Below are 70,986 nucleotides of genomic sequence, written 5' to 3' on the forward strand. Positions count from 1 at the left end.
TGTATTACTGATTTAGATTCCCCCCTCCCCCCAAAGTCAGTTTTCCGTGCTTGCTGATTATTCCTTTTGCTGAAACCCATTTTCCATGTTTGAAATCTCCTCTTTGGAGCCCACTGTCCTTATTCCACTACTGCCACAAAAGATGCAACAGTACAAGTGTGGTGGGAAGGCTCTCAGAGGACAGTTCAGTTTGAACTGGGAAGAACTAAGTGCACATTGTCTTTTCTGCTGTGGCCTCCTCCAACCTGCAGAACACAAGGGAGAGTTTCTACCTGACATCCCAAGGGCAGCTGTTAGTCCTGTCCCTTCTGACACAAAGGCATCTTCTGGTGTGAAGTTGTTGGTCAGAACCAGTAGGAATTTCATGAGAAGGAAGTTGTGGGATCTGATAGACAGTGGAAAGTGAGGATTAAGTGGCCTCACTTTCAAGAGGCCACTTGTATTTCCTTTCTCCTTTCTTCATCTTGACATGCATTTACCTCACAACTTTCAGTACGGCACAAACCCATCTAGAGCAGGGACCCATGTCATGAGTGGTTCAGATTTTTGAATGATCCCAGCTTGTTCAGGGGTCTAGGACAATTTGTAGATGTCGTTTGATAAAATGTGGCTAAGTCTGGTCTGCCCTCACAAGGACATCTGGGTTGGGAAACACAGAAACACTAAAAGTAAGTCCCTGTTAGGACTGACTTTGTAGCACTGGTGAGATTTTTTTTTCTAGTGGGTTGCCCTTGCAAGGGTAGCTTAGGGGGAAAGGGACTCCACTTCTCTGCAGTGAAGAGGGGTCAGTTGTTCCACAAACACAGAGACAAGGAAGGAGACAAAATGCTGAAGAAAGTGTGAGGGAGTGTAAAAGTGGTGAGTGTGGAAGCCAGGGCAAATAAGACAATAGATGCAGACGGAGTGGAGTTGCTCAGATGGAAATCTACCTCCTCTTAGCTAAAGAAGCATAAACAGGAAGATGCTGTGACTCATAATTTATTTATTTTTGCCTCTTTTTGGACAGTAAGAGACAGATTGGGTGTCTGCAGTATAATTTTTGACTCTCCCTTCATCAGGAAACCAGGTAAGTTCCCTCTTTGAAGATCCCTGCTGTAACCTCAAGTTCCACACCCTGGAGTCAGTATTGTTTATAGCCACTGGTATGTTGCCTCTTAGGACCTCCAGACAGAAGAGACAGAACAGAATTCAGGTGTAGAGTGGGACATGACACCTACCTTTTAATCCATTTATTTCTGTTAATCAGTTAAGTCTGATTTATTCTGAAACCATTAAATCTGTTGGCTTAGGTGTCACAACTGAGCTAGACTTACAATGTAGACATGACCCCGATTTATTCATGGCTATGAAACAGATCTGGCAAGAGGATGCAATAATAAATTCTGCTTGTTAAAACTTAGATTTTTAATCAAAGCTGTTAAATGCACTTATCAATGGAGTTAAGCAGCTGTTTTTTATAAGAAGGCAACACAGTAAATGTGTGTCACTTTTGTACATCTGGATCCAGACACGATTTGAGAAGCTGGAGAAGATGGTTCTTTGAGATCTTTTGTAAATATATGATTCCAGGAGCTTGAGGGATGGGAACAGAAAGGGCTGTAAAAGAATAACTCTGAAAAATTAGTCTCTATTCAAGTTGTTCCCTCCGAACGGCTGAGCTCATCCCAAATGCACAGTGGAATTCTGACAGTGCAAGAGACTCAGCAGACTCTCAAGGGTATGACTGAAAGCAATACGGAAGAATATCTCTCCTCATATTGTTGCCACCAAGAGCAAAGAGTGTTCCTGAGGGCACTGCAGCCAGCAGCAAAACAGGTGGTGATGTTCAGGCTGCACAAACTGACTCCACCATAGCCAGAAGTCATTGGGAAGCAACCTATGAAGAGAAGAATGGGCATAATAGACTCAAAAGGTTTCAGTGTGGTGGCTCAGCTGTCAGACAAAAGGCATTTGAGCTCCTGACTCTCAGAATAGCTTTGGGCAAATACTCTGACTGCTATGAACTTTCATCTGCAATATAAGAAGGAGACTTCCCCATCAGACTGTGGCCTTCCAGACTGATCATATCTCAGAGACATCCTGAAGCTCAAGTGTATTTTCTTAGGCTATACCACTATATCCCAGATGGAGACTGAACTGGGAGCTAGATCATGACACTAGGATTGGAGAGGAACCGTCATTATGTCACTGTGTCTCAGAGAACAGCAGTGATTTTCTGATGGGAGCTGCTTGCTTGCTATATATCTCTCCTGGGAGTTAGGCATAAGTCACAAATCAGCAGCAAAGGTGACTGATGGTTGCTTGGGCGCTGGTTTTCTGCCACGGTGAATGGTAGATGTAATACAGGACTGCTGCACTGAGAGCTGCACCACCATCTCCAGGCCACAAAACGTGGGCTCTGGCTTTGCTTTGGAGTGTGTAGAGGACATTGCATCACCACACATTTTAGGTTAGTCCTGTTCAGTTTTGAGCTCTGTATCGAAGAGAGGGAACAGCTTGAGGGCCCCATGGGCTCCCGACCATAGACCAACTTGGGTCCTGCTGGTACTTCTCCCTGTGAAGGGAGATGCTGGCTACTGCCATTGATCGGTACACATTCCTGATCTGCATCTGGTCCCACGGCACATCACCTGTCCCATCTTTCACCTTACTGAGTAGCATCAACTTGCATAAATCCCTTGGACTAGTACGTCACTTATATTAAATAAAGACCCCTGAAAGCAAATTGGCTTGGACTCACAGATCCTGCTTTTGTAGGTCATAACCAATTCTTGTTCTCCTGAGAACCTATTTAGGAAGTTTATTCAGCTTCCCCGTGTGTACTTCCCTGGGTGTGTGAACAGGAGAGCTGTTCAAGTTGCCAGCAGTACATACACCTGCCTCTGAACTGATGTGCAGGGAAAGTCACCACAGCTCAGAGGCACCTGGAGCTCTGGAAGTGGCCAAGCAGGAGCCAAAGCTCTCAGGTTGCTTCTTCAAGCCCTCACAGGGAAGACAATTTTGAATGTCAGTGTAAATGCTAGGCTGCAATTTGAGGTGTTTCAGGATACTAGAATGCCTAAGGGATTTGGTAGGTCCTCTCAGGTCAGATGGTAACTTGAAGACACCTGTAAATGCCTGAAAATCTTTGTAATGTAAAATTTTAATTGCCCATGTCATGGGTTTCTGAATCCCAACCTTTGTTCTTCTCCAAGCATCTTTAGGACGCAGCCCACACTGTTATCAAAACTTCTGCGTTCCTCTGTGTCTTCTCCTCCTCCCTTCCCCAGTGCTCCTTGCAAATCACAACTACACCAGACCCAGTAGTGTGAGCCACTCACCCCTACTCTGAGACCTCAGCAAGCTGCATCAAGCTCAGTGTCCCCCATCCTTCTTTAGGGTCCTTCCTAAATCTGTTTGCTGGAGTTTACCTGAATTGTCACTTTTCCAACAGAGTCAACCTCTTTCAGTCCTATACATCTGTAAATCAGAGGATATCACCTATGTGGTCCTTGTTTGTGGAATACCCACCCTGCTCCAGTCCTTTGACCACCAGTTCAACACAAAACTAGGTTTTATGATCCTGAAGGAATTTGACACAGCATGACAAAATATTGAGCTCGGTTTCCTCTCAATTTGTCTGCCAAGCTCTCCATTCCTAGACGTTGTTCTCCCTTCCTCCTTCTCTTCTGCCCCTTGGGTAGTGTTTGCGATCTTTGACAATGACATTTTCCAGCACACTGTGGGTACAGCCTACTCTTACAACAACTTTTTAGTCATTCATGGTAATTCATTGCAGCTTTGACTCTTCTAATTCCCTGTGAGACTTGGTTCTCTCACATGTACATGATTTTCAAACACGTGAGTCACTGCTAGACATCCGTTTTCACATCTGGATCTTTGACAAGGTGAGTTCTTGCTCATCTCTGTGGACTTTCAGTTTGCATGTCTTTGCCATGAGTACAGCCTAATTTGGCCTTGCCCCTGCTGTGTCAGGTGCCTTTGCACATGCACATGCACACACACAGACAGACATACATGTGTGTCACTGTGCAGGATTAACTGGACTCTACACTTCTATCATGATGAGCCATTACACTCCTTCTGAGTCATGGCTGAGGCAGATAAGCAGCTGGTTTTGCTATTGGCTTCATGATAATAAGTAAACAGTAATTAATATTTTGCAATTATGTATCTCCTTGAATTGGACCATCTGAAAGCACTTAATTAACATTAATTAGTCATCACTGCATAGCCCACATGAGGTAGATAAAGTTTTATTGTGTATGAGGGGAAGCTTAGCAGAAATACATACCAGGATCAGGCAGGTTGAACGTCTGTCAGAGGGGTTTACATTGCCTTGGCACTTCTCAAAACCTGCTGCAGCCTCATTTTGAGGACACCAAGGGCAAAGTTGGGGCTATAAACCAGAGGCAAAATCCTGCCTCACAGTGTTCAGGACAGATTCCCATAGGACTAATCCAGATCTTGATTTCTTGCAGGTTGTGCCTGTCCACTGCTTTGGCTCTTCCTCCTTTCACTGTTGTTTGATACTTTGCTAATCAGCAAGACTTAAGTGCAAGAGGTGAGATGGGCATCTACCAGACTCAAAACAGTGGGGTGGATCTAGACCTTGTCTGGACCTGACCTGATATCCTGGAGACATTTTTTCAGTTGTCCAGAGATAACATTTGCCAAATCATCCAAACTACTTAGGATACAAAGTCCTTGCAAAAGTGCTTTTGGCCAGCTGGAGGGCCAGACGTAGATCAAAGTGTTTGGGTAAAGGGAGGTGTGTCTAGACACTGTATGGGGTTTACAAACTCACACCATTGTCTCACGCTGGGGGCTTGATTCAGTTGCCTAAATGTAGATGTCAAGGTCTCTTTGAGATGTCCTGGATGTTCCTCTTGACCTCTGCACGTCTTTTGGAAGGACAAGGGTCTCCTGAATGTCCCATGTCAGATCTGCCAACTGGCTTAGGAACCACAGGGCACCTCAGAGACACTTAGTTTTGGATAACTGAACTATGCACCAAATGTCCAGCTTTATGGCCCATGTTGGCTGTGCATGCCCAGCATGTGTCCAACGTCCAAGTCTATTTTTCTAGAGATGTAGCCCTATCTCAGGCACCAAAGAGGGTGATCTGAGCACCCTCTGAACATTTTTTTTTAAAGTTTTCTGGGTAAAGAGTCTAAGCATTCTATTGCATCCAGTTCCTATTATCTCCCCAAGTCATTTAGGAACTTTGGAAAAGATCTCTATCTGCCTGGTGATGCTACACTTGTGCAGCAGGAACAGGGTCAGTTCAGGACCTACTGTTCCTCTCGGAGCTCTCAGATCCCTTGTTATCATACCCGAGGCTCACTGGATATGGGATCTCCCCTGCACGAGACTTCTCACTCCAGTGCTGACTCTGTTGAATTCAGTATCACCAGTAGGATTTAAAACCAAGTTAGACACTGGTCCCTCAAGATTGCCAATCATGGTCCTGGTTTTCTTTAATTCCAGCTGACCGGATTTCATTACTTGTTTATTTCTGTGTCTTTCACAGTTAAAGGAGCTCTGTATGGCAATGGTGTTAGATGATCAGGGACAGCTCAGTGTCCCCGCACAAGAACTGAGTAGATCTGCTCACAGTGGGGATTCTATCTTCATATATAAACTCAGGGTTTTGTTATTTTTATTTTTTCTTAAACCAAGGCTGGCTTATTTTAGTGGAGAGGCTGGACTTCAATGACTTAACAAAATTCTTTAAATGTACATGTGTGGAGCACTTCTCTGTGATTAAAACAGCCACTCAACTGATCCAAACCTGGGTCTTACTCAGTATTCATTATTCATCACACCCCCTCCCCATCCACCAACTGGACAGAGAGAGTCCAGGACCAGTTGGTGGGAGGCCCTGGTCTCTTTATGAAGTGTGGCTGAAACATGTTTTGCCTGAAGGTCTTATAAGAGTATTTGCTGACAGCAGAGGACAGGGTGAGACTCATGTCTCTTTTGAAGCTCACAGAAGAACCTGTTGTGGTTGATTCACTCCTTTTTGGAGCTTTTCCTCCTGTCCACTCTAGTCTCTTTGCCCTCCTCAATGTCCTTCTGCCTGTTTCAAGGCTCACAACTCCTTGAGCCCCAGATTAGTATCTCTTCCCTTCTTCTTTGCCTTTCTGCAGAGACATTCCCCCTCTCCCTCTCTTTTGTTGAATCTCAGTTCCCAGTTTAGGCTCTTGGTTTAAAATGCCTTTCTGCACACCTCACTGTCCACCATCCATCTGCTGCTTCTCCCGAGTCCCTTATCAGCTGCACACAAGCCTCCTCCTCCCCATTCCCTGTTGCAGTGCTGTGTCCCTGATATCAGGTCTCTCTGTGGCCCTCCCATTTGCCTCCTGTCCCTTCCCATGTCCTCCACAGGCTGGCAGTCCCTGTCACCTGGTCCAGCCACTTTATGTTTCTTCTTCCTGTCTGTCTGGGTTTCTCTCTGGGGAACCATGAGGTGGTCTCTCCAAGAATGGCTTGCCTTGATATCACACTCCAAAGCCTATCCCAATACCTTTTCTTTCCATATCCATGCCTTGTCTCCCTCTCTAAATGCTGGAGCTTCCCTCCACATTCCCAGTCCTGCTGTGACTAGTATTCATTTAATGTTGTACTTGCCCCCTCCACCCCAATCTGGGTCTGTTACCTCTCAGATAAACCTCCTTCCTCCCATTTCATGGAGAAGACCATGCTCAGGGCATATTGTCAGTCTCTGGTTTTCATTCCTGGTGCCCAGTGACCACCTTCTGCCATGGGGCCATCAGAAGTATGGGGTGTGACCCTGTTCGAGCAGGTTGGACCACATGACCCACTGTGGTCCCTTCCAGGCATATCCATTCTGGGATTCTGGCATTCTGTGACCATGAGGGAACAGATCCATTTCCTCTGTGGGGATGGTGTGGTGAGTGATCTTCTACTCTCTGGGAGCTGTGGAAATTTTCAGGTAAGAGGTGAATTACTTTCAAAATTTCTGAGAAGTTTTGTCAGCAAAAATTTGCCATGTCTCTGAGGAGTCCACCTGAGCTGCACTTGGACCATACTGGGGTGAATTTTCACCGGTGGGGAAAAAGCACCTGCTTACTTCGACCTCTGCCTCCCAACTGTATCTGCAGTCCTGGATCCAGGGCAAGTCACCAGGGTTTTTAAATTACGATTTTTAAGATGCGTGTATATATATATATATATATGTACTTGGGGTAAACAACAAGAGAGGAAACATTTAACCCCCAGCAGTGCCAGTTTTGCAGTGTTAAGGGCAAACTTGGGAGCAGAGCAACAGGCTGTGCTGGCAGCCGTGCTGGTAAGGCACAGCAGAAGCACTTGTGCAGGCAGATGTTTGGGCCTCACAGGCAAAAACACCCCTGTCCCCTGCACCCAAATGTGTTTGCTTTGCTGCCCACACCAGCCAGGAGAACCCCCACGGCACAGGAGAAGCCCGTGGCGCAGGCACAGCTTGGCTCCCACCTCTGTGGGCAGGAACACCCACTTCTCCCTGCCCTGCCCTGGGCTCTGCTCCTGCCCTACCCCTGCCCACTCAGGGCTTGGGGGACCGGTAGCCCTGCAAGGCGTGAGCCCAGGCAGGGGAGGAGGAGGGCACGACGTGTGTGCTGGGTGTGTCCCTGCTGGCGATGGGCACCGGCTGTGCCCGGGGGAGTGTGTGGGATCCTGTTTGTGTGGCTGTATCCTCCTGACATGGGCAGTCTGGCCGTGTCCCATGACACATGCGTGGTGTGCAGGGTGAAGGGAGGATGAGTGGAAGATGACTGTAGGAGTCTGCAATAGAGAGGATAAAGAGAAAAATCAGCTAGACCTGCTGGGTGGGTTGAAATTCTTGTTTTGGGCTCGGACGAGGTGTTAAATCACATTTCTCATCCTCTTGTGGGATCAGAGAAGTATCTCCCATCTCAGTACATGACCCTGCAAATGCATCCTGTCCCTCATGCAGGGGGACTGGGAGGTGTCCATGCCCCGTATTGGAGCAGTGACTGTCACCTGTCCCAGGACCCTGCTCCGTGCCATGAAGCTCCGCAATCAGCAAGAGATGACTCGCCCCTGGGCACTGCCATTATATAAGGGACAGGAGGCAGGTTTCCCAGTCATAAAGGTGTTGCACAATTAATTATTCTGGCTTGGCTCCGAATCCCTGGAGCTCAAGGATGCCACACAACATGACTAGTGCAGCATAGGCTCAGCCCAGCTGAGCCTCAGGCTAATAAATCACTTCTGCTTGCGTCTCTCTGTCTTTCCACTGAAGTGTATGTTCTTTTGAAGGGGAATTTGGTGGAGCATGCTCTGGAGCAGCAGCACCTGCAGTCAGGGGGCAGCCAGAAAAATATTCCAGCTCTTTGCACTGTCATCTTCCTTCTCCCCCAAGAGACACCCCCATGCTGAACCCACCAGCCCTCTTGCCCCAGCACTGTGCTGGATAAGAGTGAATCCCCATGCCTGGGCTTCTCATTTGTATTTGTCTGGCTCAAGGCTAAAAACCATTTGTCTTGACATGCCTTTCTCCTGGAAATTAAAGACCTTGTATTTTTCTCCCCACGTTGGTATTGTACCCTATAATCAAGCTGCCTCTCCGTCTTCTCTCTGAAAGGCTGAACATGCTGAGCTCTCAGCTTCTCACAAAGTGTTATTTGCTTTAGCCCTCAGGTGAATTTCCTGGTGCTGTCTTCACCGTCTTTAACTTCTAAACATCTTTCAAAAGTGCAAAAATGCCTGAAACCCCACAGCCCTGCACCCATCAGGCTGGGTGCAGATAATCCTGTCTCGTTGATCTGCTGTCATGCGAGGTTCCCTTCCCCTCCCCTCCTCACCAGTGGATATTTACTACTTAAGCAATGTCAGCAAGTTGGTGAGACATTTCAGTGACAACTTTCTCATTGCCACGGCCTTTCAAAAACTTGTTCATGTGGCCACAACAGGGCTGTCCAGCTCTTCCAATTAGACACTGGATGGATTTGACAGTCCTAGTGGGGCGTGGGAATGCAGACCCGGAACATTATCATTGTTGGAAACCCCAGCACTAAGAAATCTAAGCATCTTCTGTTCATGCAGGCTCCTGAGTAGGGGTCTCTGAACTTTATTGCAATTGAAGTTTGTAGCTGGCAAAACTTACTTTTCATACACACATATTGGCTCTGCTTTCCTCCATCTTCTTTGCTGTGAAGGGAGGCAATAACTAAAGTGTAATCCCAGGCAGTGACCAAGGCTCTTATGCATGCTTGGGCAGAGCCCAAACATGTCTGAACCCAAAATGTAGTGTTGCTTACAGACCAGTGGAGCAGAGCACCCAGGGCAATCAAGTTTCAGGGGCCAAAGTCTTCACCGCTGAAAGCTGAAGATACTCTAGTTTACATACATAGAGGATTTAGCCCGGTGTTTATTGTTATATAAATTAACAATAACCTTAAGGTGTTAGTTTGGAGCCCATCCATTGAACGATGCATTGTCCCAGAAACAGGATGGAAGGTTGCCTGTTTATGAAGCGGCAAAAACAACAGTGATGAAAGACAGAGCAGTGACCTGAGCTCAACAGCTCCAGCAGCTGGAGGTAATAATGACAGATGTGATCATTTACCATGGAAGTCCACAAGCTGGTTTAGAGTTTCATGGCCCAGAGTCACCCTAAGGGCACTGTAGATTTCAGAAACCTCTCTGAAGCAGCTTACAGTAAGTGGTAACAAACAGAAAACAGTCAGGGCTGATGTCAAGGGAGAGCATTCTTCACCAAACTCTGACAGAACTCCATTTCAGTGGGGAAAAAAAAATTAATTCCTTTCTTGTTATGTGACCATGGGAAGAGTTACCAGCATTTTGCCCCAGTTCCTGGGCTACTCTCAAGCAGGGCTTGCTGTGGCTGAGCTTGAAGTAACCCGCCAGGTTGTTTGCCCCAAGAGCATCCCAAGAGTATGTCTCCTGGGACACCGCTGGTGTAAAGGGTTGCTGCAAAGGATAGGACATTTGTCTTTGTCACCTAATTGATATCTTTCTGAAAGACACACCCGATCTGAGGGGTACCTTAACTCTCCAGCATGGGCAGCATGGGCTGTATGTGGGTACACACTGCTGCAGACCTCTTGCCCCTTCACTGAAACTCACAAAGAGTTACTTTGGTTTCTGAGGGAGCCAGGATGACCTGCTGCGACTGCTCCTGGGAACAAAATGAGACTCTACAGAAAAGAGCTGTGGTCCCAGGAGCAGGTGGCACTACCACCAGGGCAATTCCCTCTGCTACAGCTTTGCTCTTTTGCATGCCCTGGATCTGTATCCTTGTGGGCTGCTCAGAGCCCACGGCCCTTGACTAAAAACCCAGCAGTTATTGCTGGCCCTCCACATGAGATGACTCTGGACAGCTTAGGCTTGGAGGCCTGCTGAGCTCAGAACCACCCTTGGACCTTGGTGCTTGTTTCCATGGGTCATCAGGGATGCCCCTGGAAGAAATGCAGGGTGCTCTGCTTCATGCTGTGAAGGCACCTGTACCAGCAGTGTGAGGGTGAGTGGCAAAGCTTCTGCATCTTGGGGATCTCAGAAGGGATGGAATGTGAAACGCCACCTGAGGAAGACTGCTGCCTCTCCTTCCCCTCACACACACCTTTGCTCTGTTAGGTGAGAAGCAAGACAAGTTTCCTATATAGGTTAATAATAGCCTTAAGTTCAGATTTCCTGTGATTTCTTTGGCAGCCACCGGCACCCAGTCTTCCTGGCATATCCCCTGTGGAAACCTCCCACAAATGACTGGCATGTCTTACTCCTTCTCAGTGGTCCACACTGGGGTATCCCACCAGGTTTTCACTTGCCCCTTCACCCTTCCCTTGTCATTGCTTCCTTGGTGTGCCAGAGGGAAGGATGAATGAGCAGCACGACAGCCATGCCAAGCCCCACTCCCTCGGTGTGCACAGCGTCATTTCTGCCAGCTGAGTGTATTCTCTGTGGGAAGGGTGGGAGAGCATGTGTGGAGCCAGAGTCGGTGCCTCTTCGTAAGGGTTTTGCAAGGCTGAGCGGGTGCCCCAGGTGGGTGCCTTGCAATAGATCCTCCCCAAGCCACAAGCAGGATGAGTGTAAGTGATCTTATCTCGCTTTTCAGTAATAGGTATCCAATTTGCTGACTCCAGTTGCCCAACTCATGTCTGATTCAGGTCTCTTTGGGCTTCCTGCAGGATGTGGTGGGTGCGATGTCTGAGTGGCAGGCTCAGGAAATAGGGGTCGACATCAAAGATTAATCACCTGCACCTCCCATAATGGGCTGGAAGGTGTGATACCCCCAGTCTGGAGCTGAAGAAAGGGTACATTGGTGTGTAGGTTAACAGGCAAAGCAACAGAGATGCTGCCTGTCACCAGGGCATCTAGAGCTCCTGCCAGGGAAGCCCCCGTCACCCACAACAGACTTTCATTGATAGCTTTTGCTTGGAAATGAATTTCCCAAGTGGGGTGTGTGGCAAGATAGCTTGTTACAGCAAGGGCATTTTGGTGCCTTGGCAGCCTTGCCCTGCTCCTACTACCTCACAAAACTTGGTGCAACAAACTGCCTGTGATGGCAAGACCCAGGGCTGCTGCCAGTCTGGGGAGGAGTAACCTCTCTGTGTTTTTCTGTGCTCATGGGCTGACTGCTGCTCTTGCCACCTTCCCATTACTCCTTCTTCTCTGGTCTGGAAGTGAATAAGAGCTGTAGGGGGAATCGGACTCCACTACTGGGATTTGCTGGGAGGAGTGGATTTAGGAGATAGGGACTGCAAGGACAACGACATCCATCACCTCTGCATCCCAGGAGACAGAGACACAACAGCTCACTGCGGGTGGAGGGAGAGAACACCCTGCTTGTCCGTTTGCTGCAGTCTGTGCTTGCCTCCACCTGGTGCTTCTTCCAGGTCTCATCCTGCTTCTCACTGGGTGCTGGCAGCCATCAGGGCTGGGGGTATCCTTGCCTGATGGAAAAAGAGTGTCTGACCTCAGGAGGTTTGGGAGCTGCTTCCAATGCACTGGTGGCTCATAGGAAAGCATCTGTTCCCATCTGCTGGATTCTCATGCCTGGCCCCCCATCCTGTGCCAGAGCAGGCAGATCCTGTGGCTTCCCGTGGCTCAGACATAAGGCCTACAGGGAGACTAGGGAGGTCTTGGGCTGCCTGTCTGGGGAGGGATTGCTCCTGCCATGTACTCCCCTCTGCTTGATCAGTTTGATTTGACAGTGGGTTTCTTGAGATAAAAACCATCCACGCTTGGCTCCTGAAGCAAACTGGGGCTTGGACTGGGGCTGTGCCCACACAGAGGAACTGAATGATGTATTCCCAAGCTCAACCCTGTTTCACTGCTCCTATTTTAGGACTGAAATTCTGAATACCTCCTGCATCCTCATTTGGCTTCTGCTTTTGCTGACTCTTATAGCTTTCAGTGAGTAAATATCCACTCTTGTTCCTTCTGGTCAGGCCAAAAAAAAGAGGCCAAGACATTTTCATAAGGAAATGATGGCTCTTTACCCTTGGGGTGTTCCAGGTCAGCCATAGTGTCTGTCAACCATTCTAAATTCATCTGAGGGGAGTGAGGGAAAGACAGTGGCTCTCACCACAACAGCTTTCAGGTTCTCTGCTTTTCTCCACCCATGAGATCAAGACTTCCTCGGAGACTCCAGAACCAGTTTAAAAGCTGTTGCCCCAAACCAGTTCATGTCCCATGCCTGCTGAAGTCTGTGAAGGAGCTGTCAGTCAGTTAAAGGACATTATCCCTTTCCTTGGGAGAGGGACTCCTCTGGTGAATCAGGAGGTGGGTGCTTGCTTATGTCTCTTCAAACTTTGAGTGTTGCATCCACTGCACAGCCCAGCCCTTCTGTTTACAGCCCTGTTATCTCCACAGCCGCAGGCATTCGTCTCAGGTGGCTTGTCCATGCCAAATCCCTGTTTCATTATGGAATCTCAGAAATGCCCATTACAATGCAGTTCCTTAATGCCTGTTTGCTAAGGGATGATGTTTAATACTTAAACTACCCAGGGGAAAAAAAAAAAAAAAAGGTCAGTATGGAAATTCCCCCAGGATTCAGGCTGATTTAAAATCAGCTGAAGGAATGACTGTCCCAAAGAGGACAGCAGACTCTGTTCTCAGTTGAAGCAAGTGTAGACAAGCTCGCTTTGCTTTTGCAGAGGTGGATTTCGGGAGCATCCAGGTGAACTGGTAGTTACAACCCTTCAACAGGCCTGAAGACACAAGAGGCAGAGAATGTAGTTTGATTCAAAGGTGCTTTTACAGTTCAGGAGCTCAGTTCTCTTCTCTGAAGGTGCAGGCTAGTAGGAATTCCCCTGCAAAGACCATATGAGAGACTCAAGCAAGACTTGGGGGTACAGAATTAGGTTGGGGTACAGAAATCAGGTAAGAAGAGTTAACTACTTCAGGGAACACCACCCCTCCTTTTGGATTTAACCCTCTAATACTTTCTGCCTTTGCACCTCCTGGGAGAGGAGAACATCTTACTTGAATTGGAAAATATCTACTCAATACCCGTGCTCTTTTGGTTTCTACCCCCCAGACTAAAATTGTCCGTATCTGGTTCAGCCCTAGTTGCACTTGTGCCAACACAAACAGTTCTTTCGCTTCCTGGTGTACCTATTGACAGCAGTTATGTCCCAGCTTGGCCTCGGGTTCACTGTGTTCCCTTATTTGAGCACTTTTGGCCCATAATGGAATGGTGGGACACCTGTTTTGTCCTTCTGACATTTCCTTGCACCTCTTCTGCTTTCAGTTCACCTTTCTCGAGCCTGGGTGATCTGTAGTTGACCTGTTGTTGCAGAGAGAGCCCTGCTGCGAATTGTTAAACAGTGTTAAGGCTTCCCTGCTCCTATTGCAGATACCTCACCCCACCTCTGGTACAAATATCTTTGCATTTTTCAGGTCTGCACCCCCTTAGAGACTGGGGGTGGGTTATACCAACTGTGTGTAGCTCTCTCCTCCTGGGCTAGTTGTTTTAGGCTTCCTCTGTAGCCCACAAAGAGACACTTCTCAAGTGATCTCATGGAATAGACAACTAAAATGACATCTGGGTGGTTTTTTGCTCTTAAAGTGATTGTTTCTTTTCTGAGAGACCCCTGTGCTGGGACTCGCTGTGGTTAGGTTGGAGAGCAGGCACACTCTCCATTCTGGGACATGTCCTCACCTGGTAGGGAAAGTTCTTGTCGTTGCTCCTGACTCACACTTCGGGCTGGTGAAGTTTCACATAATTTCTGTGTCTTCTGCCTTCAGGGTCTTTGAACTCTCCTGCTGTGGTGCACAGCAGCAACAGTGTCTCCAAGTCAGGACTGGCTCTGCAGCTCTCAGAGGAGCGATTGTCTATACGGAGCATTTTATGGGAGAAGCTCCTGCCAAAACCCTATTTCAGGAGAGCTGTTTGCAATTGCTTTCCCTTTAGGTGTGTTATTAAAAACCTTTCTTCTGGAGGAACTGATGCTTTCCCAATGCCCAGTAGTTACTCTGGTATGCGGTTGCTTATTCTGAAAATGACTTCTCTACAGGAATGGCATGTGATGTACAGTGGTTATTCCTGTGAACTGGGACCAGCTTTGGGATGAGGAGGAAATGACCTGACAAGGAGCCTCCAGTGGGACAGGTTTTGGGTCCATGCTCCAATAGAGCTCTGGGGAATTCATCCCTGTGAGACACTTTTGAATGATATCAGATATAGATTGAGCTCAGGGTACCCTTTCCTTCACTCGGTCCCAAGCAGTGGACTTCATGAAGGGCTATTTTCAGGGCTTTTAAATATTATTCCCATTACTATATTGTAATTCAAGTCTAAACCCGGTTTGCAGCTTCCAGGCCATTCTTAGGTGTCCAAGGAACCTAAATTAGGATTGCAGTTTCACCTTAAGCTCCTCCAAAAACAGATGCCATCAACAACCCTCAGCTGTGTAGATGACCACTGTTCCCTGGAGGAATGTCTCCATTTTTCTAACTCAGGTTGGAGGGCTAAGCAGACCCAGACATGAAACGAACACCTGGCTCTGCAAATCTGGAGATTCAAGGCAGGATGTTGAAATCACTGCACTTAAGCCTCCAGCTAGAATGGTTTAGAAAGCTTATAAACTTCCTACCCACTCACTTCCTACCCTGCCTGGCTAGGCAAGCTATAATTTTTATTTTTAATGAAATCTAATGAACATGTCACCATATTGCTCTGTCAAGTAGAGCATGGGAAGGGGGTGGTCAGAGGTATCTTCTGAAGGGAGATTTCACAAGGAGGAATCCTGTCATGCTTTGACACAGTGACCTCTCTTGGCGTAGCGGCTTCTGCACCAGGTGACCCCACCATCCGCGCAATGGGTGACTCATTACAGATTTGAGTGATTCACACTTTTCTCCCCAATGGGTTGCACCATCTATCCTGGAATGAGTGAATAAATTTGGCTTGGACAAGCAGGGGAACCCAACAGTCCAGGTTTATCCATTCAACCACTTAAGAAAAAGTCTTGCTAACTTGCTAAACTTGGATTTTAATAGGAAAAATTACATTGCTGGGGGCTGGTTCAGGACTCTGCAGAAGCCAAGGAAGTGTAAGAGCCTGAATTTATTTTGTGTCACTATAGCCAGTAGCAAAACAGCTGAATGGGAGCAGCCAAGCCTTGGATCTTCCTTTATAATTTCACCTGTATCTTTCCCCCGGCATGGAGTGATGAGGGGTGGAGCCAAGTGGCAAGGCTGAAACACAAACAGTAAACTTGGAACCCAGATGTTAGTTTTGGATCTTGTCTAGAAATAACAGCCTGAGCACACAGTGAGTTTCTTGTGGCACATTGTACGGTTCTGCAAGAGAGAAAAGGAGGAGTAAGAAAGTGACAAACATTACAGAGAAGTGCTCTGTTGGACCAGGGTCAGAGGGTATGGGTTCAAATCCTGGTTTATCCCTAGATACTGCTGTATTTGTTGGTCCCAGAAGATGCTGGAAGAAAAGACAGAGATTCATGGAAAGAGCACAACGTAACAAGGTTGTCTCTGATTTCCCTTCTAAGCTGAGCTTCCTTTTCTCTTTGAGTTTCTTCTGCAATCAGCAAGTTCCATAAACTGAAGTATTACATTGCTTTGATTTTTGACATTGTACAGGTTGATAGGAGTAGTTCATTCTAGGTACTTTAACACCCGGTGTTTGAACCACACCATGACTGATCAGAGAAATTCCTTGCTTGCACTTCAGTATCTCTGGGACAATCACCAGGAGGTCAAGCATGAATTTTTGTGACAAAGTTTTGAGAACTTCCTTTCTTCAAACCTCCGTGCTGTGAAAGAGCTTCTTTGGATGTCCATGCGAGGCAACACTAAAGGCACAGACATCTTTCTACGTCCACCCAACACAAGGAAAGCCCAGCAGCTCTGAGGAATTATCTTGTTATTCTTACTGCTACATCCTTCCTTGTTTACTTGTACTGATCTGTGGGTTTCTTCTAACCACCAGAAGGGGTATGAGTACCCTGTGCACCAGTTACTGCAGGAGATGGGCTTGCTTGGAAACCTATTGCTGCTGCTGCACATCTAATTGTTTTGTGCTTAGATCATGTGTCCCTGGAGCCCAGCTGATTGGTGCAGCAAGGAAATTTCTGTCTTGGCACAGAAAAATTCCAGCACTGGGGCCTTTCAGCCCTTACCCACATGTTGATTAGCTCTGGCTTCTGAAAAGATGCTCCGCTTTTTCGAGCGTTGCGTCATCGTCCCTTCCCCAAGCTCCTTCCTAGATAATAACATGGCTGCCTGTTGGGAAAGCAATTGCATAAGCCCTATTGCTCATTTTAAGTCGTTGGATCTTGGGCTGCAGTGATTCACCCTCACAACGCCCCAAGAAGGCAATCTGATGTCACTCTCCAGTTTTCTGATGGAGAAGCTGGGGTGTGGAAAGGTGAAGGATTTGCTTGGGGTCAGGCAATGAGTCAGTCACAGAGCTGGTGTTGGAGCACCCACCCCACCCCAGCTCCTCGGCTTGCCTCTGTCTAGACTTTTCCAAGCATCAGCTTTGATGCTGGTCTTATCTCCACCTTTTACCATGTTGTGGATTAACCCCAGCCAGCAACTAAGTACCACTCACTGCCCCCTGCTCACCCCAGCTGGGAAGAGAATGGTAAAAAAAATAAAACTTGTGTGTTCAGATAAGACTATTTTAATAATTCAATAAAATATACTACTACTACTACTAATAATAATGACAAAGAAAAAGACAAAGATAGAGGAATAAACCCCAAGAAAGACATGTGAAAAACAACACAATTGACACTGAATAATTCCCAGCCTGGCCAACTCCTGGCCAACTCCTCCCAGTTTATGTACCTGTGCATGATGTTCTGTGGTATGGAATATCCCTTTGGATAGTCTGGGTCATCTCTCCTGGCCATGATCCCTCCGGGGTTCTTGTGCTCCTGCTCACTGGCAGAGCCAGACACAGGAAAGTCCTTGATTTAGGGTAAGCACTACTGGGGAACAACTGAACATCAGTGTGTTATCAACATTATTCTCATTCTAAATCCAAACCACTACTAAGAAGAATTCTGTCTGAAACCAAGACATGTCATCAACCTTGGAGCCTGGACATCGTCCCTCCCTTCACCAGTTGTGAGGAAATGCTGGTATCCTCAACTTGGAGCCAAAGGGGCTCAGACACTGCAGACAGGAGAAATGTAGCTACCTGCCTGGAGAACATCACACCTCCCTTTGCTTTTTGCTCTCTTCTGCTCTGATGGCCCTGTCCTCACCACCAGGGAAGGAATGGGAGCCAGTCTACATAAATCTCAATAAAACTGCACCACGGAACCCAGCATCTGCACACTGGTGGGTCAACAAATGGCAAACCAGGCCACGGGTTTGGGAAGTGTCAAAAGGGAAAAAAACCTAACACACAGCTTTACTTCTGGCTGTGATGGCTTTCATACAACGTCAGGGTGAAAGGACAGAGCAGAATATATAAACGAGAGTGGAATGAAGGAGCAAGTGAGGAGCCTTCATGGCTCTGGCGATGCACTGCAAGATGGTGAGGGGAGGGATATAGAGATAAGGTTAAAAAAATGGGCATCCTCAGCATTCATTGCCTAGACCTGATGGAGCACTTGCTGTAGTTCAGAGGACCCCATTGATGCTGGCGATCCCAGACTGGGCTTGAGCACAAAATAACAAGGACAGTTTCCTGTCCCTGTAATTATGTTTGGACTTGAGTGTTTCCCTGTATTTGATTCCTCACACATTATTGCTTTCTTAACCACATTCCTGACTGCTCCTTGGGTTGGCTGCAGTTTCTGTACAAAATAAAGGCCCATTCAGCACTGCACTAAAAAGCTCTGGTTTTTCCACAGGAAAATTGATGGTTAAATAAGGGGAAGAGGAAAAGCTGGGCATCTGTGGCTTTGCAGAGGAGGCGGGGAAACAAATCCAGGAAAAGGGTCCCTTTCAGTCCTGCAAATTCAGCCGTGTTGCTCTGCGTCAAGCCCTGGTGAGTCAAGGAGCCCAGGGAATTTTTACTACTCACTTAACAAAAACCAGATGCCATGAAATGCACATATTCTCTTAGCAGTCCTCACCTCAGATGGTATGGTCTGGTACTGGTTTCATCCAGGCTATGCCATAGAATTGTCCCAGGGTGGTATATGTTATTACTGAGGGTAAAACGCAGCAAGGGTTGGTTCCTATGTTGCTCAGTGGTTCTGTGGGCATTTCATCAAGATCCTAGGATGGGGATTAACTCTGCGCTGGGGATCTCATGTCTTTTTTTCAGCTTTCATGGGGACTGGGCTGCAAGTGCTTTCCCAAAATTCTGGGAGAGTGGGACAGACTTTAAAGGCACAGAGGTATTTGGAGATGGATGCAGATTTTAATGGAGAGAGGTCTGGTCTTGCTTCTTGATACCACCTTCAGCTGGGTAATTGCTGGAGTCGGGAGGTGCCTTGGCCTCAGCTGTGGGGGTTCAAACCCTCCTGCACCCTGATTTTGCTGCCAAAGCACCTGCAGCCTCTGCAGGCCATCAGCACACACCACTTCGCCATCCCACAGGAGTTTGGGAAGGAAAGCAAGCTAAACTCAGGGTGCCATGCTCACACAAATGGGTAAAGCACTGCTCAGTTTATGCATCTAGCTGAAGCTTGAGAAGTGCAGATAGGGCCACATGTTTTAGGTGCTGATGAGAACAGGAGTGGCTTGAGTGGGACACCTTTGCCACGTTTAATTCTTCCTTCTGAAGCTCCTGAAGCTTTTGCTTACCTGTGAAAGCAATAAAGCAAATGAAAAAAAAAAAAAAAAAAACACCCACGCTGTCTCACGTTGAAAAGGAGGGGGGAAAAAAAAAAAAAAAGAAGTTGAGTTTGAAGAGCGGGTGGAAGGGGTGTGGTTACCCAGGAGGTGTGTCAGGCATTGATGAACTTATTTATAAGCAAAGGCAGCTCTGCCGGGGAAGAAACTTTGTTGAGGCTTTGTCAGCAGCTGGTTTCTCCCTGACACCACTTGACCAGCACCTCCACTGCAATGGGGCGGCAAAAGGACGTTCTTGCTACCATTGAGGAGCACCTGAGAATCAGAAACAAATTAGTGCGGCAAGCACTGGCTGAGTGCCTGGGGACGCTGATCCTGGTGGTGAGTGGGGGCTGTGGTGTGGGGATGCTCTCTAACCCCTTTGTGTGGGGGAAATGGTCCTAGTGAAGGGGCTGCGTTGCTGCCAGAGTTTGCATCAGGGATGAGCCCAGCTCTGGTGCAACCTGGTGCAAAGGGAGTAGAGGAGAGTCCCGGAGCGCAGGAAAAATTTCATGCAAGTTGCTCTAGGGTGAACCCTGGAGTGTGTGGCAAAGGGTGGGGTCCACTGAGCTCGTTGGGTGTTTGGGAGCTTATGAGTATCTGCGAAGTGCAGGGAGCAAAATGTCTCTGTGTAAGCAGCAAGTATTTTTCTAGAGATCATGCAAAACTTCCTTTCTGTCAGCCCCGGAGTATTATCTTGGCACTGAAATACTGCAAGGGCTGTCACCCGAGGAAGTTAAAGCTTTTTTTTTCCCCCTCGCCTCACTTCTTTTTCCTGATGCATCCTATAAGGAAGAAGTAGCCAGAATTTAAACCGTTGCAGTATCCCTTTGCTGTCAGCTGCTGGTTCCCCGGGGTCTCTTCAGCAGGGCTGCCCATCACCATGGCAGCTTGTGCCAATGGGAATTTCGTGCTTGGTGTGTGCGTGACAGCACCGAGCTGCCAGTCCACCTGTTTTTAAGTGGTAAATGGTGAAAAAACTCTTCTGCCTGTTTTAGTGCTCAGTTTCCAAAAGCATGGGATATGAGGGAAAAAGCAGGATAGATGTGTGTATAAGTGCCTTAGGTTGCAGATGTTTTAAGCAGCCCCAACTTGCTCTCAAGTTAAAGACAGTGGAGAAGAGCTAGGGCAGTCGTGCATGAGCTGTGGGGACTAACCACTGATGCAGAAAAACAGTGACAGGCTTATCTGGCTTTGGGCATCTGCGTTCCAAAAAAGCAGGACTGCCCAGCGGGCCCCAGGTCTCTGGTGCGTGGATATCCCAGCAGAAATGAGTTGTGTTCACCTGGTGAATATCTGCAGGTACAGGCTCCTCTGAGGTGGTGTAAATCCAGAGCAATCCTAGAGGTCTCAGTGGAGTGACTGTGGGTTTACACCTCCTTGTAACTGATGGCTGGACTGTTTGGGGAGAAATCTAATTGTTGGCGGAGTTGAAAGTGGAGGAAGGTTTGATGAACCTGCATGTGCACTTGGGGAACAGCACAAAAAGACCAATGCAATTTTATGCTTTCATAAATAAGATTAGTTTTTGATGATGAAAGGAGGGCTACTGAGTGTTTTGTATGCAAGCTTAGGGGACTCTGCTAAGACCCTGTAAAGTGTTATCACTCTTTAAAGAAAGCAGCTTTGCACAGTGCAGTGTCTGTATTATCAGAGCGACCCAGCTTTGGTGGTTTGCAAACAAGTCCTGTTGATTTTTTAAGGAAGGGTTATTTGGAATTAAGGCGGGTAGAAGCTGATAGGAAAGTGATTAACAACTAGAAAGTTGCTGTCTATGAATCACTAATGTTGCTGCGGTTGGTCTCAGGATTGAAACAAGGAAATTCTTGTAAGGTGGAATAATGTCTCCTGATAGCCAAGTTAGTATTGTTGAGAAACAAGGCAAGGCTTTAGCCATGTGTATTTCAGAAGGGGTCATGATCCAAAAAACATTATTTCTTCTTCTAGCTGACTGTATCAGTTGGCACAACAGAGACTACTTTCCCTAAAGCCTTGCCTCTCCAGATGGAGAGGAGTTGGGATCTGCTCAGAGCCTGAGGAAGGGTTTGGTTCAAACTCATCAGCAGCCTCCAAAATGAGGGTGGTGATTGGCATCCATTGGCCACGCTGGAGGCTGCACTGGCAGAAGTGGGCAACACATGCCTTGTCCTCTGGACACCAAACCCGCGGTGTTTAAATGTGTGTGTGTGTGCGACTAAGGGGACAAGCAGAGCCCGCACTGTGTGCAGGAGTCCCTGAGCTGCTGTCCAAGACAGTCAACCCCTTTCCGACTTGGTGTTGTCCCAGTCTATTCTTAATAAAGGGACACTCAGAGTTTTTACTTCTACTAAAGAAAAATAATTTATTTTGCTCCCTACCACCTAGATTCCTTTGCATCCTTTTATTATATCACATGAAACAGAAAGAGAACTTGAAGGCAACTTTCTTCCCCTCTCAGTTGGCCTGCACAATCGTTCAAATTGGATAATCTCAGGAGAGAAATTGTCATTCTATAGCTTGCAGAAGCCCCTGTTGCCCGCCATGCCAGCCTGTGTGTGTGTGTGCATTTAGATGCATTGAACGCCAGTAAATATCATGAGCTTCAGCCAGTAAAATATCCAACCAGGAATCCAGGAAATTTTCTTCAGGAGAAGTGGAGTTGACTGAAGACAAATATGTCTAGAACAGAACAATATCAGGGATGGGTTTAAGGTTTGATATTGTTCACGTTAAAATCAACTTCCTGAGCCCCAAGGGAGGGAGGCTGTTTAAAGTTTGTAGCTTATTTCAAATTTCTCTGTGTAATATAAAATGTGTCTCACTGTGGATATTGGCACTGCTTCAGCTTCTTCTCTCCTCCCTTTCACCTGCATAATGACTGCAGCTCTCACAAACTCTTAAAGACAAAAACTGTTGCAGACCCCTGACTAGTCTTATTACCTGAAAGAATTAACTTAATGCTTGATTTTATTTTTCTTACTTTTTTTTTTTAGAGATTGTGAAGGTAGAATCGTAGAATGGTTTTAGGTTGGAGTGGACCTTAATCATCTGGTTCCAACCCTACTGCCATGACGGTGGTTGTTTTAGGGGTCTTAACATAGTTAACACTAAAGCAGTTTTTTTTTTAAAAATAAGATAAGGAAAATAATCCAACCAAGGCAGCCCTGAAAAGCGTGAAAGTGAGTTGCTGTCTATTTGCCGGCCACTTTTGCTGTGGACAAGCACCTTGTACGATGTTCATTTAGTCCGTGGGTAGTGTCCCTGATGTTGCAAAAACAGTAATGTGGATTCTACATAAGTTTCCTTTGATACCTTAATTGGCACTTTCCCTCCTCAAAATGCACTTTCTGAGTGGCACTTTAGGCTTGAACTTTATACCTGTGTTGGAAGCACCGCTTGCTGGCAATAGTTAAGCAACACCAGTGCTGAGGGCATTTTCCCAGCCGCTTGCTGTTTGTGTTATTACTGTAGCAACTCTCTAACTCTCTTAAGATTTCCAGTGGCTGGTGTCTGTGCCTCTCTTAAAGACTCAATCTGTTTGCCTTGCTCTGCTGGCTGTAAATACTACTTTTGTCTCTCTTTGGGTTTTACATTTGCAGGGGAAGTAATGTGCGGATTATGACTGATTTCCAAGTGGGACTCGCTGTGATTCCCTGTTGTAGAGGCACAAAGAAAGAACAAAACAATTCCTGATTGCTTTTCAGTCAGTGATGCCTTGACTTTGTGGCTAAGTGGGAGCTTTCTGGAGTGTGAGTGTGCTGCAGACCGCAGAAACCAAAACAGCGAAGTGGTTTGGATAGCCGAGGCACAGAGAGCCTCACTTAATGGGATGACCAAGGGAAGGGGAACCTCACTTAACTGTTGGAAGTGTGATCTTATTTATATATATTTAATTTTTAAGATTTCTTTGCTTTGTTAACGCTTTGCTAGGCTGTTAAAGCGGGTGGAAATATTTGCTGTAAGCATGTTGAGTGCTGCTGATTCTTCCATGCAAGCTGGATGCTGAGTGGGATATGGCAGCACTGCTGCTTCTCTCCCTCATTTCTTCCAACAGAAGAGGTTGAAGCTCTTCATTAGCTGTCCAAAACTGTCCCATTTTGCTGTCTCTGTGCAGGAGCAGGAGGTTTTTTCTTCCTACAAACAGGATAGTTCATGCATTGAGACTCGCCCTTGGTGGGAAGGCAGCTTTCCCCCAGGAGTGCCCAACCTTGTGATGAAAACTCCACCAGAGTGGAGTCTCTCTAACAGTTAAAGCCTCTTAGTCTGAGCAATACTAGGGTTATCAGAATAGGTGGTTTTGCTTCCCTGTGTATGTGTGAACAAGCTAAAACAGTGAATTTCCTCTCTAATGCCCAAATCCTGTGCGGTAAGTTGCTCAGGTTTCTTGAGCCGAAAGCTGCTCATTTCTCCAGCTTTGTGAAGTGTTGTTTAGCATGTGATGTGTGTGGGGCAGAGTTTTCCTTAGACTCTCTTATCTCTTGGGTCCTGCAGCCCTGCCTTGGCTCTGGGACAGCGTGTGGTGTGTAAAGAGCTGTAACATAACAGACCATCTGCTGCTGCTGCCTTTCCCTGCAGAACTGGCTACTGCCCAGGCTGCCTCCAGCTGTGCTGGACAAAAAGCTGGACTCTGGGGTCCAAGTTTTTTCCTTGCTTTGAAATTGAAAATGGTGACCAGTCTGGTTGTTTGAGAGATGCTTTGAGGAAAAGCAAAAAGGACAGTGTTCCTGACCACATGGGCCAAGGAGTTGAGAAAGATCTCTGCATGATGCACTCCCTCCCTCTCTGCCTTCTCCCTTGAAGGAACTGTAGGCTAGTCCTAAATTTCATTCTGATATGAAGAGTGGTACCCTCTGTGTGTCCAAAGCTTAAAAATCACCCATCAGTATCTCAGGGTTTCTTCCTTCAGAGCAGACTCATGATTTGACTGCCCTTCTGGCATCTTCCCTACTGCTAGCAAGGGCTGACCAGTCTTTCCCATCCACCCAGGTGATTAGGGTAGATTTACAGTAGGCTCCTTGCCTAATCCCTGGTTTATTTGCTAGCTTAGGAGAAAAGTTGTAATTCAGGTAATTGCACTCCTCCTGGTCTATGCCAGCAAAATTTTCCCATCTTCACTTAGACATCAGTCTGTCTGAGGTCCAAGAGCAAATACACCCAGGCCTTTTGTATTGCCCCTGAAGGTGTAAAAGAGCACTGGCAAATAAAGGAGACGAGAAAGGGAAGAAACCTGTCTCTTGTGCAGGGGAGTGCTGAGCACTGCTTTCCTCCTGAGCTCATGCATGAAGCCATTTTTCACATGGTCTGCCTAAAAACTTAAGTGGCCTTGCTTCTTTATTAGCTGTTGCAACTTTTCTTTTTGTCGTCCATGGTCCTTTCCTACCAGCCCTTACTGGCTGCAGGGGTTCGGTGTGTTCAGACATTGACACAGGCAGTTTTTATCTTGAGTGTCAAAACCAACTGCTCAGTCTCAAAACACGCCCTGGACATAGGGAGATTAGAGTTTCATGACATTGAAGTTCCCCCAGCAATGTGCTACCTTTTCCTGGTTTTGCTTCTAACTGTTGTGTCACGAGTACAGGGGGTGTTCTCGTCCCCTATAGAGTTTGTCAGGTCCTCCACCTTCTGACCATTTCCTGCAGAACATGGATTTGGTTATTTTTTGCAGGGCAAGGAGTTGAATCAGCTCACAAGGAGTGAGAAGCCTCTCTGTTGGCAGGGAAAGCCATTAGATTTGCTAGAGTCAGTAAGATGAAATTAGGGAGCAGGCTTCCATTAACCTGGTTAATGGGTGCATTGACCTCAATTCCTTGGAGAGTAGCTTTAACAGATGAGAGCGATGCTTTGTTGCAATAATTTCATTACCACATTAAACCCACTTCTGAACTTGGCTGGTGAATCATGAGGTATAACAGTTGACTGCTGCACCCACTGCCCTGTGAGGTGCTAAGCTGGATTTCTGTTGGCTGGATGTTCTTACAGTAGTGGTTTTTTTGTTTTTTTAAAAGTAAAAAGAAAATCAACAAACCCCACAAACAACCAAGTGCTATTGGAGTCAGGTTATTAAAATCAAAAGAATTAGATATCACCTCACCCTTAGGTGTGCACCCCTGTCCCTGACCACAGTGGTACAGCATTGCCTGAGAACTCCTACATCCACTGCGCGGACTTAAGACTCAGGGAAAAATGTTGAGTTGCTTTTATTGGACCTTCCTTACCTTTCAGCTCAAACTAGCTGTTTCTAAACAGTTCTTTGTGAGCAGTGGACAAGGAGGACTTAAAAAAATGGATCCTGTCTCATATTACCTGGGAAGAGCAATTCGAAGGAAAGCTAGCAGATAGCAGAAGTGGAATTGGTGTGATTAAAAACTGTAGTAGCTACTACCACAACAAAACCGTGTAGTGTTAAGCTACTTGCCACAAAAACATGTGTGAGCATGACTAGAACTTGGTTGTAAAAGTTGAATGCCATGGAGGGATGTCATACATGACAATATATACTTTCGTGTTTAGTGTACTCCACTGGTGCAGGATGGAATTGAACACATGCATATCAAAGTTCTACCCTCTCCCTAAATATCACTGTACTGTTTTTATCTGCTGAGGGTTGAGTTTTCTGTGCTGAATTAAGCCAAATAATGCTCAGGGCTCATCTGATAAACAATTCTAGTGCTCTTGTGGAGTGGCTCCAGGGTGTTTTTGCACGGCCCATAGACTCTCTTCTGAGGAAAAGCTGGAGAGCTATTGCCAGGTGTAGTATGGAGGAGAGGAGGATGGGGAATAACCTCTTGAGATAACCTCTTGAGAAATGGCAGACCTGGCTTTCCCCCAGGTTAAGGGAAGACTTTTGCGAGTGTACAGGGAGGTGGAGGTGGGAAAACTTTACTCTGTGGTTTTTTGCAACGAAAAGGTATGTGTATAACAGGTCAACCACCATGCACTTGCAGAACTGCCAGTTCTTACAGAGTGAATAACACAAATACCTTCATCACTAGGAATCACCTGGGGTCAATCCTACCAAACACAGCTTTTTGTGGGCTTGTCCCCTCCGTGGTCAGACTGATGTGCTGTGCGGCCTCAGAGAGGGAAGCACTGTGGCCAAGTACTCTCTCTTACTGTCAGGGGTAAGGAAAGGAAGAGAATACTGGTCATCAGCTGGTATTTATTTGCTCCATGGGAGCTATGCTTGCTCTGGTGGTTTGGGCATAGCTGGTTGTGTTTGCTGCCAATACACAAGAGTCATCTTTTCTGCCTTTGTCTTGGAGTTTCCTCTGCCATGGTTTCCCAGCTTGGTGAGGGGCTGTTCTGACTGCACCCAGTAGAGAGCAGTGCTGGCCATCCCTCCTTAATCAACAAGTTCAACAGGTTCCTTTGTTCTTTCTGCACAAGTCCTTGTGTTGGGCACCTGGCTCCTTGTCAAGAGGCACCTGTGTACAGATTGTCCAGCTCATGAGTCAACCTGCAGCCTGCCTGGCTGCTTCTTTCACAGCAGGCTGAGTGCAGTGTTTGCTTTGTTAGGAATTTGTCAGTTGTCAAGATGATGGGAGGTGATGAGTTACCTGTGTTTTGGTTTTGCCCCTGGTTTGGATTGCGTGTTGTTCAATGGGCATGTCCAGTATTGGTTGGAGAGAGGAAGACAGCTAACCCTGCTAACTGGGTGCCTCTTTAGTGGCTTATCCTCTAGGAGTGTATAATGCCCCTGTGGCAGTGGAGTGAGTAATTCTGGGATGATGGAGTTCATGGAAGCAGAAAGTCTTGGTGAGGGTGTAGTTATGGGAATGTGGTCACAAGAAATAAGTCAAGCCTTGATCCCTAGATTTGAGCATCTCATGAGCAAGGTGTAATCTCTGCTCTAGTTTAAGGATGCTCTCAGTACCCACCGATGTGATATTCCCTGGTATACACAACAGGTCAGTTTAGGTGGAGTCAGTGGAAGATACAAACATGCAGATGATCACGATTAGGGCTCTTTAAATTATATGGTGAATAGTGGAAAGACTTGACAAGACAGAAATCCTCCAGCTGGATGACTGCTGAACAGAATTCCCAGGGAAAACTGGTTTGAGTTGTTGAGGGTGAGCATAGGAATGATGGCTTTTGCATGCAGGTGGGAAGAGAAGGATTGGAGCAAACATCTCTAAGCAAAAACACAGCTTCCCTTAGCTATTAGGAAATACTTTTATCACCCAAAATAAACAACTTTTGTCCACCAAAGTGCTTGGTGTGCACCCCTAATCTTGGACAGGAGTCCAGGACTCTGGCTGTGCTCATGGCAAGCTCTCTGGAGTATAGACTTTTCTTGATGGAGCCTGGAAGAGAGCTCCATGAATGTCAGGCTGAATGTGGCCTTCTTCAGTCATGGCTGTGTTTCCAGACATTAAAAAGTTGTTTCCTACCAATCTATGTGCTACTGTGTTAAGGAATTATCAAACTTTAACAAAAAGGTACCTGTATCCCTTATCAGAATAGTTGCACCGTTGAGTAGGCTGTGATGGTTAAGCAGGTGTTAAGTGGAGCGATTGCAGACGTGGGTCAGCAAGTGGCTCTGATGTGAAACAGAGGCAGTAACTTCAATCTCTTCTCCTCGTAGCTCTTCGGCTGTGGCTCCGTTGCGCAGATCGTGCTCAGCAGAGGGACTCATGGAAGTTTCCTGACTGTCAACCTGGCCTTCGGCTTTGCTGTGACACTTGGCATTCTGATTGCAGGACAGGTATCAGGTACGTGGGGCTCCGTGCAGGCTGGATTTCACCTGTATCAACTGTGTAGGCCTAGGTGGCTGTACTTTTCCTGTGCTGCACTGTCATGGAAACTAGTGTCCCTTGGCACAGCTCTGGGATGCAAATTCTACCCCTAAAAGTACACTAACCACCAACCTCTCTGCAGGTGGACACCTGAACCCAGCTGTCACTTTTGCCATGTGCTTCTTGGCCCGGGAGCCCTGGATCAAGCTGCCAATTTATGCCCTTGCACAAACCCTAGGGGCTTTCCTTGGAGCTGGCATAGTCTTTGGGCTGTACTACGGTGAGTGTGGAAACCTTGTGTGCTTTTTGGGGTGAGACTACTGCTCTTTGTGACTTGCTGCAGGGAGGGAGGTCCCCAGATCAGAGAGAAGAACTTTCTTGCAGAGCAGAGTTCCATCAGACCTCCTTGCTGTGTTTTTAGGATGGCTTTCCCATTCTCATAATGGTGGGTTCAAGCCTCCTCAAATCAATCTGAAGGCCAAATAGTGTTGTTAATGTGCGACTCTTTGCCCCTGAGTAATGATTGGTGGACCACTGAATGGCCCCTCCTGTATCTCCTGTCTGGACTTGAAACAGATCTTCCATAAAAGTAATTTCAAAATGAATGTTCGGCCTACAGCAAATGGGTTTGCAACATACAGCAGTGGGGCGCTCAGGGAGTTGAATCTCAATTTTCATGGCTTTGTGGAGCCATTGTTTTAGTAATTTTCCAAGCAAGGTCCTCTCTGAAATGCATGTTGTAAAATGACTTACCTCTCTACCTTTCTCTTTTCTTACCCCTGTTTCTAGATGCCATCTGGGCTTTTGGCAGTAACCAGCTGTACGTAACAGGACAGAATGGCACTGCTGGTATCTTCGCCACCTACCCATCTGAGCATCTGAATGTTGTGAATGGATTCTTTGACCAGGTTAGAGGGTGCTGGGAGTATCAAAGTGCATTTGAAGAGGAATCTTTTGGGGTGGTTCTGGGCTTCACCTTTAGTTAGAAAATGAATTGCAATTTTAAGATAACCAGAAAGGTTTTTGGAGCTGACACACGCATCTCACTAGTCCGTAGGAAGAGCAAGGCCGGAAAGGACCTCACAGCAAGAAGGTCTTGGGGGGGTTAACCAGTGATACAACACTGTCCAAGACATCAGAGAAAAGAATATAATTTGCTCTCAGTCCCTGAAGAGCCACAATATGAGAAATGCTGGCTCTTTTTCATTCTCACTCTTCTACTGTGGCTGTTGAACAATTCAGACATCAGCTGGGTGTGGGGTGCTGGTGGTTGTTGAATGTGACTGTCTCCCTGAAGTTACCACAAAAGGGACAGCTGCCACCTAGCCATGGCATGTTGGAAGCAAGTTTAAGAAGATGTTTTCATCTTTCCTGGCTTCCTAAACAGTTATTCATAGTTCTGTGGGTAGGGAAAAAGGTGTGAGCTTGGCTGACATTATGGGCTGTCAGGAGGAGCATGTTCTACTCTCCTGTTCCCATGGGTGCTCAGTCTACTTGGTCTGATAATGTCATGGGATGACTTAGTGCAGCTCTTCCAGTTAAGAGAATTAAGTCCTAGAAGAGTTAAATAACTTGGGTAAAAGGCTAACCTGAATTAAATTCTTCTTTTTTCTTCCCCATCCCTCTCCAGTTCATTGGCACCGCCTCCCTCATTGTCTGTGTCTTGGCTATTGTTGATCCCTACAACAACCCCGTCCCCACAGGGCTGGAGGCTTTCACAGTTGGCTTTGTTGTCCTCGTTATTGGAACCTCCATGGGCTTCAACTCTGGCTATGCTGTCAACCCTGCCAGGGACTTTGGGCCTCGTCTCTTCACAGCCATCGCTGGCTGGGGCGCGGAAGTGTTCTGGTAAGTGCTTGCCGATGAAAACCTTGTGGATCAAGGCTAAATAAATTATGAGTCCAAATAGATGCACTCTGGCACGATAAAGAGTCTTGGCACCCATGAGATATCTTTGGATATCTAAGTTTTTAAAAGGCACTGTTTGCTCTGCTTTGACTTCTTAAGTAATCACAGAAGCTGGGCAGATTCCAGTGGTGAGAGCAAATGACATAACTTTTCTATCAAAGGGGAAATCTAGGAGAATCCATGAGAATTTCAGTTCTACCTTGAACATGAGCATATCATGTTTGTTTTTTTTTTTTTTTTTTTTTTTTTTTTTCCAGTAGAAAATGGAAGTTGCTTGTTATATTTGAATTTTGTTGTTTCTGGGGAAAATCAAGAGAGCCATGATTCTTGTTATCAAGGGCTGCTTTCCTGCAAGTGGTGGGAGGGAACTGAAGGTGCCTAGTTTAGGCACTGCAAATGCTTCTCTCCTTTCTTGGTGGAGAGACAGTCTTGGAAGTCCTGTAAATAGGTGTTCTGAATCGCTGGTCACCTGGACTTGCAGGATGGGGTGTGGGGCAATATCTGCCTTGGAAACGCTGCAGACATGTGGGTGCTATTGGCTTGTGCAACTCCATGGTTATGGCTGGAGAGGACCAGATCCTTGCATTGCTCCAGGTCCAAACACAGATATCCCAGTGCTTAGGCTGCAGTTCTCACTTTGAGCACTTCCTTTTTATTTTCCAGGACTGGCAAGCAGTGGTGGTGGGTTCCAATTGTTGCTCCTTTCCTTGGGGCAATTGCAGGAGTGATAGTCTACCAGCTGATGATTGGATGCCACGATGAGCCTTCACCACCTGCCTCTGAGCAGGAAACAGTCAAGCTGGCTAACGTGAAGCACAAGGAGAGGGTCTGAGGAAGCTGCCACTCTGATCTGGCAGGTATTCATTACTCAGGACTGCAGTTGGCAAAGAGGAGGAGGAGTTAAGAAGAGCTTCAAGAACAACAGGAAGAGTTTTTTACCTGTCTTGAGATATTCTAGTTGTTGGTTTTTTTTTGGTTTTTTTTTTGTTTTTTTTTAATATCCCTGATGCATTTGCTTTTGACATTTCCCTGTAAGCCTTCCTCCAAATGTAGTATCATGTAATCTTTTCCTAATAGAAGGGGATTGAGGACTGTAGGAGTCAGGAGAGAAGTAGGCATTGCTGTCCAACATGAGTTAGGTGTTCAGGAATCAGGAGCTCTTTTGGGGCTGTGTTACTGACGCTGCCTGTGACCTTGGCAAACTGCTTTTCTTCAAACCTGTGTTCCAATCTGCAGAATGGGGATCACGCAAAACTTAAATCGTTTTGCTAGCGTGGATTGGAAACTCCTACATCCTGGAAAAAAATTTGCCTGTGATTCTACTGTGGATCAAATTCTGCTTGATGTTGTTTTAAAGTCAATAACTTGACACCAGGAATTAACTAGTCTAAAGGATTTTTTTTTGGCCAAACTCTATATCTCCCATGAATTCCTAGAACATTGTGTCAATCAGCTGATCCCTAATGCCAACGCAAAGAGTAAGAATGTAGTGGATTTTAATTTAATATGAAGACAAAATGTTTACAAACAAATGCGGCCTGGTGTTCTAATCTCAAATTTTAATATTGCCCACTCCTAGAGGATCACATGTAGGAAATCCTTGTTCTAGCCAGGGGCTAACCTAGAAAGAAAGCTTGGCTCCCCGAAGCAGCCTTTCCAATTAATCAGCTTTGTATATAAACTGCAAGCAGTTAACAGCCAAGATCCACTGGAAACACGGTGTTGCTAAAGTTGCGTGTGTTCATGTAAATTTTACAATACTGTTGTTGGTTGTTTGTTTTGTTTTTTGGATTTTTTTTTCTTAGTAGATTTATATATAAATACACTCCTTAAAGCTGTTACTAAATACCAAGGTTGGGATGAGTTAATTTAGAGATGTGTGGGAACTGCCGATTCTCTGTCAGCTCTGAGATGTTGTTGGATTTTCCTGGGGTGGTCTTAGATTAAGGCACTGGGTTGTTTGGAGCACCTCTTTCCTTCCTTGCAGAATTACTGAGGTAACCCTGGTACTCATGGCTGAGGGACTGAGGTCAGGCACCTCCTGTACTAGCAGTACTGCCATCTCAGGGGATCTCTGACTCTCCCAATGCCACATTACTAAAGAGTATTTTAAACAAGCATTATTGATTGTGAAAGAATTTGTGAGTCCTGTGCATTAGAGAAACTCATTCAGAGACTTTCTTTAGTGCATGAATTCATTGAAATAGATTGTACACATTTCCAGTCACCAAAAAGATGTATTCCTATTTTTTTCCTTTGTAAAAAAATAAAGTGCCGATACCCACACTGTAAAGTTCTAGTGTTGCTTGTATTTTTTAGCAGCTGTCAGCAAACTTCACCACAGAAAGGAAGTTATCTATAGGAATAGCTTCCCCAAGCCCTTTTCCTCTTCAGCCTGAACAAAGAGGAATTAACCTTTTCAGTACATCTACGTTCTCCATTTGTGTTTTATTCCTTTCCCTTTTGGGGCAAGTGGGAAGAGAGGGGGGGGTACCTTGTATATTGGCAAAGGTATGGGCTGGGACGTGGGAGTGTCCTGCTCTCAGGCATCCTATTCATAAGGCAAAAAGAACCATTGGACAAGTATTTGTCCTTCACCCTTTATATAATTTAAATTCTCTTGCTATTCTCTCACTTAACAGTTCTTCTGAGTATGCAGTCCCACTCTGCATTTCATATACTATCCAGCCCCACTTAGCACATTGCACTAGTCACCGATTTTTTTGTTTTTGTTAGCTATACCAGGCAAGGAAAAGTACTACAATCTGAGTCCAGTGCTCACAGAATTACACAAGCAGCTGTGTTCTGTGTAAATAAAATTCTTGTTGCTCTTTGGCTGATTTGTGTACTGCTGTATTTTTCCTGTATTAATTGTGCTGCCTTAAAATAACTCCTAACTTCCCATGTGGTGCCAAACTGAACAATTCAGTGAGGTCTGGATGAATGTGGTTTCCTGCAATTCACCAACTGGAAATAAAATGGCTTTTGGCAAGAAAGTTCCCAGGGTTGCTTGGTTTGCTCTGTGTGCATAACAGCATGCTGCTTTATTCCATTTCTGACACGAAAGTTCATCCCTCAAAATATGTGTATCAGTCGTGTATATTACTGTGATCAACTAAGATAGCCGCAGAGGTCAATCCTCTTCAGGACTTAGTCCTTTTTCTGCTTTTCTACCACATTGTATCTTCAACTGACTTGGTCAATGTTTTAAAATTCTTACTGCAGATCTTAAGGTTTTTGATTCAAGGTGCAGTGGGGTTTCTTGTTTGGGTTTTTTTCGTGTCCCCCCTTTCTTTTCTTTTTGGTTACTTTACCTACAGCATTCCTTCTGGTTTTGCCTGGCATGTAGTAATTGCCTTTTTCTATATCCTTGCCTTACCTGTGCCTGTGGTATGTATTATTACACCTATTAAAACTGCAGTAAAACGTCATACCAGTTTCAGGTGAAGTTTTTTTGTCTTAATCATTCCCCCCCCCCCCAAAAAAAAAAAAAAAAAAAAAGGTGCTTTTGGCTTTGCTGGGATCTGTTGGAGAAGCCCCAAGCATTGCTGAGTGGATCCATTAAGAGGAGGAAAGGGGCAGGCATTGCCTGTCATCAGGGGATGGAATGCTATTGAGAACATAGCCTCCAGAAGGGTCTGGCTCATATGAGACATGATTTTGTTGTTGCTCTTTGTTATCCATGTAAGGAGGGCAGTGCACAGGACAGTTTGATGAGCCATATTTCAAGAGCTGTAGAAGTGCTATTAAAGTGTGGGGAGGAAAAGTATTTTCCCTGGCAGCAGACACCCTTAAACTACTGCAAGTTGTGGTTCTGCTTGTTTTCAATTTAGCAGCCTTGAGAGACCTTCTGGGCATTATTTGCCTGGTGGGCCATACAGATCTGAAGATTTTTCTTTTTCCTTCATTCCTAAATTTCAAAGGCAATGAATCACCCTGTAGTTAATGCTTTTCTTTTGGAGTCAGTGGAGAGGTAAGACTCATCTGGCCAAATATAGTCATCCGGGTTTTAGGTCTGATGAACTCCAACTGTCAAGCTATTGAAATACGCTTTGTAGGAAGAAATAAATCTACAATTTAAACTATTCATGCTTGACAGGGAGTGTAATTTGTTGTTGGAACAAAATGTTAAAAGGTGTTGTGGATTCTCTATTCTGTGAGGTTTTCAAATTAAGACTGGCTGTCTTGCAAAAAGGTCTTCCAGTTAAACTGCAAACTGCAAGTCCCACTGGAGGAAATTCCCAGACCTCTCCATTACAGAAGGTCAAGTTGACAGGATTTGTGCTTTCTGATCCTAAACTCTAAAAATTTAATATGCAAGATAAATGTGGGCAAGTATTCAGTTCCTCTTAGTTCTCAGCTGGTCTAAGCTCCTTGCTGCAGGTGCTTCGGCAAGAATGCCTGAGGAGGCTGTCCCAGGTCTGTTTGCTGTGCCCATCTGTAAGATCGGAGCAGCAGTGCCAATCTTCTCCAGATTCTGCTCTGTTTCACCTGGTGGGAGCAAGGTGGCATCATGAGTCAAAGGGCTGTCTGTGTTTGGCCCTGCAGTGTGGATGGAAGAATAACATAGTCTCCCATTGCGCAGCTCTTCCATCCCAAATTGATTTGCAGCTTTCCATCTTACAGTGGTGGGTGCTGGGGATGCAGGAGCTGATTGTATTTGGCTGACCACCTCCAGGTGGGTCTGATGGGGCTGCACTAGGGGAGGTTTCCACATGTGCCCAAAGGAGACAAGCACTGACACATCATCTGCTTGCTGTCTTCCGTTCTCCCCATAACCTTCACCTTGGTGAAGAAGAGAAAGTAAATAAATGGGAGGAGGGACAACAGGAGAACAAGCTCTCAGGCTAAAGATTGCTAACTAGGATGCACCTCTGAAAATATAACAAGAAATGTGCTGCCTGAGATGGTGGTTTTATTGGTTGCAGGACCACCAATTACCTTAGCTCCATGCATGTAGTTTGCCCTGTTTCCATGTACCAAATCTCTTTTTCTCCCTCCTCCCAAGAATATTGCTTGCATTTTACTGACTTTTGCCACTGACCTGGAACCAGGTGAAACCTCTCGGGGTCTGAGAAACCTTCTCTAAAATGTCCCGCACTCTTTGGCACTTTGTCTCAAATGGAAGTGTCTTTGACTTCTTTTTCTTCTTTGCATAAAATCTTTAATTAAAGCACTGTCACAGCTCATCTGCATCTCAGTCTGTGCATCTGACCCAGACCAATTGGCTCACAGCTTACCTGGCAGCACGCAGGTAACTGTCCTGTCCCAGGGGCCTGGAGTTTGGGGTGGAAACTTACTCCTGCATCCAGGACAGCTAAGGATGCCTTGCCTGCTGCCCCTGCTTTCCCAGCAGTCAGTTCCACGTATTCCCACAACAATCACTTGGGTATTGTGATGTGAGTGAGTCCCCCTTCTTGTGTTACTCTGGTGGCAGATGAAAAGCTGTAATATAAGACTTTAGATAAGACTTTAGACTAAAGTATAACTCATTAGACATAAGAACTGCCAGTGTGGTCCCATCTAGCCACCTCCAGGAGGGCAAACATGTCCCTGAGTCCTGTAACACTCACTGGAAGTAGAATGAATGCAATACCCAAGAACAGAGTGGGGTACAGAGGTGGCTGGGGCTCTGGTCAGGTCTTGTCATCCTAGAAAACCCTTTTGCTCCAGCAAAAGTACTGTGCACAGAGTAGCTGTGTATCTGTGGACTTACCTTCATCTAATTAGGGACATTCAGCATTTACCCTCTTCTCAGTGTCTGGAACCCCATTAGCTCTTGAAATTCATCACTCTGTCCCTAGTGGAAGCACAAGATAACAGAGTCTCCTCTATCACTGAGAAACAGGAACACAAAGTGACGTGTTGCCAAACCTCTTTCCGTGTCTGCTGCCTCATAGTCCGCACACTCCAAGTGCTGAGCAGATGTCAGACACTGCAGCCCAGCACTGTGCCTACCCAAATGAACGGCTCAGCTTGAAAAACACGTCACAGAGATGAATGTTCCTCATACTAGGATGATATTTGTCTGTCCAGACACAAGACAAAGATGATGGTGTTCTCAGAGCCTCCAAAAAATGAATAGTGGAACACTAAGAAGATCTTTGAGCTGTCTCCAGGGACCTGAGGGTGGAGGGATGACTGAGCAAGAGTGTCAGAAAATCCGTCAGAGAGGACAGGTGCAGAAGCTATCTGAGCTCTGCAGCACATGAGACAAGCGCAGTGGGAGAGGAGCAAATGGCAGCTGAGGGAAGTCTGGCAGCCCAGGATTCAGCACGGACTTTCTCTGAGTCCATCTGCAAAGGAGGATTGAATTGCTTTACTGACTGTGCTGACGACAGGCTCAACTCAGATGCCTAAGTGCAGGGGTCTGGAACTGTTTGAGGTGCCCTGGATCATCCTGCATGGCTCTAGCTGCCACTCCAGAGGGGCTAAGATCTTCTGCAGGCCCTATGTCACACCTCCAAACCCCATGTAAGAGAATTCTATGTGTGTGCAACTCGGTCAGGCCCTGGAGGTCACTGGGCTGGAGTGGAACTCCCCCCAGGAAACTATGGCCTGGGCAGAGGCAGAAACTCAAGAAATCGCCATAGTTCCATTTACTTTGTGGTAGGATTTCCACAGAGGTGAGAGAAAAAGAGAGGGAACAAATAAGAGGTCTGCCTGCCTCAGTGCCCAGTCTCCAGCAACAGCCACTCACACCTCCCTACCCTCTTTAGGAATGCTGCAACAGGGAGCAGTGAAAACCACATGGATGAGGTGGCTTTTGAGCTCCCAGATACTCTTCTTGGTTTGGTTTGAGTTGTGACAGACTTCATTGAAACCAGCCCTCTTGAGGAACTGGAGTAACACTGCATTTACGTAGCGAAATAGGAGTTTGTTGGTTTATACAGAGAGGGGGTAATCTATTCACTGTGCCAAGGAGAAACACTGATGTCTCATAATAACATTTCTTTTTCTCTGATTTTCTCTCTGGAAGAAAATGTCTCTGCCAGGCAGACTTAGCTTGTTCCAGTAGATCTTCAGCTGTTTTAAGTCATGCTTGAGAGTACAGCCACACCTTTCTGAACAACCTTGCAGGGAACAAACACCCAGATGCTGGGGTTTCTGGCTGCTGTCGTTGGTAAATAGTCCCAGGTGGATGTTCCCTGGCAGACATAGCAGCTAAGGCTCTGCTTGAGCTATTTGATCTGAAAGAGACGTACTTTGTGTCAAAGAGGTGGTTTCCTTGTCCTATCTGAACCAAGAACACTCAGGTGTCAGCCACACATATGTTATTTCACATGACAGGCCCTTATTAAGACTGTACTGTGTTCCTGGACAGGAGCCTCAAACCCAGAGCACAGGTAACACTCACCTCTCAGGTATGAGTCATCGGGACAACTCGTAATAGCTGTATTTTGTGATTTGGCTGGTGTCAGCTCAGTACCTGAAACAATTACATTTTCACTTAGACATTTTGGGCTCTCTTGCAACCTCTGAACTCCACCCAGCACAGGAGGGCAGAGTTTCTGTTGGCCTTTAACTTTGCTTTCCCTTTCTTGCTGCATTGCTTTAAGTAATCTCCAGTCAAACTGTTTTGTGTCCGAGTCCTTTTCTCTCATCTACTTTGTGCTCACTCTGGGAATATTTGCAGCTGTATTGGCCCTTCAGGAGGAAAGAAGCTCATGGGAGAGGAGAAGCTATGCTGATAAACTCCCACTGAGCCAGGGGGACAGAAGTACTAGCACCTGGTCCATAGGAGAACCACAATCCAATAAATCCCTGAACAGCAATGTTGCTCCAGCACATCTAGAGGATCACAGGGTCACAGAGTGAGTAAGGTTGGAAGGGACCATTGCCTGTATCGTCTGGTCCAATGTCTCAACTCCAGCAGAGTCATCCTAGAGCACATGGCACAGGATTGTGTCCAGGTGGTTCTAGAATATCGTGGTGAGGGAGACTCCACAACTAGGAAATCTGGCCAGAAGAAGCTGGCTTTGTACCAGCCCTGCTGAGATTCATAAGCTAAGACGTTCTGTGAGGGGCTGTGTGATCCCTAACAGAGTAAGGTGAAAGGCCTGGATAATGTAGTCTTTCACCTTACCTTCTTTTGAGACTGGGATTACTAGGAGGAAGATCCATGGGACAGAAAGCAGCAAAGCAAGGAAGACTCTGACCCTGAAGGGGTGATGGCAGCAATAGTTCTGCTTGATTTCAGTTCAGTGACTTTGAAGCCTTGAGTTCCACTTTCAGTGGTCAGAATTAAACAATTTAAACGAGGGCTTTTGGGTCTATCCTAAATTGCAGAACCAGGGGAAAAAAAGATGTTTTATACATATAACCAAAGGGATAATAGCGCGGAATGGAAAGTCTCAGGGACTGCCCTTGGTCTCAGGAGATGGGAGCTGGTTTTGGGAAGGGTGGATCTCACTGTTTGTGCCACAGGGCACTCGTGTGTGTGTCTCCTGCAGCGTGCATGCCAGGTGTCTGCAAGTGAGGAGTGGCGACGCAGAGCTTTCCCACGTCTGAGACCCTTTGCTGGTCTGGGCACGAGCCTTTGAGTGTCTTTAAAGTAGAGAGAGAGAGCAGCACCACCCTGCCCCTGGGCAGGTGGGGAGAAGGTGTATGCTGAAGGTGTATGGCACGTTGTGTGCCAATGGAGACAGCCTGTACACAACATTTGCTATTCAATCATTTTGGTTAAGTGGCTCAGTATTTTCCCTTCCCATGACCTCTTCTCCACTCAGCCCTTTTATGTGCCTCTTCTGCGTTTCGGCGTCTCTTAATTCATCTTCCAGGTTTTGTCCTGTTCCTCTCTTTCATTAGGACACTCTTCCTCCTCTTCAGTGTTTTTCCCTCTCCTCCCCATTCAGTCCTGGAAGAGCCCTCATTCCCATTTACACTTGTGAGTGAGGGAGGCAGAGGGGAAAGGACCAGCCCTGATAAAACCAACTGTGAATTTTGGTTCATGGGGGATCTGGGCACTCTTGCTCCAGGCTAGCAGCCAGCCACACTTCTCTGAAGAGCTTTCATAAAATATTCCCAGCATTTTATCAAAGAGGTGATGCTGTCATGGGTTTGTTTATTATTTCCCTTCAGGGCTTGGTCTCTTCATGGCTTCTTCCTTTCATTTTTGAGGAGGAAACATTTGGAGCTCTGTCAGCCCCTGGGAGGAAAGTAAGATACAAAGGGAGCAGAGATAATGAGAGCCTTTTCCTGAGCCAACGTAACACAGCTTTGTTGTCACCTATGCCCTAAACATGTGGGAACCAAGCTCAGCCCTCGAGAATGCTGAGACAGGAGGTGGTCACTGGAGGAAAGAGCCATGGCAGAGAATCAGAGATATAGTCTGTGTGCTGTCCCATGGATCCTTTCAGGTCTCTTCCTCCACCTGCTCCTCTCTCTCGCTCCCTCTCCCTCTGGCCTTGTCCAGGCTTCTCTTCCAACTGTGCCCAAAACCTTCCTCTCTGAGAGGGTCTTCACTGTCTCCTCACCCTGCAGCCAGTCCAATCACTCAGCCGTTTCAGATGAGCTTTGAGAAAATCTGCCTAAATCCTTCCCTCCTCCGTCCTCTTCCTTTTCCTGTTGAAGACTACCTCAAAGGGGATTTCATCGGACAGAGCTGCACCAGGGACTTTTTCATGGCAGAGACAGATGGAGGGACAGGGGCAGGTCAGTTCCCATCCTCTGATGCCCACCTGTCCCAGGCTTTTCTCCATACATGAACCATGCCATGGTCTTTCCTGGGGCACCACGTGAGTCTGGGACTAGAGCTCCTTCAGATGACGCCCTGGTTTGTGCTTCTAGTGTACCTGCTTGCTGGCAGAACACTGGAAACTAAAAAAGTCCTGGACTTAGGATAAACATTACTTAGCAACAACTACAACATCATGGTGTTATCAGTGTTCTTCTTATCCTAGAGACAAAACACAGAACTGTACCTGTTACTAGGAAAATTACTAAGAAAGTGAACTCTTAGCCACAGGCTTATTAGGTGAAAGTCCACACCTTGCAGCCTAAGGCTTAAGCAAATCCAGCTACTCATGCTAAGCAAGTAAAGCTAAGCAAACAACATACTAAATCACACACTTCATGACTCATTCTATTTGAAACTTAAGTATTTAAGCTAAACAACTAATATCTCTCAATAGTCCTCCCTTGTTTTTTTTAAGCATTCCTGCTAATATGCTGGACAAAGTTTGCTGAAGTCTTTCATATCTTGTGATCGTTCCACATAATTTTATGTGCAAGGCGACTGACCATCAGTAACAACGTGAGCTTTGATGCTGCTAAAGCCTAGTGAAACATTGCCTTGGACTGTTGCAAGAGCTGTGTCATTGCAAGAGCAGTTGATCTACAATTAACTGGTGGCTTCCTTGATTTTTCCCACTGATGCTGTGTATCAGACACAAGCCATTGGTTAGTCCCTGGTGCTAACAGCGAGGACCCCGTTGGGTGTTCGGATTTCCTTAAGTCACTTGTTGCTGCACTCTGTTTACAAGTTTATCAGCATTTATACTATTTAAGACTCTCAATCCCATCTGTATAATACCAACTGCACCTCCTTTTGTTCATCTCGAGGGGCAAAGGTTTGTTCCCATAACCATGCTAACCATCCCACATAGGAATGGGGAACAGGTCGATTTGATTGTAGAAAATTAACTTGTCTTGTAAGTTCTACCTGTTTCAGTGATCATGAGGGATTAAATAATACCTATTGTACCAACGTGTTTAAAAGCCTACGGTCCAATTTCAGATGTTTGTGGGATCAACTCCTCACTTAATTAGCAGAGTGGAAGTTGAATTCATCGTGCTGGGTAGAAGGACTGCAACTGGTATTGAGTCAATTCTTTCACAAGATACAGTAGTTTGTATTCTGCCAACGTTGCCATTAACTTGCACACACCACCTGAAATTAAGTGTTCAACAGCAGCTAGTATGATTGGAACAGTAAGATGGAAATTTTTTTAACACCTTTGCCACAGTAGGATCATATGCCTTATTTCACCGAATATTCTGAGTTGGAAGGAACGCACAAGGATCATCAAGTTCAACCCTTAGCCATGCATGGAACCATCCACAAGAGTCACACCATGTGCCTGAGAGTATCATCCAAACACTTCTTGAATTCTGTGAGGCTCAGTGCTTATGCACACTTCCCTGGGGTGCCTGTTCCAAAGCCCAACCACCCTCTGGGTGAAGAACCTTTTCCTGATATGCAACCTAAACCTCCCCTGGCACATCTTCAGACCATTCCCTCTGCTTCTGTCACTGGTCACCACAGAGAAGAGATCAATGCCTGCCCCTCCTCTTTCCCCTCATGAGAAAGCTGTAACTGCAATGAGGTCTCCCCTCAGTCTTCTCTTCTCCAGGCTGAACAGACCAAGTGTCTCTTCTATAGATTCTTCAAGATTTTGGAACTTGGATCCCTTATACCTTTAGTAGAATTTTTTTTCTCTAAAATTTATCGTTTTTCCACCACTTTGGATATTCTATCCTTTTTTTTAATTTTATACTTAACCATGCTGGAGTTGTCAGGAGTGTCAACAGCATCAGGAGTAGCGTAATATCTTATTTCATTATTAGCTTTCAAGAATCTGTCGCCCATCAGCTGGCTTGGCTCGTTTGATGTGAGAATAGTGTATCCAATTTTCCTAAAACCTTAACAGAAAAATAAGAATATAATAAGACAGCATATGGCCCCTCCCATTTGGGTTCAATTTTGATTTTCAGAAAAACACTTTAATTAAGGCTTTGTCTCCAGGCTGTTTATCATATACCTGCATTTCAGATAGTGTGGGTTGGAATCACTGGCATATTTCCTTTTATCTTTAACAATTTTTGCCTATATATGTCTCACTGTGTTGGCCTGCTACAAAGGATCTCCAGTCCCAGCAGTTAAATTCTTGGGTCATGTGTGTGCAGCTCCTGGAATAGTGTGAGAATACTTGGGCGGGGCTTCTCCTTTAACCTGTGTCACCTCCTTTTCCTTCCTTACTCTCTTTCCCTTTTGCATGTTTGGGAGCATCGTGAAGCACATCACTGAGAAACTCCCCTTCAAAGCCAGGAGGAAACATGAACAAGGAAATGACTGAAAAAATGTGTGTGTGCATCTTCCTTCATGATGTATGCCCTTGCAAAAAGATCTTTAGTTTCTCTCTCTTCTGGCATCAGAGGTGTCCCATGCAGAGAGCTGTCTCTGGGGGCAGGTTTGTGTTGCAGATTAGCTCTTGATTATACCCTACAGTATCAGCTGTAGACCGGGCAGATAAGCAGACAATTCTCAGTACTTTTTCCTATAAGGTCTTGTCTGACTTCTTCAAAGGAAATCCCAGAAAAATCTTCTGGAGCGATCTGTGTGCAAACAAGCTCTTGGCTGCACAACGAGCTTCATCTCTGCCTTGGATCCAGAGCTCACGTGATACTCTTCATCGCTTGTTTTCAAGATCTGAGTGCACTGCAGGCAGGGAAATCCACCCACACAAGAAGTGTTGTCTCTTGCAGGGGATAATTTTACTCTCGGAGACATACAATGAGATGATTATCCACTTCTGTCTGGTTTCCCCAGGAGATCAGGAATATATGATCTTCCAGAATGAGTGTGTGAGAGGGTAAGCACATGTTATCTTTCTGCTCCCCTGACACCTTTGAACCACTTGACCCACTGAAGGCAAACATGGAAGAGGGGCAGACACAGCACGAGCAAAGAATTCCTACAAACAGAGATAGCATGGGCTCCAATTCCTGCAGCCTCCGCCCAGGGCAACCTCTCCAGGAGAGGCCAAACCCTGTCAGAGTGCCCTGAAAGCATGGCTCCCCAGCTCCAGGCAGGCTCAGGGCATGCAGGACATTGCAGAGGATGCATGAGCAGTGCTGACCGTCGGCACTGGGACATTGCTGACCACAGATGTTACTGAAGCCCTTCATTGTTAGGCACAGGGTTCCTAGGAATCTTCCCCTCCTCCACTCCTTCCCCACATATTAAGCCTTTCCAAAGTGTTCTATTTGAATGAAGTTCGTGTTTTGTTTACATTGCTCTGTTATTTCCCTGGCCCATGTGATGGAAACACCAGGGTTTATGGTTTTGCACATGAGTTCAAAACCACCAGTAATTTAGACCCTGAGTATAACAGCAGTATTGGAAGAGTATTGAGGTCAGCTGGAAAAGAAGATGTTGGTCAATATTGTGTTGCTTACATCTTTCAATTAAGCTTTTGTTATATTACTGTCAGCATTGTGCCAGGGTGCACCCAAAGGCACAGGGAGGCCTCTAGGTTGTCTCAGAAGTTGTTTGCTGGAACCTGGGACAGGGAAGGGACAGGAGCATCTCTGGGGTGCTCCTAGAGACACATGGAGTTCCCTGGGGCAGGGACAAGGGTGGCATTCACCCACCCAAATGCATCAGGGGCATCATGGGCTGCCCAGGTCTGTGGAAAGGCACACAAGGACAGCCAAAAAGTGCAGCACAGCATGTGGGCTGAACTGGGGCCATGGTGGTCGTGCTGGGGTCCAACGTGGGGGCCCCCAGGCCATGGCAGCAGAACCCAAGGCCCCTTCTGCAGGTGTGTGGAGAGTGGTGAGGGCAGCCCTGAAGCGCTACTGGGGCTGAGGAGCACCACTCCTGCCCTGGCACAGCTTGTCCTGGCTAAGCCCTGGGGACTCCAAAGGCCCTGGGGCACAGGCCCAAGGAGGACCCTCTTGGTGGTTTCATGAGTGTCTCTGGCTGGATATAGAAATGAGGTGCTATTACTGACCCCATTGAGGAGGATATTAATGAGCATGACCCTTACTACGTAACAGAGATTTCAGATGTGTGGAAGCCATTAGAAAAGACATCACTGCCTTGCATAGAAAATCTCATTTTGTATCAGTGACAGTGGAACTTCTAAAGTTATTGTGAACTGGCAAGTCCAAGCCATCATATCCTGCTTGTACAATTCTCTGTCCTGATTTTGGCTGACGAAGAGTTAAACTGTAGCTGGTGAGGACTTTTCAGTTTCTGATGCTCTGTCAACAAGCAGGTGCACAAAAGCTGAGTGGCAGCCTGTTCAGGAGAGCTGACCTGGACTGGCCAAGGGGATATTTCATATAATAGGGCATCATGCCCAATGCACAGAGTGAGAGGAATTGGCTGAGAGGGCTAATTGCTGCTGGGGGACAGGCTGGGCACTGGTCAGTGGGTGGTGAGCAATTGTATTGTCTATCGTATCTTTTTTTGGCTTCATTCCTCTCATTTCGTTGTCTCCATTGTTGTTATTTTTACTATTATTATTATATTATTATTATTGATGTATTTTAACTTGTTTCAATTATTAAACTGTAATGTAAAGCCATGGATTTTACATCTTTTTCCAGTTTTACCCCCAGTCCTACCAGGGATGAACAGGGTGAGCTGCTGGCACTTAGTTGCTGGCTGAGGTTAAACCATAAAAGTCTCCTAGTATGATATTGGGAAGCAATATGCTGTGATAACAGTATCCTAGAGTTGAAAAAGATATATATATATGATGCATTTCTATATTCTTATATATATATGTAACATTATTTTTTATTTTTTTTAACTTGGAAAACAATCTTTGTTTTGAAAACTCCTACAGTTTAAAAAGGAATTGGTGTGAAGGTGACTTTGCTTTTAAGAGAGGAAAGCCTATTTTGGCTAAGCAGGCTGTTCTGCATAGGATTCCCATCTGGTTAGAGACAGTCCCCTTCATATGCAGCTGGTGACTGCTGAAGCTCAGTCCTAGCGTGGAAATACAGCTATTAAAAAAAAAAAAAAAAAAAAAAAAAAAAAAAAAAAAAAAAAAAAAAAAAAAGATCTAGAGCCTTTGGGCTGTTTTGGGGTTTCGTTGGGCAAACCAGGCCCAAACACTAAACCTTGACTCACTGCTGTAAGTCAGCTCATAAAGTGTCTGTCATTCTATGTTGTTACTCATTTCTGGGAAGACAATTATGTTGGTCTCTCTGGTTTTTAAGGACAATGTATGCTGTTCCAGGGAGTAAAGTTGGCTCATGTAAGAAGGTGATATAACATCCCAGCACAGCATTGCGCCCACCTGCCCACCAGCTGTTGGATGCCTGAGCCTGCATCCTTGGCACTCGGTGACCATGGAGCTGACTCCTCACCATGTGTTCGTCAGTATTCTTTGTTATTTTCTCTCTCGTGAGAAAACAAAAATGAGCAGTGAGGACAAGGATCAAAGCTTCAAGGCCCCGGAGGAACTGTGAGTGAATCACGGGGTGATCTCCAGATACGAACAAACACAATCAAGTCATTGGGGTGCTGCAGAGATGATGCTGGGAAAGGGCCAGGTCTTTGGGGAAGATGCAGTGAACACAAAGCCCCAGAGTCTGGAAGAAAGGTGGTTTTCTTGCTGCTGTTTGTTCTTCAAGGGCCTGCTGTGATGCTCATCTGAGGGGCTGAGAGCTGTGGAGTTCCTGGGTTGGTCTTTGTGGCTTGTTGTCCCAGAGTTGTGAGTGCAGCTGGGGTAATGCAGAACTTTAATTTGGTTCATATTTGTGCTAATGCATGGTCAGTGTTGGAGCACTGCAGCTGCCAAGGAGCATAATCCACATCTATTTCTCAGCTACATTTATAGCAGAAAAATGCTTTTGTTGGGGGTTTGGAGTGTTTTTTTATTCCACACTTTTTTTCCCGTTACTGGATGCAGCTCTAGGGTGTTCAGTCTATCTGCTCAAGGCATGAAACCTGTGGTTTCCTGCTCTAGGAGTTTTGCAGCACACTCAGATCTGTTCCCCAGCCCACAGATCAAAGGGTAATTTGGCCAAAAAACTGTTTTAGCAAGACATATCCACAGTCTAGAAGGGGGAACACAACAATGCCCAAAGTTAGTTAGTGCCTGACAGTTTTGGCCATGGCTCAGTGAGGATGGAGAGCTCTGGTTTTATTTAGAGAAAAATGCAATCATCAGACACAGTCCACATCGGTTCACAAAGGGAAAGTCCTGTTCAACTAATTTGATATCCTTCTGTGATGATGTCATCCATGTAGTAGGATGGTGGTGGATGTAGTTTTTCTGGATTTTAGGAAGGCTTTTGATACTGTCCCTTACAGGTGCCCAGCTGTGGCATAACCAGGTTCATGGTGCACTGGGTGAAGAGCTGTCTGAAAGGCAAGACTTAAAGGATTGTAATGAGTGGAGCCACTGTCTGGCAATCTGTCACCAGTGGTTTTCCTCGGGAGTCAATTCTAGGGACAGTCCTGTTCAATATATTTATCAACAGTTTGGATGCAGGAGTTGAACACACCATGAGCAAACTGACGACCACTGTAGGTCCTTTCCAACAGAAGTAGTCTGATCTGGTTTTCTGATGTAAAGTGACAACTACTGTTAAGGAAACTTCCTGTCAAACCATCCAGGACCCACTCTGGCAGTCATGATCTCACCACCTGAGCTGGGACCAAGGCCCCTTCCCAGCTACACACCCCACACTCACACAGTCAGACAAGATTTTCTTACCAGCTCGACCCCAGGTTTCCCATAGCAGAGTCTCAGATCTCTGGATCCTTAAAATACTTTAATCACAGCACAATAACAGAACAACAGGTCGAGCTGATGCTTCTGAGGAGGGACCCTGAGCAGAAGAACCCCTTGGCTTTTACACCCTTACAGTCTAATAGCAGGAATGTCTGGAGTCATTGGGAAAGTCTGGAGTCATCAGCTCCTGCTGTGTCTCCGTGTGCCCAGTCACCCCCTCAAGCTACAAGGTCCCTGTACCCTTTGTTGTGCAAAGGGTCTGCAGTTCACATCCTCTTGCCTGGGACTTTTGGGCTCAGACTTCTGTCCCTGGAGCTCAACCTGCACACACTGAGCAACCTGCCCACCAATGTTTTCTTCAACACTACCCTTGCCCTCACCTTCCATTTTTTTTTTTTCCCTTACCTAATCTCTCTTCTTATTCTTTGCTTTTGGGGCTGGACAGGTTTCCTATAGGAATAGGTCCGTATCTGGCTCTCACACGTGTTTTATCCATCAGTTACAGTTCCAGTGTCTTGTAGAAAATGAATGTGATTCATACAGAGCCTGAACTAGAGACAGTTATGAGGTGACTCATGCTGTGTCTTCAAGCCTTGTCAGTGTCCAAGGCAGCACTACTTTCAGCATGGCTTTGTAGGAAACTATACGGTCCTGACCTGCAAGCTAGCAGGAGATTATGGTTTCCCTAAAGTGAGTGTTCCTGAAGCCCATCACCCAGCTCCCTCTGCACTGAGCTCCAGAGATGTGGGAGTAGTTAACCTTTTTGCAGAATTTTACCATTTCCTAAAAAAGCCTTGTTTGGTTGAAAAGCTATTTAAATAAAAACACTGTCGGTACTGTTAGCCTCTATTTCCACCAGAGTCCTTTTCCCTGGATTATTCTTATAGTATTTATGTATTTATTCCTCACTATGGAGGTACCTATTTGAAAACCAGGATACCTGGACTACCTGGGTTGGGATGACTACCCAGGTCTGTGGAAACCACTGATGGAATCCCACACTGGATTTGACCAACTGAAGGAAGTGCTCACACATCCTGGTGATACAGCTCCCCATCAACCCTGAAACTCCCCATCAACCCAATGTCTGATAGATTCTTCCAGCTTTGTGCTCAATCTTCATCTTGATCTTTGTCAAGGCTGGCTTATGCTTCTGGTCTGGTAGCAGACATGGGACCTGATGGGAATTCGGATTTCCTGATTCTCCTTTCCCTCTCGGTACACCCTGGACTATGGGCACATGAACAGTAGCAACCAAGGTATTATGGCTTAGTGACTTGTAGGGAGCTGCAATGACTGTGTGTCCTCAGCCTGTCCCATCTGCAAAGACATTTGTCACCAACTCTTCAGCCATGAATTCACAACACCTAAAGATGACCCTCTGTTCCTGGGTTAGACAATGCTATTATTCAAAAAGAGGAAAAAAGAAGTGCAATTGGCTTAAACTAAGGAAGAATGTGAGACGAGAAACACACATTTTGTACCTCAATGACGTTACAGAGGCAGCCAGAATGACTGTAGGTCACAGGCACTGTAATAAGACCCACAGTACAGCCCTCATGGGAGAACTCAGAGGTTCTTCCTACTGTCCTGCTGCACGGCAAGGAACCTTCCTTAAAAAGCCTTGTTTCTCACATGCCCTTTCCAACACCTGTCCCAGTGTGGAAGGTGAGTAATGTACAGTTTATGACCCTTTAGTTCCCTGGAGTATTGTAATATCATGAGCTGGAGAAAGCATTATCGCACCCATTGGGAATTGATTTGTTGAGAACTGCAATGCCAGCCACGCTGAACAAAAGTAAACAGAGTTTGTATATGAAAGCAAACCAAGCAGAAGGGCTTAATGTGCTGGAAGAAGGGATGAATAAGAGAAAATCGCATTTTGTACTAGTCATCTTGAGGCTGGCCTGCATGACCTCTCTCTCTGTGCATCACACAGCCAGCCCAGAGAACCCCTTTCTCTAGTTGTCCTGCTGTACTTTCTGTGTGCAAACTCTGCAGCCCTAAATTGTCCTTCAGGGGAGCAAATGCACATTTCAGTATTTACCTTCCTTTTGCATGGGAACTCAGTGTGAAGTTCAGTTCAGATTCAAATCTTGCCTCCTCTCCCCACGAACGAGCTCTTTCATTACTGACTTGATTAGGAGGCAGGCTGTTCCCTGTGAAATTACTTGCACTGAGTTGGTATCACAAGGTGAGGCCGGACTTTTGTTCTCCTACCTGCACTCGCACACGTGGCTCATTACAAGCTCTGGATTGAGACTGACAACTGGTAAGTCAAGGATGATTTGGCAGACGGTGACTGGTTTTGGTGGCTGGAGTCCTCCGTTCATATTCAACAGGCACATGAGACTGCTTCAGATAGGAAGCTACCGAGCTGTGATAATCCCAGAATATAAACTACCCTGAAATAGATGTTATCTGAGGTTACCAGTGATCCTGCATACATTTTTTTTTGGTAGTGCTGGCAACTTGGACACTGTCACAAACCACTCATCAATGTTTTCGGGCAGTCATGGGAACTTCTAGAATGTATCTGCCTGAAACGGATCATAATTTTCTGGCTTATTTTTCCACTAAAGCAATTCACTGAATGCCTGTGTACCCATACAAAAAGCTGGCAAAGCTGATGGGAGGACTGTACCCAGGAGCTTTGGTTTGAATACATCTTCAGAGATCTGCACTTCTATCTCCTACACTGACTAGCCGGGCTATCTCCAACACTTAGCCACGCTGGCCTTGGGTTTGATTTACCTGTGTCCTAGAAAGCTCTGAGGGCTAGTCCTCCATCCCAGATGTTGTAAGCATGAAATAGTGAAGAAAATGCAAAGCTCAATATGCCGTGGGTGCAAGCACGCAAACAGGTTGGAGGTCTTGTGGTTTGTGTTGCCACAGCACTGGGGGAGGGAACATGGAGCGAGGCACGGTGGTCTTGTTCTTCTACCCAGTACCCACAGAAGTACAAACCAAGTACACCTACTACCAAGAAATATTCTGTAAAACAAGCCCACGAAGGACAGAAGGTTTGACCACAGTCCCACCCTCAGAACTTTACACAATAATGGTTATTAAGGCATAAAAAGTACCCCAATTCTGCATCTAACCAGGGGTGAGAATTTGACGCAAAATTGCAAGGAGAGATTGGTGGGCTTATCCTCTTCACCCTCCCCAGAAGGAATGCTTTTGATAAGCCTTGAATCCTCAGCTATGCTGAGTGTTAACCCAGGATATCAAGCTTGTGATTGCAATAATATTTTTGGTGCTCTTTATAGCTACTCTGCAGTTACTGCATTATCACAGGCAATCTCAAAAAACCTTATATGTTGCATTCAATAAACAGTGCTCTTTGTGAATCCAGATGACTCTTTTGAATGTGACTGGACTACTTTTGCACATGACTATTTGTGCATCTAGTGTCGGACCTCTAATTATGTTTTTGCAGCACCAGCTAAAAAGCTTTTCCTCATGCCCACTGTGGACCTCTCAAACTTCAGTTTGTTGCTCTTTGTTGTGCCACCTGCCCCTGCTGAGAAGAGCTCTGCTGCTGTAATTCAACCAGTTTTTGTCTTCTGTTAGATCTCCCTTCAGAATCCTCTTCACCAGATCAACCAACTCCACCTCCCTAGACTCCGTTTGTAGGACATATGCTCTTGTCTCTTGATCTTGGTAGCCCTGCTCTGCTCCTTTTTTTAGTTTCTTTTCTAGTTTCTTTCCTTTTCTTGATAGCATGTTGAACTGTGGGCCCAGCAGTGGAGACAGTAACTCTCTTGGTCTGTTTGCCACCATGGTCCTAATGTAGCCTAATATGTGGTTTGCCCAATTTGCTGTGGAAGCACAGGGTTGGCTCATTATCAGTCTAGCGTTAACAATATGGTAAGATATGACAGTCAGGTCAGGGTAGGGCAGGAGAACCCATCACCAGTACCTGCACTGATGATGGACCCTTCCCAATCATCAACCTGGTAACATCAGTGCTTAGTTTGCACACAAAACATGGCTTATGCCAAAGGACTGTTCTTCAGCCTTCTGTGAATAGCAAAAGCTATAGCAGCAGACCTGCACTCAAGGAGATCTCAAAGGAAAACCCTTTGTGAAGAGAGGTGTGATTTAACTCCTCTCTTTCTGACTTATTCTGAAGCCCAGTGAAAACATATTAAGGAGCAGTGTGGGAAGCACCATCATTTAAAATAATGCCTGTATTGCTTGTGGTCTGTAAATGCCTCATCAGATATTGCTGAGGATCTCAGCTCTGATACCCTGGGAAAGTTCCAACACAGGTAATTGCCTCCTGCCTAATTCAATTCATATTTAATAGAGTGGCAACACTCAAATGAGTGCCCCCGGGTAGATGACTGCTGGGAATCAAGAGTGCAAAGAAAGAACATCAAGAAACAGGGATGAAAATGCACTGAGAATCAATGTTTGCGGAAAAGCCCTCCTCCCCTGCCCCAGGAAGTCCTGAGCCAATTTCTCAGTTTCAGCTGTGCCTGTGTGAACATATGAAAAGATACCTTGGGTTGTGCTTCTTCTAGAAGGGTGATGTCATGAAGGATTACACTGTGGATGGTGCCATAAGGGATGCCACAGTTCTTCCTGCAAAACTCTTAATAAACCTCGTTTCCTCCCCAGACCTGGTTAGTAGGTGTTACACGGATCATGGACTTTTGTTTTCATGTCCTTGCTTTCTCTCCTGTGGAAAAAGGAAGGCATCCTACTTGCCACCACTGGTGGGAGAGCAGCAGTACTGTGAGCATATGGCTTTTGCAATGTGGTTATTGGTGTATGCTGTGCATTCAGAGCTGACACCATTTACATCTTGTGTCCATCTGTGTGCAGTACTTAAGCATGTTTTCTGCAGAGGAAAAACAGAAATACTGCTAGGATAGCTGGAGATAGGCGTGTCAGTGGGACAAAGAAATCTGTCTGTTTTGGACATGGCTAAGCTGACTCTTATTACTGTATTTCATATTCCTGTACAATCTTTCCTCCACACATAAGAAGAAAACTGAAATGGGTTGGTTTTGCTGAAAATCTCCCTTGAAGTGCTGAAGACAAGGTTCCTGCCCTGGCAGAGGCTTGTTTTCTCTGCTCTGCATTCTTTGAGATTATATCTGCTGAGTTTATTAGTTTACTTAGTAGAACTCTGACAGCCCTGCTGGCTCCAGGTTCCTTTGTGGCAGGTGCTGTATGTGCACTTAATGAAAGATTTGTCAGAGGTCCTATAGCCCCAGATAGGACAAGGCAGGACAAGAGGGCAATGACAGCAGCTTTATACTGGGTACCTATATTTGCTTTTCACTACTCTGGGTGCTATGTGGAGGCACAGAGGGATGCAGCTTACGTGCACTTATCTTTGTTTTGAGAAGTTGCATCTCTACAATTCCTTTCCTGAATAAAAATTTGTGGGTCTCAACTTCCTTTTGATAAGCCTGTGCTGCCATACTCCAGTTTCATCCTCTGGAAGGTACCTGGCTTCCAGCTGGTCACCTGTTTCCCCAGTTGACAGGAATCTTCTCTCCTCTCCTCACGTTTATGCTGTGTCCTAGGGCTAATCCCAATCTTACAGCCTGCTGTCAAATTCAGAGTGTCTGAGCATCATTCTACTGCAAAAGAGCCTTTCAGATAAGACCCCAGGAAGAAAAAGCATAGAATCAAAGAAAGGTTTGGATTGGAAGGGTCCCTAAAGGTCCAATCCCCATACCATGGTCAGGAGCACCTTTTATTAGATCAGATTCCTCAGAGCCCCATCCAACCTGGCCTTAAACACTTCTAGGGATGTGACATCCACAACTTCTTTGGGGAACCTGTGCCAGTGTCTCACCACCCTCACAGCAAAGAATTTTCTCTTAATATCTGATCTAAACTTGCCCTCTTTCAGTTTGAAGCCATTCCCCCTTGTCCTGTCACTACATGATCTTGTAAATAGTCTGTCTCCCACCACAGAATCATGGAATAGTTCAGGTTGAAAGGGACTTTAAAGATGATCTAGTTCTAACCCCCAATGTCCCTTCCATCTGTGCAGCCCTGGGATTCCCTCTCCCAACTCTCTGTTAGCAGTAAGAGAACAGCTGCTTGTGAATCCCAGATGGTGTCTCTGAGGCAGGCAACCTTGGCGGGGAAGTTAGCCCAGAGCCCTCGATTCATCCCTGAGTTCCAGGAACAGACCTGTGCAAGTACAGGAGGAGAAAACTAAGACTGGGACCAACTAGATTTTTCCATTTCAATCTGAACTAAATCAGTTACTCATCCAGCTGTGCTTTCCTTGTTATGCACTTAAGGGATATTCTCACATAACTGAATTATGAGCCAGAGGTGTGTTATAATTCAAATAGCAAGCTGGGGCAGCTCTCCCTGGCAAGCTGGAGGTATTGAAAGGATCTTGGCTTCAGTAGATGAAGATAATTGTGGAGATTGGACAAAGGAGAAAGGGGAGAGGGGAGAGAGCTCACATCATCCAGTTATGCATACAGAATGTTAAGTAATCACATAACTTGCTAGTAATGATTCATCTTGGTGATGTCTTGTTAAAGTTCTGGGCTAGCTGTGTCTTGCATCCATGCTCTAGGCCAAAAGGGGACAAAAAACATCTCTGGTTTTGAGTGCTTGTTAAATATTGCATAAGGGACTCGGCTCCCTTTTCTAGTGGATGAGGAGGCTAACTCTGAAGGGGATAGTGTGCCAGGATGGGGTCTTTTGAACTGGCAGAAACAGCCCACAGGTGGTGGAAGATATCTCTGAAATGAGGAAAGGCATATGCTTCTAGGCAGTGGAAAACATGGGGCTTTGCCAGCAGGCTGCTATTGGCAAAGTCTGCTCTTGCCAACTGTAAGCTTGGCAGAGACCACATACAACCCATGCACAAACCTTCCTCCTGCTGGCATTAATTAGACATTTCCTTTGGGGCCAAAGGCATTTTGGATCAGCAGGCACTGGCCTGTCCAGAACTACTGTGTTTTAATCCTAGCTTTGGTTTATGCAGGTTTTCTTTATCCTTCTTGTGGGACCTCTGTCTGCAGACTGTAAGAGGAAGAAGCAGTTTTCTTTGGCCGTGACACAATGGGTCCATAGAACAGAGAAAAAGGAGAAGGAAGAGCCTTTTTCCTCTTGGTGTGAACGACAGCCCAGCCAGCCCAGCACAGGAAGGGATCCCGTGTTGTAGGCGTATGGTGTTACTGGTGACAAGCTCAAGTGTCGTGTTCTTAGCTTAGAATGTATAGAAAGCCAAACTCTGGACAGCCTGGGGCAAAGGAAGGTCTAGGAAATGGGAATTACCAGATTATTCCTGGAATGGGGATGTCCTAAGAGTTTGAGTTTCCAAGTATTGAGTGACTTCAGTTCAGCCCCATATGATGAAGAATTAATTTTTTAACTTCCCTTGCAGGAGGTCCACAGAGTTGCTTTGTCCGTGATGGGGATGTGTCCACATCCCAAAGGATGAACCTGGGATCCTGCAAGAGGTTACAACAAAATAAGCCAGTGGCTGCATGGCTGGTGGATGTCTGTCTGTTGCTGGTTCATGTTAAAGCATGGATTAGAACCAAAACAGGTTTGAGTCCCTGTGGTAGTTTTAATCTAGGCCTTTCCTGGTTACCAGCTTGTAACCAAGGAAGGGACAGTGTTCCCAGTATTCCATACGATTTTTACGTAAATCGAGGTATAAATAAGAAGGCAAGAGAGGCCTTCGCTCTCTTCTCTTCCGCCGAAGTTTGGGAACAGTGGGTCTCTGCGTTGGTCTCGCTTATCTAAGGCTGAGGCCTGCAGCATCCACTAACCTGCCACGTGGAAGCTTTGGGAGTGCTGGCTGTGTCTGCCAATCCTGCTTTCTAAGGGACGTGGTGAGATTTGTTTTACTAATTATTTTACTAATTCTCGAGTTTGATTGCGTATATCTGCTCGGTGTCCTTTTTTTGTTCCCTTTTGTTCCTTTTCCCCTTTCCCTATCCCTTCGGGGGGTGTTTGGATTCCCTTTTGCTGTATACATAACATCTTAACTGTAATATACATAAAATATATTTTTTTTTATATAACTATTTTTGAGTTCTTCAGTTTACATAGTTTTTTTTAACTTTGCCCTAGGAAAAGTAGGAAGGGAGAAGAGAGAGGCTGCTACTGGGGAGTTAGGCATTTGACAGGGAGCCAAGTCCAAACCATCACAGTCCCGAATAAATTTAAACTCATTTGGCCAAGATGCATAACACAGACTTTAGGCAGCGTGTTTTTATACATGCTTGACCCAGCATATGCACTACCCTGAAGACAGAGTTAGTGTGGGGTTCCCTGCCAATGTCAGCAAAGCCAAATGTGGACTGCTGCCACCTTATCCCTGCCAGCATGGCCACATGGCCTTACCACATCACCCACTTCATTGCTGGGTGAGTGTTAGGTGGATCCACTCACTGAGCTGCCTTTCCAGGGAGCACTGGTGGCAGTGCAAGAGAGAAGAAGGAGGAGGAAGTAGGAGGAAAAGGAGGAGAACACACAGAGCAGACAATACGGGAGAAGGAAGTGGTTAACTGCCATGGTGAGATACCATATGGGCTTAGTGCACTCAAATGACGCCTGATCTGACCTAGAGACAGCATGGTACAGTCTGTGCTGGGTCTAATCCAGAACAAAGCCTGCCAGGTCAGAGCTAATCCTTGGAATACATTTCTGTCAGCAGTGTCAACTTATGTTGCACCACAGCTTTGCTTCACATGGCTGCAGCTTCTTTTTCTGGCACTAGGAGACCCTTGGATGCATATAGAGAGAACACTGGCTTTGTGCTTCCCCAGCTCCATCTTCAAGAACAATTCTGCTCTGACAGGCCAGCATGGCAGGAAATATCTATTCCTTGGCACAGATGAAAGGCAGGTCAAGACCTGTATTCCCACAGGTCTTTTCCCCCAGTTCATAAGTAGCAGATCTTGATGGATGCAAACCTGTGTGAAACACAAAAGCTATTCCCTTAGCTACGGGTGGTATAACAGGAGATCGGAGTAGCTGGAGCCAACCTCACTTGACGCTGTTTATCTTGCCTCACATAACCTTTGCTTTCAGTTGTTGAGACTTCTTACTGTCTCTGACCTGCCACATGGGGTTATCACCATAATGGGATTGTCATGGGGAGTGAGTGATGCAAGTCCAAGCAGCAGGTCCTTTGCAGGATCCCTTTTGGCGGGGCACTCATGCTGTCTGTGAGGCTGTGAGGAAGTTACTCAGCTCACCTGTGTTCAGGTCTCTTCACTAAAAGCACTAAGGATGTGTGTTGCCTCTTTCTATGCAGATGTACAGTGCTGGCATAACTGGATCCGATGCAGTTACATTCCCCTAGGGATTGTGTAATGCAACGCACTACCAGAATGCCATATGAAATGGTGAGTTTATGGCTTTATCACCTGATATGGGGAATATTGTTGGGATAACGCAATGCACAGGCCCCTCGGCGAAGACTGCAATACAGGCAATCAAATGCATTTAGTCACCATTTGAAATGCTTCACAGTATCTGGAAAAGCTTCATGTCAGGCCTGACACAGGAGCTGTAGTGAACCCCTAAGAGCAGCTTTGCACGGCATCTCAAAGGGAGTGTGCAGCAGGTTGAGCCTCATCTCAACAGCTCTGCTGGGGGTCCTGTACACTCTTCAACAAAATGTTGACCCAAAACTGAGCACAAAACTGTCAGGGTTTAGAAGTCCAGATCCCAATGCTGGGGTGTGCAGTCTATGCTTGTTTTATTTCTCCATTTGGTCTTGAGATATGTGATAAGAATGGTGTGTCAGTCTTTCCCTAAGCCTCAGCTTTACCTCCGCTTTCATCTTTATTTGCAACCCCTTTTGCCCTGCAATCTAAGGTGAGGTGACCCTCCATTTAAGGTTTTCCATGCAATCAATGCCATGTAATTTTGGCATTCCCCATACCGAGATACAGATACTTTAAGAAAATGCAGAAATCTAGACCCAGTACTCCTTAATCTTTCACTCTATGTTCATACCAAAGATAAAACATAAAAATGACACTTCATTGAAAAACACAACATTTAGGATTTTGCTATGATATGGGACTGTCCTAGTATTTTAATAATCTTATAATCCCTGTTTTAAATATCTGCCTTTCTACTTTCACATTTGTTTTCATTTTCATTCTTTATCCACCTAGTTGTCATTTCCATACATATCATATCTCTAGCACTGGAATTTCCCATGTCTTATCTCTATGGCAATATTTTTTATTTTCTCATTATACTGAATGATTAAGCTGTTACATAAAACTCTTTTAATCTGTTTCCATAAAACCTAATGTCTCTGGGGCAGGCTCATTAAAACTTCGTGGTTTCCCAGATGATTCCCTGAGGCCTAAAAGACACAACCCCCCCCTCCATTTGTCAGTATATCATCCCTAGCAGGTATGTTTATAATATCCCAGGTTTGAAGAAGTGGGATAGACCAATTACAGACTGCATTTGGGGGCAATTTTGTTTGCATCTGTGTCACTGATAAGTTAAGAAAGTTTTTATTGGGGGATATTCTTGCTATAAAACTTTGATTTCATATAAACAAACAGTTTGCAAAGGATCCCAGGATGTCTGTAGCCTTGTCATTTGACTTGCAACCGATCGCTTTTTGGTTGGTGTAGCAGAGTGAGTGCCTGTGTGTGTAAATGCATTTATTATCATACACTGTCCTGGAGAGAGCTCCCTGCCAGAATGGCTTTTATCTGCACAGCCAGGGTGTTAGTGAGTGAAAAACCATGGTTCAGATACTTTTTGGCTGAGTGGGCAAGAGCATGACATAGATTTATAGGATCACTAAGGTTGGAAAAGACCTCCAAGATCATCAAATCCAACTGTCAACCCAGCACCACCACCATGTTCCCCACTAAACCATGCCCTCAGGTGTCATCCACATGTTTTTTGAGGACCTCCAGGGATGGTGACTCCAACACTTTCCTGGGCAGCCTCTACAACCCTGCTTTTCAACCCTTTTCAGTGAAGAAATTTTTCCTTATGCCCAAGCTAAACCTCTCCTGGCATAAGCTGAGGCCATTTCCCCATCCTATTGCTTGTTACATGGCAGGAGGGACTAATTCCCACCTGGCTACACCCTCCTTTCAGGCAGTTGTAGAGGGTGATAAGGTCACCCCTGAGCCTCCTTTTCTCCAGGTTAAGCATCCCCAGCTCCCTCAGCTGCTTCTCATCAGACTTGTGCTCCAGACCTTTCCCCGGCTCTGCTGCCCTTCTTTGGAAATGCTTCAGCACCTCACTGTCTTTCTTGTAACGAGAGGCCTGAAACTGAACGCAGGATTCAAGGTGCAAGTCATGGAACATCCATGGAACAATTTGATTCACCCTTGCAAGGTCGCTCAGGTGACCTGATTCTTTGTACCTTGTTCTTTCCAGTCTGTCCATCTGAGGACAAGCAATGTCAAAGTCATTTGTCTTGTTGCATAGACAGCTCTGGATGCCGGCTACCAGCAGCTGCTACTGGTTTCTGCCCCCCTCAATCACTGGTGCAGTGAGATGGGAGGCAGCTGTGTTTGTATTTCCATGTGGCACAGGGCAGCACCCTTTGCTCTGGATCCTAGAGGCACCCCATACCCAACCTGCTCACGGGACCTGATCTCATTCCTCCACATGATGCTATACCGGCTCCTGCTGAGCTATCACAGGTATCTCTATGCTGAGAACTGTGGAGGCTTCCTTGGATCTCTCCCCCTGCCATTCATTGTTTGCTGTGTCTGGATAATTATCTGATATTCACTGTAATATTTGAATAAAGAATTACAGAATGGTCTAGGTTGGAAGAGACCTTAAAGATCATCTGATTCCAACCCCCTGCTATGTGCAGGGATACCTTTCACTAAACCAGGTTTCTCAAAGCTCCACCCAGCCTGACCTTGAACACTTCCAGGGATAGGGCATCCACAACTTCTCCAGGCAACCTGTTTCAGTTTCTCACCAGCCTCACAGTAAGGAATTTTTTCCCTGATATCGAATCTAAACCTACTTTCTTTCAGTTTGAAACATCCCAAAGTATTGTGACCTAAACAGTTGTTTTGCCCAGGGACCTGCCTTACCTTGGGCAATGGACACATTCCCTTATGAATGTGTGTAAGGAAATGAAAGAAGAACCAGACACGACCCAACAACAGATTTTGCTTTCTCAAAGTGACTGGTGATTAAAAAATCTGCCCAAACCAATGCAGACTTTGAGCAAACATGCTCTTCTTCGTGCTGTATGGCACACTCATTTAGGAATACCTTTATTGTATGATACTTATCACACAATGAATAATGTTGGGTTGGAAAATGATGGGAAAGATGAGCATCATTTGGAAAGCTGGGATCATGTCTCTTGGTGCTGCAGGGCATGGCTTTCCGGGTTCTTCCTTATGCAATGTGTCATGCTTCACAATAAGGGGCTGGAAAGAGGAGGCAGCCATTGGCACCGAGAAGGACACAACACCTGGGCTCATTAGAAATGATGCATGCTTTGCACACATGGGAAAAATCCTGCAACAGAAAAGAACGGCGTCGGCGGAGTGATGTCACAAATCTCAGAGACAGGATGCCAAAAATTGTAAGGAGAGTTCACTCAGGTCCAGATCACTTCAGCTTAAGAAAAATTGGTAAAAGAGGTTGTCTGGATCTTCAAACTTCAAAGACCTCCAGCATAAACAGAGCTGCTGCATCTTTGTGATGGTTCAAAGAAATGCCTGCATGCAAATGCTTCCCACCATGAGAAGAGTTTGTAACCACAGCCTAAACTTTTGTCTCAAGCCTACTGGTAACAATTTATTTTTCTTTTTCCTGGTTTGGCTTCATCTTTCCATTTCCAAGGCAAGTCTTACTCAATTGTGACTGCTACTTTTCATGATAAGATCTTACTTCCTGTCGGTGGGGCTTGGTTAGTAATTGACTGAATGGGAAGGGAGGATGGGAAAATGATAGAGTGATATTTTTATGAATAAATGCAATCAAGGGCAAAAATTAGTACCTTTACCTATTACACATCTCCTGTTTCCAAGCATGTAATCTGTTTTAGGGAGGCTTTCCATGCTCAGATGGGAGCAGTGGATGCCCAGAGGGAAGGAGTGAGTAAGTAAAGGACTGAATGAATCTTTGTCCTCTTAGCACCTGCAGTCTATCAGTGCCTCACCTCGAGGTTGGCTTTGGATGTCTCCTCTTTTTTTCCCCACAAAATTAGGCTTTTCAAAGAAGTTTGTAAAATCCCACTGTGTTCACTAATTCCTTCACAAATTCCAGTGTGATGCAGAATGCAGCCACTTGTGCTTTCCAGGATGTGCAACCTTACTCATCAGCCCAAGGCTTCAGCTATATGGGAAGGGAGGCAGTTTTTTTACAGCAAGCAGGAAAAAAACCGAGCCACCTAGAAGAGACAGAGACTTTCAGGCACATTAGATCAAGTTGCCAAGGTCTTGGGGTCAGGCCACTTTTTCAAGGGACAAGAGCAAACACCAATTATTTGAGAGCACACTTAGAAGTGATTCCTGAGTTTCTATTCCATTTTGAGGGTCCTAACCACTGCCACAGACAATAAATATAATGTGTGGATATTACCATTGTACTGAAAGTCTTCATCTTATATATTCATTGGTTCTTGACACCAGATGACGGCAGCATTAACTTTGTCTTAATGTACCAACTAAAACTGGTAAACTGATCTGCCTCAGCTGCCAGCCTGGAACTCTCTTAGCAAACGAGCTCTGCTCCTGGCAAAGTCGCATGTTGGAGCAATTCATCGAAGAGGAGGTTGAAATATGAATGTCTAATAAGGGCTGTGAATATCTAATAAGGATGTAATTTTTACATCATCCACCAGTGGATTAAATAGATGCTGTTTGTTGTCTTGAGTGCTCGAAGGTAACACTGCTGATCATTCATGCTGGAACAGGAGGCTTGTTGAACATGCTAACGTGCATGCAAATCTACCTTCACTCAGGATGCTTGGAAGGCAGCTGGATTTCCCGGCAGTTATTTCCATTGGAAAGGTAATTACTGGCCAGGGTACCAACAATTCATCGATGTTAATGCCGTAAGCAGTGTAGGACTAAAGTTAAATAAAATGTCCCTTGAACTCCTTTAAATGTCTTGACCTCTTAAAGAATGACGTTTCATGGTTTGATGATATTCACTAGTTTGATTCTTTGTATTTTGTTTAGAGTGTTGCTGCACAGGTGCAATAACATGTTAACCACCATCTTTTTTTAACCACATTTAAGCCACAGTTTTATGTTATTTAACTCATATTATTTCTACCCTTCACATTTTCTTCCCTGGTCCCCAGATCAATTACCAACAGGAACTGTTGTCCCTTAAGGGACTAACCTGGCTGGAAAGTAAACCCTGAAGGGTGTTTTCAGTTAAGGCAAATCTGGCACTGGCTGGAGGCAGAAGGGAAGCCATGACTGGAAACAGGAGCAAGGACAGGGCTCATGCAGCTGCCTGGGAGCTGGCAGTGGCACCATGCCGTGGAGAGTCCACATGGGAAATTAATGTGTGAAAATTAGAACCCTGTTACAGGAATGCTGCTCTTCCAGATGCACAGTAACTTCCTTGCTGGCAAACCCTTGGTTCTGTTACCTCCCAAGTAGGCATCAGTGAGGCTTTGCTCCCTTGAACCTTCTGGGTGCCACCAGCCCTCGTTCCCCAGATCCCATTTAAAATGCTGAACCCAAATCAACAATTGGTGGGGAGAGGCAATTAGCCCCTTCCTCCTTGGCCTGGTGTTATTTGGTAAAGCACTGGGGGGGAACACAGCTAAGGGGGTGCCTTGGGAATCTCTTAATTGGGAGTGGCAGTAAGATTTATACTGACCTATCACCTATCACCACCTGGTGAGTTTATTAATTTGTTCAATCACAGCTAAGACAAATGACCCTCAAATAGATCTGATCTAGTGGAAAATATCCCTGCCCGTGGCAAGTGATTGCAACTAGATCTTTAAAGTCCCTTCCATCCCAAACCATTCTGTGATTCTATGAAAGCTTCTGCAGCCTGTAGCCAGCAAGCAAATGGTGAGACTCCTGCTGCTCTCACTGTTTGGGACAGGTGTCCTAATCCTTGCATGGAGTGGCTGGGGTTGACGTCTTATGTTTCCTTGCCTGGCTAACCAGATTGGCAGGTTTTGCCAATCTCTGTTCTGGAGAACAAGGAATCAGCTCAAAAAATGGGTGGGTTTGATTCTTCTTCAACACCTTTTTTATGGGCTGTGGATGACTTCACTGTTGAAGCGTCCCAACATGTTGTGGCTCTGTCCTCTTGCATCAGGGGTAAAAGGAGGCACGGGAGAGACATGCTCTACTGTTCCCACAGAAGCTGTGACTGGGCTTTTGGGACACTGTTAGACTTGTCTCACTTGGGTGCTGGAGCTGTTGGGGATGTACGATGCCCTGCTGTCGCAGGCATGTCAGCATAGCTCAAAGCTCCTAGTGGGGCTTAAATGTCAGGACTGTTCTCTAAACAGAAAAAGAAAAAGAGGAACTTTGTGGTTAAAAATGGCTACTATGGGACAAATTGCCTCTCCAGTCTTTTTCTGGAGCTGTGTCCTGGTAATATGGGGACAGGAGGGACAGCCCTGCTGTGGCTGCCACTATCCTGGGTGCCTCTTTAGACCCAGCTGAGCACCCAAGCCTCGCAATGACCCTGTGTCATTCTGACTGCCAATTTGTCTGCTGTTGCAGAAGGTGCCTTGCTGGCTCTCCAGCTGCTGGGAGGGGAACCCTGGTCACAGTGCTGCCATCCCTTGGAGCTGCACTGACTGTGGGGGATGAGGGCTGGCACCCTCACTGCACCCTCCTCCCAGGCATGCCCCGTTCTTCTGGTTCCTTCTCAAGGGTTTTATCACAGGAACAGGGTGCTCCTCTCAGCCTCAGCTGATACCACCATCCAGGGGTTTATCCCTAGCTCTGACCTTCTTTCTTAAAGCCACCATTGTCGTTCTCCATTAAGAACCTTCCATTTCAACCCCAGCAGGGTCTGTATCTCCTACACAAGCTGTGCACACCCAGTCCTTTCTACCTCTTCCTGTCTTTGTCACAACTTTGCCACTTTCTCTTTCAGAGCTTTCTGACCTCGGTTTTTCAGCTGTGTTGTAAATCTAATATACTGGGTTTGTGCTTTGATAACATATCTTTATGTTTGGCTCTTAGGATGAGAGGAAACAGCTTTAAGTTGTGCCATGGGAGATTTATACTGGATAATAAGAAAATTTCTTCAGAGAAAGGGTTGTCAAGCACTAGAAGAGGCACTCCAAGGAATCTGTGGTGTCACTGTCCCTGGAAGAAGTTGTGGTGTCACAATCCCTCAAGTATCTAAAAGACATGTAGATGTTCCACTTAGGAATGTGGTTTCTTCCCTTCCTATCAATTCAGGATTGGATTTCTAACTTTTCTTGTCTGACGTATTTCTCTGACCTCCTGAGCCTCTTCCTCACCTCCCTCTAGAGGGTGACTTGTGTTACCATTCTCCTCTGCTTCTGGAAACATGGACTTGCCGCAGAAGGCAGGGACTTCATGCACACCATGAAATTAAAATATAAGAACCAATTTAGAAAGAATCCTGAGAGAGAGAAACTAATCCATCTCTCAGCCCTGGAGCAGGATCCTATCAACTTAAATAATTCCCTAATATGTATTTGTCTAGCCTGTTTTTCCAAGCCACCCAGAATGAGGATCCACACCTTCCCACATTTCAATATTGTCACTGTTTGAAAATTCCCCCAATGCTAATGTAAGCCCTCTGTGATAGTTTTTCCTATCCAGCCCTTGTTTTTGTAGACATATATGATATGACTGAGTGTCCACTGAGCACCTTAACAGTTTTCACCTTCTCTCATAGAGCTTATTTTCCGGTCTCTTATTGCTGCAGATTGTGCCTTCTCCTTGTTATGCTTGGTTTCCTCTCTAAAAAAGCTCATGAAAAGGCTGCAGCTTCACACCCTCCCTTCATAAGAGGTGGAAAACAGGTGAGTTCTATATAATTCAGTGAGACTAGTGTAGTCATGTTGTTCAGGGAAAATCCCCCAGGCACTTCAATAATCATCTTCAATGAAAGGGTATGAAATTAAAATCACCCGAGACAGTCACAACCTCCCATCTTCATATCTGTATCTGCAGTCCCACATGTAGTTAAATAGCAGGATCACCCTAGTCTGAGTATCCCAGCCTGCCTGGGGACAGGGTTTTATTCAGTTTAAGACCAATGAGGAGTGAATTTTAGTCCTGAACAGGCTGCAGTCCAGTCAGAAGTTTGATTTCATTTCAACATGTCTGTGACCATTTCTGAACTGAAACAGAATTTCAAGCTGAAGATATAATTTTCCCTTGTCTCCTTGAGATATCAGCTTTATGGACAATGGGGAACCAAGGCTCTTGTACAGTGTGGCTGCACTGATTTCCATTCTCACAACACTATGGGCTTATCTAAGAAGAGATCCCACTGGACTACTCAATATACAGCAAAATGTAGCAAGACCACTGTCCTTTGAAGAGGTTAGTCTCAAATGAGAAAAGCATATAGTTAGGTGGGAGAGAGAGAGGCAGAGAAGAGCTCTGCTGCTGGCACAAAATCAAAGCAAAAGAGTGAGTGGAAACATCAGTGAGATCTGTGATTTTTCTCTATGAATTTACAGGAAGACTTTGGTAGATCTGGGAACAGCACTTAGCTCATTTACACATCAGTAGGAATCCTCAGTAGCGAAACTCTCTCTGCTCTTCACCAAACACCTATGCCTGCCAGGTTCAGGGGGAGGCTCCCTTCCCAGGAGTCTGGATTTCCCTGTTACCTCACCAGAGGCAGCCCTTACACTGGGCTAGAGCTGTCCTGGGCAGCGGGATGGACTGGGTAGCCTTGCAATGTCCTTGCACCTCATATGTGTGATTCCTCTCTGCATGTCTGTGTGCTCCTGCTCTGCATGACTTGTTTGGTTTGCCCTTGTGTCAGGAGCCCAGATGTGACCAGCACCCTCCTTGCAGCACAGCAAAAAGTCCCTCTGGAGCAATATCTCACCCAAGGACCTGACACTGCAGTTGAGAATGGGCGCAAAGACTTTTCAGTTCTTCCTGGATGTCAGTGCAAAAAGTCTTGGAGGACCATAAACTAATTGCCTGTGTTCAGTCTGATGTAGGACAAGAGGATATTCTTCAGGGTGGGAAATGGTTTCAATGTAATATCATAAAACATGCACTTGTGGGCTGATCACAAGTTGGTCACTGCTGCTTATCACTGGCCCATCAGGAGATGTTCAGGGCATGCAAAACCTGCTATAACATGACTTAAGCTATGACCACGATGTCAAACAGACAACCCGTGCTTTCTTCCTGCTGACTTGGTATCATTTAAAGCCCAGAACTACAAGAGAAGACTACCTTATCAACTTCCAAGTTGATAAACCCTAAGCCCTGGAGGACCAGCTTTCAAGTCCAGGAACCCTTCCCTGAGCCCACTCCAAGGAGTGCATGGGCAGTCAGTTTGCGAACCGGAGCTGCACACTGCCTCAGAGAGGAACCTCACTGCTTTGACACTGCCTGCTTTGGCACTGTGATCAGGGCATGAGAGCTCCTGACTGCCTGATGGGAATGAGGAGACGGGAAACCAGCCAGCAGAAACCCAGCCACAAGGAGAATTCCTGGCTGGTCCTTGCTATACTTTGCCTCTTTGGGCCTAACAAGGCTGTCCAAATGATTCCTTCTCCGTCATTCATATGCATGGCAGAGGCTGAATGTTGTTCAAAGTCTGCACCAGAGACTGCACCCAGCATCACCAAGAAAGCTGGTCTTTCACCGTAGGCTGAATACACTAAACAGGGGAAAGGCAAACAGCAGTACTCATATGAACAAGAAAATAAAACTTGTGCTTTAAAAGAAAAAAACCCAAACTGTAATAGGTGATGAAGAGCAAAACGTATAATTTGCTAATCAAATTGAGTAGAATAAGTTGCAATAAGCCTAGTTAAAAGCTTTACTTGAATTATGAACTGAATAAAAACCACAATGTTGTTACTACAAGATAGCTAACCACATAGCTGTTATGAAGTTGTATGCTATGTTTGGTTATTTTTCAAGTGTTTGTTCTAAGCATACTTATGGGGGAGAAAAGTAGAGGAAACCATAAAAACCAAGAAGGAGGACCTACCACCCTCATCTGGAAATTTCCACACGGCAGAATCCGAGGACTGTGATCCAACTGAATTACTGGCTGAGCCCATGGTGGCGAGATAAAGCCCACGAAATAGGAGCCAATATCAGAAGAGCCCATGAAATGAAAACCAATAAAGAAACCAAAAGAGACTTAAGAGGTGGAGATAAAGGGGGGTATAAAAAATGAATTTTCATTTTGTCGCGTTGCAGACCGTTGGTGGAACAGGGGTTTTCCCCGGTTGCCCAGCACCCTGTTTTGCTTATTTGCTTTCAATAAATTTCTACTATATTTTAAAATATCTCTGGTCTATTGACTATAACACAAAGCCTGGTGCTAGCGCTCAGAAATATCTATATTCTTCAGAACACTTCCCCAATCTCCACTTCCCCAAAAACACCCCCTTTCCCTCCAGTTTATAAAGCCCTTGTAGCACACGGAACTCTGTTCAGCAAGATTTGGCAGCTCCCCGTGCTTACATCTCATCAACATGAAAGTATCCCTTGGACTCAGCATCCTCCTGGCTTTCCTGGACCCAGGTGAGTTTTTTTGCTGGGACCTGCTGAGCTGTGGGACATAGAAGAGATCTGGGAATGGGTGCTTCATGTGGGAGGCTGTTCCTGCCATCTGAGCCATAGAAACACCCCATCCAGGGGGATTTGCAGTGCAGAGGGGTGACCAGTCTCAAGGGATCTTTGGTGCTATGAGCCAAAGTGCAGATGAGGGTGCTGGCATTTACAACATGGAACTGCAGTCTGAGTTCACTGTGGTGCTCACTGCAGGTCTAGCCAGGAAATCTGTCGGAGTGACCCAGGTTACTCTGAGGCAGACTGACCTTTGGTCAGCTGAGTCGATCTCTGGACACTATTTTTACCACAAGCTTAGGGGCCCATTTATTTTACTCGTGTCCAGGGTTGTGTGACATTTTAGACATTATATGTCATCTCAGCTGTCCTTCAGCTCTGCTTTAGGGAAGCAAATGTGTCTTGGAGGTCTTGGGTCATACCAGACACTCCACGAAGATGTCACAGGCACTTCAAGGTGCCTTAGTTGGGACATGGGTTTAGGGAACTGATACATGCCTTGGACCTGTTAATCTATTTTCTGGACCCCTGCAGGTGTGTGCCATGGAAGACATCCTGTTTGTCCTCTGTCGATAAACATTTTATTCCTTTCTAAGTGTTTCCTGCTGACAGTTTAATATTCTGGTCTGCTTAAGGTGTTCCAGCAGTTGTTAAAATGGTTTCCCCTAATGCCTACAAAGAGATACACAAAGAGATAATGCCTACCAAGAGATAATGTCTGCATAGGGATTCTCCAGTTTGTACAGAGCACAGTCAATACTCACTGGCCGCTCTTGGTCTCCAGCCACTTGGGTGCCCCAGCTTACAGCAAAAAGAGAATTTGGGACTTGTGAATCCAGGGACACTTGAATGCCTACCAGGACGAAGGGGTTTGCAGGATTGCTTTCATCAGCAGCTCCAGGAAAACCCCAACACAAATTGCACAATGAAACAGGAAAAATAAGGGAGGAGGAATGTGAAAAGTGCTGATCAAACGCTGAAGTTAAATGGTATGAAAGGGGAAGTGAGATCCCTTATGACTCTTACTCAGGAATGTGTCCTTATTTCTTCAGGGACATGCCTTCAGTGTGAGGTTTGTCATGGCATAGGAAGAAGCTGCTCTGGCCCCATGAGAACCTGCACTGGTGGCGAAGATACCTGCGGCATCATTCTGCATGAGGTCCTAATAGGTAGGTGAGTTATCCCCTATATCTGTGTGTCATTGTGGCTTTCAGAGTGGGGCTGGGGCACGTGTCTCTATCCCCACTTCAGTCACTGGTATTAAATTCTTCATTTTCCTTTTACTGACAGAGGAACCAGAGATCAGGGTAGTCCGAGATGGGAAAATCGCTCTATTCCTCTATCTTGAGAAGCAGTTTCTTGCTGGGAGGTTTTGGTTCTTGGCTGTGGAGGGGAGAACCATGAGCTACACCAGGCTGCTGACATCTAGCACTGAGGGTGCAGTGGTGACGTGTGGAGAGGGAAGGTGGCCTGCATCTGAGCCCCTTCCTTGAGCAGGGAAGGGGACATCAGGCAACCAGGCAGTACCACGAGGGTTGAGCTATCACTGCTTCATTGTAATTGACATCACAGAACAGTTTAGGCTGGAAGAGACCTTAAAGATCATCTCATTCCAACCCTCTGCCCTGGCCAGGGACATCTTCCACTAGGGTGGATTGCTCAGAGCTGCCATCTGGCCTGGCCTCGAACACTGCCAGGGATGGGCCATCCACAGCTTCTCTGCAACCTGACCCTCACAGCAAAGAATTTCTTCTTAATATCTAATCTAAATCTACCCTCTTTCAGTCTGAAGCCATTCCCTCTTGTCCTATCATTCCATGCATTTGTCAAAAGTCCCTCTCCAGCTCTCTTTTAGCCCCTTTAGGTACTGGAAGACTGCTGTAAGGTCACCCAGGAGCCCTCTCTTCTCCAGGCTGAACAACCTCAACTGTCTGAGCCTGTCCTCACAAGAAAAGTGAGTCTAGTGTAGCTCGTGGTTCTCCCCCTCCACAACTAAGAACTAAAACCTCCCAGTAAGAAACTTCTTCTCAAGATAGATGAATAGAGAGTGTTCCCCATCCTGGACTATCCTCTAACCCACAGCTCATGCTTCTTTATGCTCTTTCTGCTGAGCACACAGTCCATCGCAGCCCTGAGCATCCTGACATGGGCAAGTCTGGTTTACCCCCTCAGCCAAGCCCAAAAGGTGTAATGGAGAGCAGAACAGTTAAACTGAGCCTTGAAGTGCTTCAAGGATGAAGGGTGACTTTGTACAAGCAGAAGGAAGATATGCAGCTACTTAGGAGTTGGTGCAGGAGCTATTGGAATGGTAAGGGAGTTACCCTGTGTTTAACCACTTGGCACTGCCTTCTGCTTTGTTACAGGGGGGATGTCAATCCCTTCATCCTTCAAGTCCTGCATGCCATCCACTATGTGCAACCATGGCCCTGTCACCATGAACTATGGGAAGGTAAAAGCAAAGAGCCACATAGCTTGCTGCACGGGTGATGACTGTGAAACCACCTCTGTCACATGTAAGCTCCTTTTTTATCCCTAGAGCCCACCCCATCTCTGGCCCATCCCAAGGTGAGGCCTTCCAGGCTAAACCACCACCTTGGTCATTCCTTTCATACCCTCATCAACACCAGTTTCAGCCCATCTCTTTCGCTCCAGTGCCACCAGATGACAACGTGCCCAATGGGTTCCAGTGTCCTGCCTGCTATAGTGTGGACTCCTTGGAGTGCAGTCACGAAACCGTAAACTGCACTGGATCTGAAACCCAATGTGTTGACCTTGCTGGGTTAATGAATTCTGGTAACTTCCTTTTATTTGGATCTGTATTTCATCTTTTTGGTAAAGTGGGTGAAACTAGCCTAAGATGAAGCATCACTGAGAAATAAAAAAGGGCAAAAAGTGTGGAAAAAGAAAAAAAAGAGAATGAGGCAAGAACTAAAAGGTGAAAACTGGAAGTTTAAAGTTGATCAAAGGGCAGGGGTGTTTTTTTTCTTCCTTCTTCCCCATCATGCACAGATAACTGTTGGAGTTCCTCGTAGCACAGCATAACTGAGGTCAAGAGTAGAACTGGGTTCCTGAGGGAGTCTAAGACATGGACAATGTAACAAATCTGACAGAGGCCCTGGACCTGCTGGCCCTAGCTAAGATGTATGAGGATGAATCCGGATCTAAGCCAGTTTCAAGCTCAGTGATGGTTTAAGTGGAACTACACAGTGCCATTGGCTTTCCCATGAGGTGATGCTGGGGACAAGACACTGTTGTAGTGGTGCTTCTGTGTATAGAAAGCCAGGGACACAAACACTGCAGCCTTTGGGAGACCCAAAGATCTTCCTTGAGAAGGAACTCCAGTCTTATAGTAGCTCCTTTGTAAATCTTTTTTTACACCTGTAATTAGAGGGAGGAAAACTGACAGCAAGTTTCCTGGTCACTCTCCTTTCCTCCCCTGCTGCAGTTAAAAGACTTCCACCTTTCATTGTAATCCCCCCTGCGCTCCAGTAGACAGGAAAACTAACATGGAAATTAAGGGCAGTGACACCTGCTGTAGAAACAGACTGAAAAAAAATCACCTTGTGTATGGTTATAGATGAAGTTCCTCTGAGTTGATAACATGTAAGGAATGGGCAGTTCTTGGGTTAGAAATGGGGACTGCAGTGGCCAGGGAGGGAACGACTATGGGAACGGGATCCTCTGACACATGGTATGTACTTCTTCTCCTGTGTAGGTGGAATGTCTGTGAAAGCTGCCATGAAGGGTTGTACCACCGTTTCCGAATGCAGTATGGCAGGAGATGGAAAAAACAGCCTGGGGATGATGGACATAAAGCTGAAGCGGTTCCAATGCAGACCAGCTTCTACTTGGGACAGAGTGCTTTCCGCTCTTGCCCCTCAACACACCATCTTTCTCCCTCTCCTATCAGGATTCATCCTGGAGAAGGTACTTTTCTGACTCTCACTAGTAGTATGTTGAGCAGAACTCATGACAAACTCCAGCAGTGGTTTCTCTCCGAGTCCTGTTTCCTGTAGCTTCTCTGCGTAGTGAGTTTGTTTTTGGATTAGCTCTGCTTTTATATTGTCACAGAATAAAGGCGGTACTTGCACTTCTTTTGTTTCCTCATTGACTTCATCTAATTTAAAGCTTCTTCATAGGTTCAGTTGTGGTTGGTTTTGTGTTGCCTTCTCTCAGTGCTTTGTCTACCTGGGATTGAGGTGCTCAAACACTGCACAGGCATATCAAGACAGGCCTAGAGTTTACATCCACTGTCTCAGGATAAGTGGCAACTTTCAAAGCCACTTTTCATGCTCTTAGAAAAACTGGAGGTGAATTCCTGAGAGGTTAACTCTGGTTAGAGAAGCCACTTGCACCTTTTTCCTTCCCTTGTACCCTATTTCTCCATGGTAGGAGGAGTCCCTCAGCACAGAGGGCTGTTTGTGGCTCTGAGCAGCCCTAAAATAGTCTTTACTTCAGAGATGAGTCAGTGACCCTTTGTTACAAGCAAACTGCTCCTGGCAAGAGTTTTCTCCTCATGGCTGTTCTTACCTTACCAGACACTTTCCCATTCAATCTTATGTTCCATAATTATCTGGAATAAATGGTTACCTTGGGAACCTTTTAATTTCATAAAATAGGTAGTTTTCTGCGGTGCCAGACTGCTGTGAGTCCAATAAATGGGAAATTTTAGCTCAATACCTCTTCCCCTTCTGTTGGCTAAACTACCCCCATAGCTGGCACAGTCTCCTCTCTTCTATCACCACTGTTCTGCTCCAGCAACCACCTGCCAACCTAATCCCCCAGGTTGGTCTCACAGAAAGGCTCTGAGAAAACACAGCCTGTCAGGCAGCATGGCCTTACCTGGGAGGGATTATGGGCTGTGGGCTAAAAGATACAGCAGTGGGAGCTCTGGGAGATGCTGCAGTGTAGAGTGAA

General features: G+C 45.9%; 2 protein-coding genes across 2 annotated transcripts; both read left to right on the forward strand.

Annotated features, from left to right (window-relative positions):
* Positions 1-19,394: 19,394 nt before the first annotated feature.
* AQP3 (aquaporin 3 (Gill blood group)) lies at positions 19,395-30,841 on the forward strand. Its single transcript, XM_027885141.1, has 6 exons — positions 19,395-19,590; positions 27,815-27,941; positions 28,108-28,245; positions 28,755-28,873; positions 29,596-29,813; positions 30,537-30,841. The coding sequence occupies exons 1-6, from the start codon at positions 19,483-19,485 to the stop codon at positions 30,703-30,705; spliced, it is 879 nt and encodes a 292-aa protein (XP_027740942.1). The 5' UTR covers positions 19,395-19,482; the 3' UTR covers positions 30,706-30,841.
* Positions 30,842-65,847: 35,006 nt separating this feature from the next.
* On the forward strand, positions 65,848-70,159 carry PINLYP (phospholipase A2 inhibitor and LY6/PLAUR domain containing). Its single transcript, XM_027885155.1, has 5 exons — positions 65,848-66,024; positions 67,122-67,238; positions 68,433-68,582; positions 68,722-68,862; positions 69,785-70,159. Exons 1-5 carry the CDS (start codon positions 65,976-65,978, stop codon positions 70,006-70,008), a joined length of 681 nt encoding a protein of 226 aa, XP_027740956.1. The 5' UTR covers positions 65,848-65,975; the 3' UTR covers positions 70,009-70,159.
* The last annotated feature ends 827 nt before the right edge of the window (positions 70,160-70,986 follow it).

The sequence above is a fragment of the Empidonax traillii genome, unplaced genomic scaffold, assembly GCF_003031625.1.
Source record: "Empidonax traillii isolate 1590-97213 ecotype Southwest subspecies unplaced genomic scaffold, ASM303162v1 scaffold10:size5872457, whole genome shotgun sequence".
Lineage (NCBI taxonomy): Eukaryota > Metazoa > Chordata > Aves > Passeriformes > Tyrannidae > Empidonax > Empidonax traillii.

Coding starts and splice junctions, on each gene's coding strand:
- AQP3 (XM_027885141.1), top strand. CDS start 19,483: ATGGGGCGGCAAAAGGACGTTCTTGCTACCATTGAGGAGCACCTGAGA. Junction 28,246..28,754: donor AGTCTTTGGGCTGTACTACG/GTGAGTGTGGAA, acceptor CCCTGTTTCTAG/ATGCCATCTGGGCTTTTGGC. Junction 28,874..29,595: donor TGAATGGATTCTTTGACCAG/GTTAGAGGGTGC, acceptor ATCCCTCTCCAG/TTCATTGGCACCGCCTCCCT.
- PINLYP (XM_027885155.1), top strand. CDS start 65,976: ATGAAAGTATCCCTTGGACTCAGCATCCTCCTGGCTTTCCTGGACCCA. Junction 66,025..67,121: donor CCTGGCTTTCCTGGACCCAG/GTGAGTTTTTTT, acceptor TTATTTCTTCAG/GGACATGCCTTCAGTGTGAG. Junction 68,583..68,721: donor TGAAACCACCTCTGTCACAT/GTAAGCTCCTTT, acceptor CTTTCGCTCCAG/TGCCACCAGATGACAACGTG.